This window comes from Eubalaena glacialis, chromosome 11 (assembly GCF_028564815.1).
Source record: "Eubalaena glacialis isolate mEubGla1 chromosome 11, mEubGla1.1.hap2.+ XY, whole genome shotgun sequence".
Taxonomy (NCBI): domain Eukaryota; kingdom Metazoa; phylum Chordata; class Mammalia; order Artiodactyla; family Balaenidae; genus Eubalaena; species Eubalaena glacialis.
In genome coordinates, this window is record NC_083726.1 from 9798220 (window position 1) to 9854562 (window position 56343).

At 54.0% G+C, this 56343-nt stretch overlaps 2 protein-coding genes across 2 annotated transcripts; both read left to right on the top strand.

The window, feature by feature from the left end:
* The first annotated feature begins 419 nt into the window (after nt 1–419).
* CBX6 (chromobox 6) lies at nt 420–11519 on the top strand. Its single transcript, XM_061204218.1, has 5 exons — nt 420–565; nt 746–789; nt 946–1011; nt 1154–1220; nt 5747–11519. Exons 1-5 carry the CDS (start codon nt 497–499, stop codon nt 6746–6748), a joined length of 1248 nt encoding a protein of 415 aa, XP_061060201.1. The 5' UTR covers nt 420–496; the 3' UTR covers nt 6749–11519.
* Nucleotides 11520–26046: 14527 nt separating this feature from the next.
* NPTXR (neuronal pentraxin receptor) lies at nt 26047–45098 on the top strand. The gene is made up of 5 exons (XM_061206627.1): nt 26047–27297; nt 40275–40500; nt 41328–41575; nt 44197–44376; nt 44688–45098. The coding sequence occupies exons 1-5, from the start codon at nt 26047–26049 to the stop codon at nt 44910–44912; spliced, it is 2130 nt and encodes a 709-aa protein (XP_061062610.1). The 3' UTR covers nt 44913–45098.
* The last annotated feature ends 11245 nt before the right edge of the window (nt 45099–56343 follow it).

Here is a 56343-nt window from a genome sequence, read left to right on the forward strand (position 1 = left end):
TTGCAAACTTCTGCTGGGAGGATGAGCAGCGGCTGCAGAGACTCCACCGCCCTTCCCCGCCCGGGGCCAGGAGAGACTTGCAAGGGAGGGTTCAGAGGGAGAAGTTATCAGCTCACGGGGGCCGAGAAGATGCAGAGGGGAATGAGAAAGTGTTTGTAAGATTGCACCGCCCCCAGCCCGGCTTCGCGCAGGCCAACCATCTCCCTCCCGGCCTCCGGCCCCGGTTCCCCCAACCAGGCTAGGCCCCTTTAAGAACCAGCGCGCGCCCCCGCCCCGCGTGCGCTCACTTTCCCTAGCAACCGCCCCGGGGGAGGAGAAGGTCCTGGCAACGGCGCGCCAGCCCAGAGGGTCACGTGACGGCCCGCAGCTGGAACGCGAGCGCGCGCCCCGCCGCGCGCCCGCCCGCCGAGCCTGGGCGCTGTGGCGCGTGCGCGAGCGGTGCAGCACCGGCCGCGGGAGCAGGGAGTATTATGGGCTGTGGGTGCCGCTGAGCAAGATGGAGCTGTCTGCAGTGGGCGAGCGGGTCTTCGCGGCCGAATCCATCATCAAACGGCGGATCCGAAAGGTTAGCCGCCTCCCAGGGCGGGACGCCTAGCCCCGCAGCCGGTCCCCAGATCCGCGGGCCATCGGGGCGAAGCGGTCCCGCTAACCCGGGCTTTCTCGCCCACCCCCGCGCAGCCGCCTCCTCGCGTCCCCGCATCTTCCCCACCCCCACTCCCCCCTTTTTTCCTTCTCTGTTTTTCAGGGACGCATCGAGTACCTGGTGAAATGGAAGGGGTGGGCCATCAAGTGAGTGTCACGGGATCCAGGGGCGAGGGGGGAAGGGAGGCAGCGCACACCGGGGCCTTTTTTTTTTTCCCTTGGAGGGTGCGCACATTTGCTCCCTCGCATGTGCCTCTGGCTCCCTGGTTTTCTTTTTTATTTTGTGCATGCGTAACTCGGCAGGTACAGCACTTGGGAGCCGGAGGAGAACATCCTGGACTCGCGGCTCATTGCAGCCTTCGAGCAGAAGTGAGTTTGGGAAGCTGGCAGAGGCGGCGGGGCTGAGGCTCGGCTGGGGCGCCGCGCGGGGAAGCGGGAGAGCCGGGGAGGGCAGCGCGGAGTGGGGCCCAGGAAGGGGCTCTTTTTAACCTCTGGCGTTTCTCGGCCGCAGGGAGAGGGAGCGTGAGCTGTATGGGCCCAAGAAGAGGGGACCCAAACCCAAAACTTTCCTCCTGAAGGTAACCTGGCCCAGCCCCAGCAGGCCCCTCTCGGGCCCCCAGCCCGGGCGCAACACGGGGCCTGCAGGGGAGGGACAGATCCGCGGCCGCCCAGGCGGGCGGGTCTTTCCAGAGGGGCCCCAGCTGGGCAGGGGGTGGTTGTGAGCCCCCGAAGAGCCCCTGGCAGCAGGCCCTGGCCAGCTCCAGCTTCAGCAAGAGGGGCCTGGGAATGGGGACAAGGGGGAAGGATAATCCTCGCTGACAAAACCAGGGTCTGGGGAGGCCAGCAGGAAGCGGGTGGGTGAGGCAGGTGGGGTGCCCACCTGAGGGGGTGGCAGGGAGGTTTGCTTCTGCACGTGAGAGCCTTCATCTCCCCCAGCCTTGAGCTGGTAGGGCTCTGCCTGGAATTAGAACCCAGGGGGAGAGTGAATTTGGTCTCCCTCATCGTGGGGAACAGGGAGAGGCTTTGGGGGGGGGGCACCTGCCTCCCTGCCCGCAGCTTCCCTCTCTCAGGATTTGTTCTGTATGCCTACCCTCCTGACAGAGGGATCCAACTTGAATTTGACCTTAAATCACTTCACTTTGAGTTTTATCACCCAGGCTGGGCCACTGGTTCTTAGTTTCGCCCACTTTTGGCTGTCTCTGGAGGCTCTAATGAGGATGGAGAGTGGGAGAGTAAAAGCAGAGCACATTAGCCTCGGCAAGGGAGGGCGACCTAGCTCCACAGGAAGCCATCTTAGAGTTTTTTTGGTGTTTATTTTATTTTTTTTAGTGAGAAAGAACAGAGTCTGGGAAGGGAAGGCGAGATGACCCAAGGTGGCAGGCAAGGCTGCAGGCGGGCCTCCGTGGGCAACCACAGTCCCCCCCACTAGTGCTAAGGTTGTCTCAGGGCCCCTTCCCACCCCGACAGCCTGTGACTTTGTGGCAGTTGGCACGGGAAGGGCAGGCAGGACTCTGCAGAAAAGAGGCTGTGCAGAATGCAGAACTCAGAATCTCCAATTTGTCCTAAAGGCTCAAAGCCCAATTTGGGGGGGCTCTCCAGCCCCCCACCCCCCAAAAGAACTGGGCAGAAGTGAAAGAAATAATGGTTTCCAGAATTACATATTTCTGTGTCCCTTGTCGCCAAATTACACACATCTTAGGGGATCTCTGGAGTAACCTTAACTCTTGATGCTTCTTCGGAGGGATGGGGCAGAGCAGCTGGAGGGCCAGTGGGCTGTGTGACAGCCTCTCAGTGCAGCTGGAGTGCCCTCTAGCGGGGAAGTGAGTAATGACCATGAGCATTGATTCACAAAATGCTTTTCTTTTTTAATAGCTATATCTCCTGAGCTGGCTATGGGCCTAACACAGTGCTGAGCCCCACATGGATTATCTCCTTTAAATCTCTCAACAACCCTATGAAGTAGGGAATATTATCCCTATTTTGCAGATGAGAAGATCAAGGCCCAGGGAGGGGAAGTGATTTACCTGAGCTCCCACCACCCAGCTTCCTGGCTTCATCATGTCTCCTTTTCTTAACCCTGTCCCTCAGAGAGTACACGTCAGGTTAAGGGAGCAAGATGGACACACACACATACACACACAAAAAGGAAACTATGAAGGCTGTGGAGTTGGTGGGGCAGGGGATGGAGAGGCAGATGAGAGAACCTTGATCTGGACCTTAAAAACAGGTAGAATGAGAGAGAGAGATATTTGCTAGGGGTGATGGAGATCAGCTTGGTCTGAACCCATTGCTCTGTGGGTCACCAAGAGGCAGTGTGTATAGTAAACAAATTACACTCAGATAGCACTCACTTTCTGCAGGGAACTGTTCTGAAGAGAACAGGAGCCCCTGAGGTAGGTTGCATTATCCCCATTTTGTAGATAGAAGAACTGAGGCCAGAGAGATTAAATAACTTGCCCGTGGTCACAGAGAGTGAGTGGTAGAGTCCAGGTCTTTAACCTTCCACATTATCTATGTATAGTACATGCCAACCCCTCAGAGCCGTGCCTGTCACACAGTCAGAGTGCAATAAATGCCTTGGGCTGTGGTTACCAGTTTTAATCCACGGGCAGACCCAGGTCCCACCTTCAAAGAATTCTCAACCTGGGGAGAAGAGAGGAGGAGGGTGAACCAGCCCGTTTTTAAAAATAATAATAATGTTTAGACATTATACAGTAAGAAATATTTTTGTAGAAAGGTTGGAAACCATACATTAGAAAAAGATTACTGCTCATAAGCACCCGCCCCGCCCCTTGGATAGTCTAGTATTCTTCGAGTGCTTGCTGTGTGCCAGGCAGTGTGCTAACCAGGTAACATATACTGTGGTCAGAGGAGGCCCACTAAGCTGGGGTTTCATCCTGGATCTGGTGTTTGCCTTGCCTGCGCTCCTTGCCAGTCCCCAGGGACCATGCATCACTGCTGGACTCCGGCGTAACCATACTTACAGAGGTCCCGCACAGACAGCATGCAGAGAGACTAACCACCAACCCCTGGGGATCAGAAAGAGTGGGGAATCCCCTAAACTCCATGGGGGATGAACCTGCAAAAAGCCCTTGTTGCCATGCCAAGGGAAGGCTGGCTTTCCCCTGCCTTTGTCTGGGAAGGGGTGTGAGGGAACCAGTCCCTGGCTCCACTGGCTCGGAGCAGGAGGAGCTGGCAGCCCTGGCACAGGGCAGGTCGGGCCCACGTGTGCTGCCACCTAGTGGCTGGAGGGATGGTTAACTAAGCCACCCCAGGAAACCCCCAGCAGGGCTGGGAGGACCATGTGGCAGTAAAGTGTGCCTCTCCTACATTCTAAGTGACATCCTCGCTTATTCAGCATGTAAGTCCACAAACACCTCTTCTGGGGGTTGTGGTCAAATACAGTCTAGTCTTGTCTGAGAGGTGTACAGGCTGCCTCCCAGGTACTGGTCAACCATCCAGCACTGTGGGGATGGGAGGTGGAGAGACCCTCAACCACAGATCCCACCCTTGGGGAGCTCACAGACTGACCATGGGAATGTGTCCTTTCTCTCAGCCACCCCTAGCTCACCTGGCTGGAAGCAGTCACCACCTAATGGTCCCTCTTTCCCCCAGGAACCAGGGTATCTGTATAGAACCCAGACTGGTCATCCATCTCTACCCTCTGTCCAGCCATTGCTTTCAGTCCCTTGGCCACTCCATCCTCTCATCGCTGGGCTCTCTCTGCCTCCACCATTTGTCTTAGCAGGGCCCCTTCAGCAGGCCACCTGGGGCACAGTCAGCTCAGGAAGGACCAGGGTTTTTTCCTACTTAGGCTTCATCCTCCACAACTGGGACCTAATCTGTGCTCCTCTGGACCCTGTACTTCCTCTGTTGTATTGAATCACCCTGCACCCTAATTGCCTGTTACTTGTCTTCTCCGTGGAGCACAGCCCCCTAGGGGTAGAAGCTGTGTGTGGTCATAGTTGTAGCCCTAAGCAGCTGGCACTTAGTGACTCATCAGTACTTTCTTAGTGAAGGAAGGACTGGCCATGGAGGATGGTTTACATAACCTTGTGAGTCTCTTGCCCTAGACCTGGAGTCTCTGAGGGCCCTGCCACACACACCCACACCCCACACACACACCCCCTCGCATCTTCCATGAGACAGAAGGTGAGCTGCTGCAGAGCCCTGGCGGGGCTTTATAGATTTCACCCCTGGGAGTGTGTGCAGCTGGGCCCAGGAGCCTGGGACAGTATCCCTTGCTCCCCACAGACTTCTGCTCAGCCATCCGGTCCCCAGGCCATCTTGGCAGAGAATATGAAGTGGCTGATCCCACCTCTTAGTCCATCCCCACCAAACCCATGTCTACTTGGGGTGGATGCCAACCAGGCTTTAGGTGCTGGCTTTGGAGTCTGTTGGCACCAATTTGCTCAGACCCAGGCCCTGAGCCAGACCCTGGGCAGTCAGATGAATCAGACCCAGGAGGGGAAGTGCCGGGGGCGGGGGTGGGGAGGTGGGGGGTGGGGAGTGGGGTGCTGGGAGTGAGGAGGAGGAGCCAAGGGTCTGTCCCATAGCTGGTGATGAGCTGAGGAGGCAGGGCTGAGCTGGAGGTGCCTCCTGTTCAGAGGGAGAGAAGGAGCTCAGGGCATCTGCTAATAGGTCCGTAGGGCTGGGGTATGGGGTGAAGGTGGGAGGGGTCGCCCTCGCCTTTCTGTCACCAAAAATTAGTCCATGGAGGAGCGCTGGGCTGGGATCCTCCCAGGGCGGGGTTGATCAGGGGCTTCTTTCCGTGCAGTGTCCTGGCTGTTGACACTCCTCTGTGTCAGCAAGGGCAGCCACCGACCCGTCTGTCCCTCGGACCCACGGCCAAACTTGGAAAGTTAGTCTTGGAGCTGGGCCTGGATGAGGGTCTGACTTGCCCTCCAACCTTCCACACTTTGTTATCACCCGTCTGAACCTGTTTTCCTTTTATCGCTAAGGCAAGGTCAAGAGCACCACTGATTTCTTAAGTGCTCTCAGGATGGTTTCTTGAGACCATACTTGTGGGTGGCTGGTGCAGGGGTGTCCAGAGGAGGTCAGCGGGTGGCCGAGCCCTCAGCCACTGCCTCCCTCTGTCCCGCAGGCGCGGGCCCAGGCGGAGGCCCTCCGCATCAGTGATGTGCATTTCTCGGTCAAGCCGACCGCCAGCGCCTCTTCGCCCAAGCTGCATTCCAGCGCTGCCGTGCACCGGCTCAAGAAGGACATCCGCCGCTGCCACCGCATGTCCCGCCGCCCCCTGCCCCGCCCAGACCCCCAGGGGGGCAGCCCCGGCCTTCGCCCGCCCATCTCACCCTTCTCCGAGACCGTGCGCATCATCAACCGCAAGGTCAAGCCGCGGGAGCCCAAGCGGAACCGCATCATCCTGAACCTGAAGGTGATCGACAAGGGCACGGGCGGAGGCGGCGCCGGGCAGGGGGCCGGGGCCCTTGCCCGCCCCAAAGTCCCTTCACGGAACCGCGTCATCGGCAAGAGCAAGAAGTTCAGCGAGAGCATCCTGCGCACGCAGATCCGCCACATGAAGTTCGGCGCTTTCGCGATGTACAACAAGCCCCCGCCCGGCCCTCTGCCGCCCCCGCCGGCCACCAAGGCCGACATCGCCGCCTCCCCTGGCCAGGGGCTGCTCCTGGCAGCCCCCAGTGCCCCGTACGACGCCCGCAGCTCCAGCTCCTCCGGCTGCCCTTCGCCGACCCCGCAGTCCTCCTCCGACCCGGATGACGCGCCCCCCAAGCTGCTCCCCGAGACCACGAGTCCATCTGCCCCCGACTGGCGGGAGCCCGAGGTGCTTGACCTGTCCATCCCTCCCGAGGCGGCGGCCACCAGCAAGCGGGCGCCTCCCGATGTCACTGCGGCTGCCAGCCAGGCCCTTCCCGCGGCCCCTCAGCCTGCCGGCGCCGCCTCAGAGCCCGAGGCTGGAGACTGGCGCCCTGAGATGTCACCCTGCTCCAACGTGGTCGTCACCGATGTCACCAGCAATCTCCTGACGGTCACTATCAAGGAATTCTGCAACCCTGAGGATTTCGAGAAGGTGGCTGCTGGGGTAGCAGGCGCCGCAGCGGGGGGTGGCAGCAGTGGGCAGAGCAAGTGAGGGGCTCCACCAAGGAGGGGGGTTTGGGGGGCCCTCCTGCCCAAAGTCATACTCTTGCTCCCGCCCCCGCCCCCGCACTCAGACAACCCTGCCTGTGCTTTGCTTGTTTCAAATGGCTCGGTGTTGACCCCGGGATGGGGCTGGGCAGTTGGAGCCCCCTGAAGCCCAGTGGGAGGGGCGGTCCTGGAACGGGGTGGGGCTAGGGTGGGGCCAGGACACTGGGAAGTACTCCCTCTTGTCTCTTGGCCCCCTCCCTGCCCACGCACAGTGGGGCCTGCTGGGTGGCTCCTGGGGAGCCCCGGAACTTGGGGTTCAGCTGCCCCCTCCACATCCCATCTCTCCCCAGCTTGCTTCCAGCTCTCGCGCACAGCATCTGATTTCTCGGTGCTAACCCGGCAGCTGCTGGGGCCCCTTAGGGGACCCCATCCCAGCTGGGCACCGTCCCTTTCCTTCTTCCAGATGACCGGGAAGGAGGGGCAGGGATGGGAAAGCCCGGACAGAAGTTGAGGTGAAGGCGGCCTTGGCCCCTCGCCTCCCCCCCCGCCACGAGGGCGGCAGGAGCAGGGCCCACTTTCGGACGAGACCCAAGCAGGTCCCCGTGGGCCTCACCCACCCATCTCTTTCCTCGTCCCGCTCTCAGAGGCGGGAGGGACTGGCACGGCCCTCACCTGCCACGGCCTCCCAGCATCTAAAGACCCCTCAGTTCTCGACCAAAGGTGCTACAAGAGCCTGCTGCGCGGACTTCCGATTGCGCATGCGCCTGCCGTCCTGGGCGGGTCTGCGTGGATCCGTGTGTGCGTTGGCCCCTGGGCCCGGTTCTCGAGGCTGCGCCCTTTAGGGTTCCTCACAGTAAGGTCGTCAGAGCGAAAGCTTGGAACCCTCCCTTGCCATCAGCCGGGCCTGGGACCTGGCCCAGGTCTGAGGAGTTTGCTGTGGAGGCCGATCCTCCCAGCCCGCGTGTGCGGGGGGCACGCATCCCACGCCCTTCTCCTTTGGGGCGGTCAGACGTGGCATGGTGGGGACCGAGGCAGAGGGGAGACCCCCGTCCCAAGCTTCTTCTTCCTCCTGGGTGTTCGGGGGGAGTAGGAAGCCTGGACACCGTTCCGAGGGTCTCCGGCTTCTCCGGACCCCTCTCTCTTGCTTCTGACCGCCCAGGCTTTCTCACAGCCCAGCCTGCTTGAAGCACTGGGAGGCCTCTGGTGCCCTGGGCAGCTTCTCTTTCCTCTGCTGCCAGGGAGCTGAGGTGTCCATGCCAGTGGCAGAGACCAAAACCCCAGTTTTAGGCCGGGCACTGGGAGGGCAGGGTGGCCGAAGCGGGGGGACGGAAGAGGGGGCACGTGCGGGACCAGGGGTCTGGTGGGCAGGGGAGACAGCCCTGCTGGCCAGCCCTGAGGCGCTGCCCGGACTCAGTTTGCCATGAGTGGCGTGTCCTTGCACGTGGCTCAAGGTGGCTTCCTGGTGTGTGGGCTGAGAGCCATGATGGCAGAAAGGGAATTCCAGTTCGGAAACAAACGCCTTTGTCATAAGCACGGGAGGACTGTTTCTTCCGAATCTCCCCGCCAGGGATTGTGGCAGGGCCCCTGACCCTCCCCACCCCAGGATGTAGAACGGGGGCCGTCACAGGGTTTGGGGGACTGGTGCTCCTGGACCCCTCCCCACCCTGCCCTTTGTGTTGGCTCTGTGGCCGTCCAAGTGCCAATTGGCTTCCCCCCAAATAAGGGCTGGTATTTCTCCTCTGTCCTTAGAGGGGATTTCCCCCCCGACCCCCACCCCAGGTGAGTGTCCACCTGGGTGCCAGTTACAGGTGTTTCCAGAGACCATAGAAATGTGTTTTCCTGAGAGTCCGTGTCATTCGTGACTTTTTTTGTAAAGAAGTTGTGTTTTCAGAGGTGATTTTATGACAGGAAAGTGAAAGAATTAGTTTTGCAAAAAACAGAAAAAATAACAAAAAAAGAGGGGAAAAAAAAAGAAATAGAAAAAAATATTGTGGGATTCCTATGGGGTTGGGGGGGGGTGGGGAGAAAGAGATATTTAAAGAAAAACTAGTAACGCAGTGATTGCACAGGTGAGGCGGCAATGTTAGGAACGTGGATAGAGGCCCAGGCCCAGCTGGGAGGCTCCCGGGCACGGCAACTGCCCTCCTTCCTTGGCCCGAGGCAAGGTAAGCCCTCCCTCCGCTGGACCCAGACTCCACACCTGTCCCCGCTTGAGGGGAAGGATGACCCCTGATCCCAAGGGAACTTGCCAGAAGCTGCAGGGGCCAGGCAAATAGAGCTGAGATTTGGGGAGGTAGGAGTCAACAGGGGTCCCACCATCACCGGGACCCATCGTTGGTGACTTTCTCCAGGAAGGCTGGTGAGTAGGTACAGTTGGGTTCCTTGCCTTCCTCCATTCCTTTGCCAGCCTATTGGGCCGTATGGTCCCTCCACCGCCACCCCGTGGGGGAATCTCCCTCCCCATCGCCCCAATGACCAAGACACCCCCGAGCTTCCCTGGCCAGGTAGGGGATGCAAGCTTCAGGAAGACAGGAGCTATGGACTCTGGGAGAGTATTAGGTGGTGATCAGAGGGGGTTGGGGGTAGCCGTAGGGAGAGGGAGTGCCTGCCCCTTCTCTTTTCACAGGGAGGGTGCTGCCCTTGACCCCCAGCTGTGCAGCCCTGCCCCAGCCCATGCAGAGGCACGCATGCACACTGCTCCCAGGCGGGCAGCTCCCCTGAGGGCCTAAGTGGGCACCTGGTCAAGAGCAAGCGGAGCCCTCCTTACCTCTCTCCCAGGGTGGCTCTGAGCGGGGTCCCACAGCCCCCCAGCACACGCTTGCACGGATCAGCCTCCCATGGGCCCTTCCTCCCCCATTGCTGCTTTTCCATTTGCCTATTACCAAGCAGAAGTTGCAGTCTGGTTTGCTTTATTTTTATATGTGAAATACCCCTCAAAGCCGGATCTTCTCCCATGTTCAGTAGTGGCTGGGGTCATCTCCCCCTGATGCCACCCTCTCCCCACCCCCATGTCATAGGAAACAGATGAGGTCTGGTGTCTCTGGTTTGAGGTAGGAAGTTGGGACCCATTCCTGTCTCATTCCCCTCCCGGATCCTCAGTTTGCCCTTCTGTGAAATGGGTGTATTGGGCGGCACAGCTTTTTCATAAAGCACTGCTGGTGTCCAGGCAGGTGCTGAAGATTAGGTGGTGGTCGAGGTTGCTGGCACTGGGGCCTCCAGCCTCCCACAGTCCCGTTTCATTCTCACCCTGCAAAGCGGTCAGGGTCAAAGTGGGCTTCAGCCTTCCTCTGCTCTGGAAAGAGGTGATGATCAAGTCCCCAACCTCAGTGTGAGGCAGGCAGAGTGGGAGGGGTCACCCCACTTACAAGACCAGGAAACTGAGGCTCTAAGAGGCAAGCTGCTTCACTGGAGCGAAGAGCCCAGCTGCTCTGGCCTTTTGGGGGAAGTCTCTTTAAAAGGTGGGGACCTGGGCCTTGGAGCCACTGCAAAGCCAGGGGGTACCCCCGAGCCAGGCGGTCCCGGGTGAGGAGTCAGCCCAGAGGAGGAAACCGTTAGCTCGGGGAGCTGGGCTGCCACCAGCCTTTCTAGCCTCCGGGTGGACCCAAGTGGACGCACCGCCTTTTCTGCCTTTGGGGGTTTTGTTGGTTGGTGTTGGTTTGGTTTTTTTTTGTTTTTTTGGGTTTTTTTTGCACTTGGCCCACGCTGGACAGTGGAACCCGCCTGTCAGTTCCACTTCCAGGCTCCCATGCACTAGCCCAAGGCAGCCTCTTGAGGGCTTGTATGGTTTAAGGAATCACTTTGGAAAAAAGAAAGGAAAGTGTTTAAAGGTTTTCGTTTTTTCTCTGTCTGCATCTCCTCTCAGATTCAGAAAGCCCAGAATTAGGGGCTAAAACTCTAGGAGAGGGGGTGTCCCCAGCCTGACCCTGTCTTGCTGATAGTCACCAAGACGCCAAAATAGGGGGGACGGGCTGGGTGAAGACTGAGGCACCCGCTTCCCAGGCCTGCGGGGTCCCCCCCATCCCGCCTTGAAGGAGTCAGCACCCCACTCCAACAGTGACTGAGCGCCTACTGTATGCAGAGCTCTGGCTAGGCAGAGGGGGGCTGGTGGTCTAACGAGGGACCCCCTTGCAAGAGGCCACAGTAGAAGGAACCAAGGGTTCTGGGTCTTCCCCCTGCTGTAGGGCGGAGTAGAGATGGAGACTTCTTGTTGTTGGTTTTAATTTAAAAACACAAAGGCCTAAAGAAATGTATCTTATAATTTTTTTTTAATTTTTGAAAAGCTCATTTAATGAATTGTGCACGAATGAATTCTATATATATAAAATATACATATATAGCTCTATATTTGGGGAGGGGCACTGTCTCTTTTTTCTCTCTCTCATTTTAAAAATGAAGTGTCGTTGCCTTCGTCTGTGGTTCAACCATCCAGCTCCCAGCTGGCTAAACTTTGCCTCCAGTGGTTCAAGACAGGAAACTAGTAGGGTGAGCAGGAGACCGGAGATGGGGACGCCGCCTCAGCGTGGGGCTGGGTCCCCAGGCCACAGGCCCCTCTCCCAGAGGTTGCAGGTGGAGAAGACGCCTTGTGTTGGGTGTGGCTTTTGGTTCTGTTGTTCCGGGTTCGGTTGTTTCTGGGCCGGGGGAGGGGCGTCTGTGCTGATTACTCTGTCTTGTATGTTTTGTTCTGCTGCTTTTCAATATCGTATCAATGCCAGGAAGGGGGCACGAAAAGCCTCTTTTGCCCCCCCCCCAAATAAATTGTCACATTCCGAAGCTAAGGTCTAGCCCCAGGTCTGTCTCATTTCTTCCTGCTGGGACTGTGGTCTTTAGAAAGCTCAGGCCATGCCTCTCCTGGTGCGGGTGCAGCGAGGGGAGGGGGGGCCCTGGCCCTCAGCGGTGGCAGGCCAGCGCTCCGGCCCGATTCCAAGCTCCCCGCCTCCCACCCCACGTCCACCTCGTAAGGGAGATGAGCTTGAGGGGAGTCCCCCTACACAGGTAAGCTGCGGTGCGTGCCACTTCTTGGAACCCGGAGACTACCTGGTCAGCGGGCACGTGGGAGGGGTGGGGCTCCCGCCACTGTCCGCCCCCCAGTTGGAGTCACAGCGCCCGTAGAGAGGGGGCCCCGGGGACTGGATCCCTAGCCAGCCGGTCACCACAGGGCCTGGGAGGGAGCAGGCCAGGGTTGGGGGCACGGGCTACCCTTGCCGGTAGTAGCCCTTGCTAACAAGCTGCTTCAGCTCAGAGAAACATCTGTTTTCTGGGCGCTCGTGTGCCTTCTCTGATGAGACGAGCAGCCTTGGGGAGCCCGTTGGATGCCCACAGGGATCCAAAAGCAGCAGACCCCGCAAATTCCCGTGCCTTCCTCAAGGGTCTGCCACTCTGCCCGTGTCCGTGAGTGGCACCTCTATCCCTCCACGGCCACCCATTTGCCAGGCCTGGAACAGGTGTAGCCTTCCAACCCTCCCCTTCCCCACCACCCTCACCCCCTTGTTGTGAAACCCCCAAGGCTCGCCTCTCAAAGGTCTCCCCACCCTGCACCCCTATCTCACCTGTCCTGACCCTGGCTCCTTTGGCAAAACCTCCCTGATCTGTCGCACTCTCCCTGCACCTCCCCCGACTCTTCCACATGATGCGGATGCCGCAGGGGCCTGGCAGCCCTGCTGGGAGCCTTCAGGAAGCCCACTGCCCTCGGGATCGTGTCTAAAGTCCTCCCCACCACTCTATCCAGGGAGAGCTCCCTGCCTGAGCCCCCTCTCCATCCCCCGTCTCGCTACGCAAGAGTTGCAGCTCAGTGCCTGGCACATGGACCCTTGATTCATCTTTTTCTAACTGTCACCAAGCTTGGTTCTCCTTCCTTACTAACGCGGTCAGTGAGGCTTGGGAGCGGCCGAGTGGTAGACGTGGGGCGCCAGTGTGACTCATCCAGCTGGCCCTGGTCAAAGAAGAGCCCGTCTCCGTCCGAGTCTGGTCTCCGTACAGAAGCCGGGCAGGGAGATGGGAAGATGGGTGAAGGGGTGGAGACCAGTGTGCAGTCAGGCTGACCTCCTCCGTGGCACCTGCTCCACGTGCACCCCTACCTTGCTTCCGCCTTGTTGTCCTGCCTGGCTCAGTGCTCTGTTCTCCAGAAGTCCTCATGCGGTACTTAGTTCAACAACAGCAGCAACACTGGTGAGCGCTCTCCCATCCCCCCCCACCCCTCCCACCCTCCCCCGTGACCAGTGCGGGCTCCAGCGGTGAGCCAGTGTCACGGAGGAGGGCCAGGGGGTTGAAGACATTCCTTTGCCCCCAGTCGCACAGTGGAGGGGGACTTCCCTCCAGCACATGTCTTTGCCCCCCGCCCCTACGCATCTCCCTGGGATTGAGAACACGGGGGCTGCCCTTGGGAGGTGGGTGCGTTCAGGGATTAGTGTCACGACCGTCCCTTATCACGAGTCCTGCTGCCATCTCTTAGCAGCTATGTCTGCCTATTAGTTGCAGATGAATGAGTGTGACCATGGCAGCAGCTTAAGGTGGATGGGAGGGTTCGTGACGGGGACCGGGCAAGACCACGCAACTCGGCTGAGGTCAGTCAGGGCGCTGTACATGCGGTGCTGGTGTCATGGGGCTTGTCTGCCAGGCAGTGCCTGACCAGTCCCCCCACCCACTTCCCTCGCCCTATTCCTGGGCCTCACCAGGAGTGCGGGTCAGCCATGGGGTGAAGCTCAGGATTTGGGGCAAGGTGTAGAGAGTAGGGGTTGAGATGGTATGAGAATGACAATTTTGCAAAATTATTCAGTCGTTTCATAGAAGCTGAAAGTGTAATGGTTTTTCTGTTCTAGTTAAGCTGTACCTGAAGTGAAGGGGGTGGGTCAGAGTGGCAGCATCTAAATGCCGAGCCCCCCTCAACCAGATCCCAAGCGTGTGTGCCCATCTGCACCCTCTTTGTTCAGGCTGCTGGCTTCTGAGGGCTCACACTTCACAAAGGCCTCTGGCTGGGAGAGGCCACACAAGGATAGCTCACCCACAGGGTGGGGCCTGGAAGGGAGCAGCGGGTGAGCGGGCGTCCTAGCCTCCAGACATCTGAGCCTCTGAGAGTCAGAGGAGGGACAAAGGCCGGGACTTGAAATCACCTCGTGAGCTATGATGAGGCCTGGACGTGGCCGAGGCAGTGGGGTTGACAGGAAGTGGCCAGAGAGATTTAGAATATTGAGGATTTGGTAATTGGCTTTGAGTGCTGTGAGAGGGACCCTCTGAAAACCTCCTGGGTATCTGGTGTAGGCATATGAATGGGTGTTGGCATCACAGGCTGGGGGACCGGCAGAGGAGTCAGCCCGGGTGAAGCTGAGTGCAGTTTGGGACACCTTGGGTGCGAATCCGACAGAGGGGCCAGGAGGAATTTTCATCCAGAGATTTGAGACTCCTGCCCTCCCAGGTGCTGCTGGAGAAATCTGTCCCTTTGCTGAAGAGTCTTTGCCCGCAGGTGCACCTCAGCTCTGAGATGACTGGTCACCAGACATCCTGGAAGGACCAGGATGAGGACTTAGGCACTTAGCTGCCAAGGCCACTGGGATATCCAGCCCCTGCCTGCCACCCCTACCCTCCCAATTTCATGCCTTTCATCTGGGTGAGGTTGTGAGGCAGGTGGCTGGGGGATGATGAACCCCATCAGACAGGTGAGGAGGAGGGGCAGGGGGGCTTCCCAGGGTCACTCAGAAGCAGAAGAGTGGACCCCAGGTCTCGGGCGTGATGGATAGAAGCTTCTGAAGAGCCAGCTGCTCAACACAGTACTTAGAGATACTAAAGAAAATAGAACATTCTTTTAAATACCCAACTGAGCTTCCAAGAGAGCAAAGAAATCCCCGGGGACCAAAAACAAACAAAGAGGAAGCCAAAATCAGGGTGACAAGCAGATGCCGATCCTTAGGCTGCCCCGCAGGGTGGGTGGCACAGGGACAGGGGCGGGGAGGTGTTGGCCTTTGCCAATCTTGGTAACCAAGAAGCTTGGATTTTACATCTATGTAGGGATGGGAGACAAGGCCTTGGGCCCCTTCCAAGAGAGATTTGGAACTAAGACACCTGAGTAAAGCTGGACCCGTATCCTCAGTGAAAGAGCAAATGGGGAAAAAACAAGAACAAAAAAAACCATCCTTTTGCAAAAAGCAGAAGAAGTTGTCAAAGAAGTTGACTCATTTTTGGCTCTGTGGGAAAAATAAAAATGAAGTCTCTCTTGAGAAATTATAACTCTAGACCTTCCCTCACACAAAATTTGAGGTTTGGATTTGCATTGCCCACACAGTCTCAGAACTCCTAAGTCTGGAAATTAATATAAAAAGCAAATGTGGGGTGAGTTACACCCACAGAGCATGTCCCTCTCTGGAGGGACATTCCCATAGTAAAGGCCACGTGGGATACTCACAGATAAAACCGTTGTTAACATGAGCTCTCAATCCCAAATTACAAAACATACAAAGAAGCAAGCCACAAACAGCAGAACAACAAACAGCAATATATAGAATCCTGCATCTGACGTGTTATTTTCAAACACACATCGAAGATTTCCAAAAATGATCATGAATATCATGTAGTAGGACATAAAGCAAGTCCCAATAAATTTCAAGAAGTTGGTATCACAGATCATGTAGAAGTTAAAAATCAATAGCAAAAATATAACTAAAAGACAAAACCTCATGTACTTGGATAGTAACCCAGATCTCTCATTCACCTACATCTTGCTCCTTCCCCAAACGTCTGAAATCTCTTTAGAACAATGAGATTCCAGGATGGATGTAAAAGTGCTGGTAGACGGCAGTCACACGGGAGGAGCACAGCCAGTGTGAGTTGAAACTGGGTGGGAACAGGTCCCTCCCTGGTCTCTAGACGGGATGTGATCATTAGAGCAAAAGACCAAATTCTTCTCTGTCTTTTCCAAAAATGAGCTCAGTGTGTGACAAAGACATGAGCCTGCATTTAAATGACAGCCATCCGCAATCAGCCTTTATGAGCCAGAGGGTCTGGGAAACATTTATGCAGAGCCAAGGTGGGCTGATGGAAATGGGACAGAGCAGGTGGCAGGGGTTCTCAGTGCTGTGTCATAATGCCGAGGCCCCCTGCCAATGAGCAACGTGCTCTTTTGGGGTGGACTTGGAGGTCCCTAGGGGTTCTCTGTTAAGGCTCCGATACTCCCACCTGCGAGCCAGGAAATAGGACACATTTTGGAAGAGGCACACGTGGACTCTGTCCCCCACAGGGACTCATTAAAGTGATTGTCATCTCACTGGCTCCCTAGGCAATCCTTGCAGGCACTCACAGCTCGGTTTCCAGGCACTCACAGCTCGGTTTCCAGGCAGTAGCGTCCTGATGGAGGCTTGCTGCCCTCCCCATCCCTGGCCCCCTCCCTTGCTCATCGCCTGCCTACCTTTCACAACTCAGGCACTGTGAAGAGACCCTTGTCCAGGTTCAGGTGGCCAGGACACTCCCCTCTCAAGGCCTCGGTGTTCCTCAGCAGTAAAAGAGGCCAGGACTCCCTGCTTGGCACGGTTACTTGGGAGGACTGAACGTGACGGGTGAGAAAGGGTTTTGTTCAAGCACCACATGGGTAAGAAGGGCCATCTTCCCGATCTATGTAGCCAGAGTCGACCACTCCTCTGACTTCCCGTCCCAGAGTTCTAGCCTGCTGCTCACCAGTTCTTGATGCCCTCCTCCCGTGTAACAGCTCGACGATGGTAGAAAAGCAGTGGACAAGTCTGAGCTCTGCCAGCTGTGTGATCTCAGGTTGGTCAATCACCCTCTCTGGGCCTCTGTAACCTCTTCTGTAAAACGGAGGAGAGGGCTTCCTCGAATTGTCTTTTCCAACTCAGAATGACTCTAAGGATAACTAATGCATACAGAGTGGACTTCGCAAGGACTGACTCATTAAATCCTCACAATCCAGACAGCACAGTACCCACAACATATAGATGAGGGAACTGAGCTCAGAAAGGCAAAGTAACTTGCTCAAAAATTCCTACGTGGTAGAGGTGGGGTTTGAACCCATGCAGTCATACTTACCCACCATGCCAGCATCCTCCCTGTGTAGCCTAGTAGGTGAGGGCTCAGTCACTGGAGCTGGACTGCCTGCCTGAGTGGGACGCTGGGCATATCGCTCATCTCTTCTGTGCCTCTGTTTCCCCGTCTGTAAAATGGGGGAGGAGAGTAATAACTCCCTTCCTCGTGGGATTGCAGGGAACTCTGCTGAGGGCTCCACGGGCCAGGCTCTGAGCTGCCCACTCGAGTTTCATTCCGGCCTTAACCCTCCCGTGGTACAGCCAAGGAAACTGGAGAGACAGGTTGAGTCACTTGCTCCAGGTGGTGCTAACTTGTGGAGCTGGGACTGAAATCCAAAAGCCCCGACTTCAAAGTCCGTGCTTTCAACCACTCTACTCCACCTCCATGTGATGCCCTCAAACTCCACGTTCAAAACCACACTCTGGACTGCAAATTGGCACTCCCCACAGCTGCCTGACTCACCACCCTCCCTGACGGGGGCCTGAACCCTGCACCTTGTCTTTGACTCATCCCTTCCCAGCTAGTCCCCAGCATCGTGACTCACTGACCCCTGAATGGAAAAGCCACTCCAATCCCTCTCTTCCTCCTCAGCCCTGCTGCCCGCCCCAGTCCAGACCCCAAAGCTAGGGACAATGGATACCAAGTACCCGCCTTCCAACGGGTAGACTTGCAAAGGAGCTGGACGAAAATGCTCCTGGTCCCTCAGCCCTCCCAGGCCGTGGGGCTAAGAAGCCATGTGGGAGGTGGGGTTGGAGAGGGAACTGTCTTTAGAGACAGTTGGCATCACTCCCCAGCCTCAAGCCAAGTGAGGGAGCTTCAGAGAGCACGGGAGCATGGCATGTGTCCACTGGGCTTTGGGAGGTGAGGCCACTAGGGACAAAGGTGAGAGGCTGGCTTGAGTCCCCTGTTTCCACAAGGCAGGCAGGGACTGAGCTGCTTTGGGGACAGTCTGCACTCCCAGCATTTGGGGGCCAGGATGCAAGAATGTTTCCCGGGGTCCCAGGGGGAACCTTGGAGAAGGTGGCTGGTTTGAGGTCATTTTGAATTAGGATCCGGCCCCAAGAGGGTTGGGGTGGGGAGGAATAATAAGGAAGGTGCACGTGATCCTGTCAGAAGACTTCATGTTGGGTGGACCCCCAGTGACAGGTGCTGAAGGGGTGTTGTGAGTGCCAGCCAGGGGGTGCTTTGCCCAGGTAGGAACTGCAGGTGGGACATCCCTAGTGATGCAGGCTCTCTGAGGAACCCACAAAAATGCCCCTAAGGAGAAAGAGCCAGCTCCCAGGCACTCACCTAACCCACCTGAGAACATAGACTCTCCTGAGGATACCTGAACCAGCCAAGCCAGACGTACCTTGTTACCTCTCTCTCCTCCCTGCCTCAAGCTCCAGCCCTGGAGAAACCAGAGGCAACTAGTGGGGGAAAGGGCAAGGGGAGAGCAGACCAAACTGGGGTCTTAGAGGAAAAGCCCACCGTACTTCCCTCCTGCTATATAGGTCTTTGAATTTAAGGCAGACTTGAGCTGGGGGAGAGGAGAAGCTTTGACTACAGCTTAGAGCTTTGCTATTAGACCCGACTATTTTAATACCTAAAAAATAAGATAAAGCCCAAAAGTGACTGAACAAGCTCTGAGATATGCCTAGGATCTCATCCAGAGGTAGGGAAGTTTGGGTCAACAGAACAGGTTAACAAGGCAGCCACTGAGAAAGGGTAAAATTCTTTCTGCCTGCTGCCCGCCAAGCACTGCTCATCCTGTGTCTCCCTTCACTGCCTCAGCCTCCTAACAGGCCCTTTTACTTTCTTCTCCTGTTCCTACCAACCCTTGAACCCCGTCCTAGTCTACCGGGCTGAGGCCTGCCAGAACAGCCTTCCCTGCACTGTGCTTTCATCCAGAGAGACAGTCTATCCTAGTGGTCATGAGCTTGGATGTCTCTGTTTGGATCCCAGCTCCTTGACTTGGCAGCTGAGTGACCTGAAACAAGTTGCTTAGCCTCTCTGTGCTTCAGCATCACTATCTGCAACGTGTGGATCGTGATAGCAGCATGCCTATTCCACTACGGTTTTGTGAATCTTTAAATGATTACATATAAAGCCCTTAGGAACATAGTAAGAAGCATTTCAGCGTTAGTGATCATCATTATTCTCAAATGCTTCCTTCTTGCTGTGTAATCTCGGGAAAGTCCCTTTCCTTCCCTGCTTCTCAGTTTCTGTATCTGTGTGTGGGTACAATTTGCTTGTGGCTACAGCTAATGCTGGTGGCAGACAAACTTCAGTGAGGAGAGAGACCCAAGCCTGGACCCACCCCACGGTGGACCGAGAAGAGAGCTGGCAGGCTTGGCAGGCAGCAGTAGGGAGGGGTCCAGCCAGCAAGACTGCCCACTCTACCCTGGTCTCATGCCTTCTGCCTTCTTCTAGCCTCTAGGAGGGTCTCCCCAACCTGCCCCCACCTTCCCCTAGGGACCACCTTGGGTACCCAGTGCTAGATCAGGAAACAGATGGTATTTGAGGAGTAGCTGCCAGGCACCCTTGGTTCCTCACTGGACACACGTGAACAGCCATCCAGGTGAGGTCCCAGGTACCCGCTCCCTTAGCCTCTAGCCCCATCACACACCCCTGCCTGACCCTGCAGTGTCCATCTGCCCCTGTTCCTCCTTCATCAGGAAGCCTTTCATCTTCCGTCATATCTGTAGGCAGCACGGGACTGCCCATACCCATTTTACAGACTAAGAAAGGACGGTTCCCTAAAACTCAGCTTTCCTGACTCCAAGTGCAGTGTCTGCAAAATCCTGGGAGTCATCAAAAAACTGCCTTTTCTAGAGGAGCTAGAGTAATGGCCACCGGCCCTGAGGTTCCATCGTGCATGAAGCAAACACATCGGGAACACAGGCTGGGTGCCAGTGACCCAGATATGAAGCAGCCTCGGTACCAGACCTCAAGAAGTTCTTGATCTTGTGGGGAACGCAAGTTACAGATCAGTGCAACGGAAACTGGCACTGGGACCACTGGTGAGGGCAGGAGGGGTGCTGCAGTGGCTGATGGGTTTAGGCTCCTGGGGTCAGGGAAACGCCAGGAAAAGGGGGCGGCACTAAGCCAAGGGCGGAAGGAAGCTCCCAGGACGTACTGCTTCCTCACTGGGCAGGGGCTGATTGACTCTTAGAGTGAGAACATGTCACATGGGGTCTGAAAACTTCTGGGTTCAAATCCCAGGTGTACACCCAGTGACCAGGGGACCTTGGTCAAATTGCTGAACCCTTCTGATTTCAACTTTCTTATGTGTGAAATAGGGATGATTAGAATACGGAGCTCCAGGGTTGCTACAGGTGAGGATCTGGCAGGGTAAAAAGTACGGCGAGGAGGAACTGGGAGCATTTGGGATGCTGGTGAGACAGTGAGAGCCCCGGCCCCGGCCCTTACAGCCTCAGAGAGAGGATGCAGCCTTATTAGGCAGCCACTCCTTCTGGTCCTTCTTAGCTGGGCCTGGACTCAGGCACACACGCTCCAGCCAACTCCCAGGTCCCCCATAGGGAGGACACCCGTTTCCTCCTTGTTTCTCAGCCCCTCCTGAGCTGGGAACAGATGTCCTCGCTTCCTGCCCGAGCCTGAGAGGTGGGTTGGCTCCTTTCGCTGCTTCCAGGGAAGTAAAAACCCTGGATGGAACTCTCTGGGCTTCCCCAGAGAGGAAAGCTCTCTCTTCCGAGGCTTCTGCCCCTCCTCTCTGGTTGGGCTCCTAATCCCAGCATCTGCTGCTAAAACACAAACATTTCTGGGCCCTACCGGAGCCCTGCTTCCCCCTGGAAGGCCCCAGTCTGGGATGTGTTGATTGAACACATACATGAGCCTTAGTCTGAATGATTCCCCAAATCTGTTCAGAAAGAGGGTGGGAGGGGAACGAAGAAAGGACAGAGCAACTATGGAGGGAGGCACTGTACGCACCTGGGGAATCAAGGTAAAGAAGTAAAAAAGGAAATTAACATTTACTGAGCACCTAATACATGCTAGGAATAAATAAGGAAGGGGGTAGCATGTACTGGGCATCTACTGAGTGCCAGGCATACTGAGTGCCCTGGGAATACAAAGCAGCATGGTAAGAACTGGTCCCTGCCCCTGAATCCCTGGGAGGTTTCACATATGACATCTCATGTGGTCTTCTAATTCTCATTACAATCCTATGAAGTAGGTACCGTGGCCCCACTTTTTAGATGAGGAAACTGAGGTGGCTCTAGTCCAGGGACAGCCCATACCTGGGTGGAGACTGGACCCTTGGGATGGGGATGTCCAGGATGGGCACAGGGAGCTCTCTTTGTCCTCAGCCCCCACCTCCCCACCCCCTGGGGAAAGGAAGTTCTTTGACCCAGGAGCACAGCCCAAGAGGCGTTGTCTTCATTCACTGGGAGTTTGAGTATCCACAAGAGCCAGACCCGGAGACCCAGAGATGAGGATGACAGCTGGTCCCTGCCTTTGAGGAGCTCACACTCTTTCAGGAGACAGGTAAAGGGGGAGATCCTGTAGTAGAGGGAAGCCCGGGGGCTGAGGAAGGCAGGAAGAGAGAGAGTCATGTGTTACCCAGTGTCCATTATGTACTAGCACTGAGGGAGTGTGATTTGGGGATAGTTAGGATGACTAACTGGCCAGATCTGCCCAGGACTGAGAGATTTCCTGGGACACAGGACCTGCAGTGCTGAAACTGGGTGAGTCGGTCACCCTAAGCCCTGAGATCAAAGTCTGGCTCTGCCTTGTGCCTGTGGCAGAAACTAGTTACCTAACTAGCACCCAATCCCCCATTCTTTTAGCAATGACTTTATTATAGTCTGAAATTGCCCCCATACGATTCTACTTCCTCCCTCCCCTGCTTGCAGATATGTTGTGCATGGACTTTACTAGGCTAGGGAAGGAAAGAATATTCTTCCCCCCTTTACTCAGCAGAGCTAATAACAGAAGGCAGGGGGAATTTAGACTCGGTGGTGGAGGAGGGAGACAGTGAATTCCTTTTGGGGTCCCGAGACCAACTGTGATGGGGGCTGTGGTTCATCCTACCACCCCCAACTTCTAAATGTCCCTTCAGGAAGAGAGGCCCAGGGGACCTCAGAGGGGCTGCTCCCTGGTCGTGTGTGGAGAAGCAGATCTTCACGGGGCAAGGGGTGGGCTGTGGCAGCCTTGGAGGGCACCTTCAGGATGCATCACAGCTTTGGTTGGTTGGTTGGTTGGTTGGTTGGTTAGAGCAGTTTTCGGTTCACAGCATATTGAGCAGAAGGTATAGAGGTTTCCCATACAACCCCTGCCCTTATATATACACAGCCTCCCCCACTGGCAACATCCCGCACCAGAGTGGTACATTTGTTACAATCATCAATGAACCTACACTGCCACATCATTATCACCCCATGTCCATAGTTTACATTAGGGTTCTCTCTTGGTGGTGTACTTTCTATGGGTTTGGATAAATGTATATTGACATGTATCCACCATCATGGTGTCATGGAGAGTTTCACTGCCCTAAAAATCCTCTGTGCTCTGCCTATTCATCCTTCCCTCCCCCATAATCCCTGGCAACCACTGATCTTTTCACCGTCTCCATTGTTTTCCCTTTTCCAGAATGTCATATCGTTGGAACCATACAGTATGTAGCCTTTTCAGACTGGCTTCTTTCACTTAGTAATATGCATTTAGGGTACCTCCTTGTTTTTTCATGGCTTGAAAGTTCTTGTCTTTTCATTGCTGGGTAATATTCCATTGTCTGGACATATCAAAGGGCATCCTGGTTGCTTCCAAGTCTTGGCAATTATGAACAAAGCTTCTGTAAACAACCACATGCAGGTTTTTGTGTGGACATCACCCCAGCTTTTGAGCTGATACCACCCTCTTCTGGGGCAGTGCCCAATTAATGACTGGGCATGAAAAGGGTACTAGGGATTGGGCATATCTGCCCAGTGCAAAACTTCCCTGATGGGCATTGTTGGCCCTGGAGCACCCAGTTAAGTTGACCAAGGCTTTGTCAGATCTGCATGTAGGTCTGAGGTTCAACCTTCCCAATCGTCTTTCTCCTCTTTATTTTTCCCAGGCTTTAGCCCCCAGTCAACCACTTGCATGTCTAACGCCATCTCAGTGTGCTTCCCGAAGGACCCAACTAACAAACTCTTCCTCTGAAATCAATCCACAATCCACCCAATTCTCTCCATCATCATGACCTCCAAACCCCTCATTCCTCTCATCTGGATGGTTGCATGGTCCCTACTTGGTCTCCGTGTTTCCTCTCCTATCCCTTTATGACCCAGCCCCCATACAACTACCATTGACCTTTTACGAACACAAACCACATGGTGTTACTTCCCTGCTTAAAGCCCTCCAGTTGGGCTTAGAATCAAACCCATTCCCTTCCCCTGGCCTGTAAAGGCCCACATGACCTCACCCTGCCTTCCTCTCCAGCCTCCTTTCTCCCCGCGAGTTCACTCTGCTCCAGCTCCATTGGCCTTCTTTCTGTTCCTGGTATATATCAAACTCATTTCTGCCTCAGGGCCTTTGCACTAGCTGTTCCCTCTGCCTAGAACACTCAGTCCTTCCCCAAGTGTCTACATGGCTGGTTTCTCAGGTCATTCAGGTCTCAGCTCAAATGCACGCCTTTTCTGACAACCTTATAAGTAATGCCCATCTCCTAACTCCCCACCCCACACACACTTCCTATAACTTTCTATCATGTCACTTTTAAAACTTCCCTATCGTTCTCATTACTATTATAAATTAACTTGTTTATTTAATTATTCATTTATTTACTGCTTGCCTCCCCACTATAATATAAAACTGTGAGCTTGTCTTGTTTCCAGCTCTCCCCAGTGCCCGGCGCTATGCCTGGTCCAAAGTTGGTCTCCAAACATATATTTTGAATGAATGACTCTCTTTGTTCATTTAGGGCAGAATTCCCTTTCCCTAAGCATGGAATGAAAGTAAAGAAATAAAAACCTCAGAGATGTGAGCTTTAGAGGGAAAATGTGAGGACTATTGCAGTCTTACGGAAGTTCCCCTGAGAATCCTGTTCTGACCACCTCTTGAGGAATTCCGTGTTAGGATCAAGGGGGGTCTCTCCCAGAGCCCCAGAGAGATGGGTTTCAAGACCTCCCTGTCCTAATCTCCCCCCTCCACCTCCAGCAGAAGCCAGGGTTGCCTGTGGAGGAAACAGTTCTACAAACATTCACCAAGCAGCTGCCCTGGGCGTGGCACCATGCTGGATGCTGGGGATAGAGATGAATCACGGAAGAATGAGCGGGTGACCTTCCAGGCAGGGGACAGAGTGAACGAAGGCAGAGATAGGAGACATTCTGGTGTTTGGGGGGAATTATGCACAGTTTGGTACTGCTCCAGCCAGCGAGGGTAGGAGATGAGATGAGGCTGGAAGGGTGAGCCATGTCCAGATTACCAACAGTCTCATAAACCAAGAGAAGCTAACATAATAAGGCCCAACGTTTATTAAGGCTTTCCATGTACTCTTATTCCCCCATTTTACAGATTTCAGAAACTGAGGCACAGAGAGGGTGTCAGGAACTATCAAAGACCTGAGACTTTACCGTCTTTGGAAACTAGGTCACACAACCAGTAACAGCTAGAGGCAGGGTTTGAACTAGGCCTTCTGGCTCCAGAATCCATGCCCTTGACCACTAGGTAATACTGCCTCTTAAGGAATTTGGACTTTATTCCACAAAGGGATGGGGATGGGGAGCCACTAATAAGTTTGTAAGCAGGAGCGTGACGTGTTCATATCATAGATTTAAAAAGTCATTCTGGGGACTTCCCTGGTGGTCCAGTGGGTAAGACTCTGTGCTCCCAATGCAGGGGGCCTGGGTTCGATCCCTGGTCGGGGAACTAGATCCTGCATGTATGCCACAACTAAAGATCCCACATGCCGCAACTAAGACCCAGCGAAGCCACCAAAAAAAAAAGTCATTCTAGGGGATAAACAAATCAGTTTAAACAAAATTCAACTCCAGCCTCTGGACCCACTTATCCAACTGCTGTCCATCTCTCATGGGGCAGCTCACATAAAGGTGGCACCATTTGGTACCCAAGCCACAGAGGCTTTGCTGCTCTTGGCAGCAGTCCCCTCTCCTGGCCTCCTCTGTCCTTCCAGGATGTAATGTGTGTGCTTCTGTCTTCACAGAACACACGTAGATGCACCAGGAGTCCCGATGCCTCACGCACCTGAAGGACTTCACAGCCCCCCTACTGCCTGCCTTCACCTTCAGAGATCCTGGCCCACCTCTCCATCGGGGAGGCGCTTCCTCTGAGCTGTGCTGCTTGGCAGGTTTCCAGGGCACTGCTCCAATGAGTATTAACTCACATGCACGCACATACGGCTCTGGGGGCTCATCGTGTACAGAGCTGGCATTTGATTTGCTCCTACTTTACAACTCAGGTAACCTTTGACTCCCAGAGATCGGGTAAGCAGGGCAGGCATTATCCTGAGGCTGGGGGTGGGGTGGGGTGTGTGGAACATGTGCCCAGGGACCACTGGGCAGGATCCCCATAGCCAAACAGGGTCTCCCAGGGCTGTTGCCTCCTGAGAAATGTTCTGGTCTCTCCCCACCACTCTGCAGAGACCACACGGCAGCCATGGTGGTCCAGAGCCCCAGGGTGAGCCTTCCCTTCAAGTCAAGAATGCAGGCTTGGAAGGTTGACAGGCCTGGGTGTGGCCATGGCCAGTGCTCCCACGAGCCATAGCCCCTCTCCTCTGTCCCAGCCTTCCGAACACCCTTCCAGCTCTGGGAACCCATGCTGGTCAGGAGATGCCTTGTGGAAAACTGGAGATGGAGCTGGATTGTGAAGGATGGTAGAATTTTTTTTAACATTTTTAATTTTTAATTTGCAGCAAAATATATATAGACTTTTTTGACAGGAGAAAGTAAAAGGCTCCTGCGTCACCCCCGCACCAGAGCCCTCTCCCACGCCTGCTTGTTCCTGCCATTGCCTGATCCACATGCCCACCAGGGTCTTGCCATGCTAATGTAGCCTGCAGTGGGGAGAGAGGTCTTCTCTGGGTCCCTCGATGTTCTGTGCTCCCAAAGATTCAGAGGAGGGAACTTCTGCTGCCCTCTGAAATCACAGGAAGATTTTTTTCTTTTTTGAAGGGGAGTGACCTCTGCTCCTTCAGGGAGTTGGCGGTGGGAAATGACAGGCAGGTGGCCATAGTATAACGAGAGGTTGGATCAAAATCTCCAGTCCCCTGCCCCCAGCACTGGCCTCTTTCCTTGTTCTCCCCACGCCCACCCCAGCTCCATTCCATAGTCTCGGTCCAGTCAGATGCGCCTGAGCTCAAATGCTGCTCCGGCGCATACTAGCCGCGTGATCTTGGACAGCGACCTGACCCCTGTGGGCCTCAGTTTCCTCATTTGTACCCTGAGTGTGTCCACGGTGAGGCTTAATTGTAAGCAAGCTCCTGGCTCCCTCAGCACAGAGCCCGACGCGGAGAAAAGCTCCCCGCAAGGTAGCAGGCGGCATCATGGATTCCGGGAGGGGGCCAGATCACAGGTGGGGTGGGGTGGGGGTCGCCCGGGAGTCCCGCCGCCCGGCCACCGGGTCGCCGCCCTCTGCGCGGTGACGGCAGCGGATAAGGCTCTCGCCGCATCCCGGGCAGCGCCCCCACTCGGCGCCCGGCACGGAACTGGTGCGGGGCTGGGCCGGCCCGGAGGAGCCGGAGGGGCGGGGCCGCCGCGCCAGCTCCCCCCTCCCCGCCGCCCGTCGCCTTCTCCTCCTCGCGCTTCCCGGGCTCAGAGCGGCGGCAGCAGCGGCCGCGGCAACAGCTTTGGCTCCGGCTCCTCCCGCTCCCGCTCCCGCTCCCGCTCCGGCCCCGCTCGGCCACACGCGCCCGGGCCCCGCGCCCCGACCCCGCCGCCGCGCCTGCCGGGGGCCTCGGGTGCCCCCGCCGCCCGCCTCACGCTGAAGTTCCTGGCCGTGCTGCTGGCCGCGGGCATGCTGGCGTTCCTCGGTGCCGTCATCTGCATCATCGCCAGCGTGCCCCTGGCGGCCAGCCCGGCGCGGGCGCTGCCCGGTGGCGCCGACAACGCCTCGGCCGCCTCGGGTGCCGCCGCGTCCCCGGGCCCGCAGCGCAGCCTGAGCGCGCTGCACGGCGCGGGCGGCTCGGCCGGGCCCCCAGCGCTGCCCGGGGCTCCGGCGGCCAGCGCGCACCCACTGCCGCCCGTGCCCCTCTTCAGCCGCTTCCTGTGCACGCCGCTGGCGGCTGCCTGCCCGTCGGGGGCCGAGCAGGGGGACGCGGCGCCGAGCGAGCGCGAGGAGCTGCTGCTGCTGCAGAGCACGGCCGCGCAGCTACGCCAGACGGCGCTGCAGCAGGAAGCGCGCATCCGCGCCGACCAGGACACCATCCGCGAGCTCACCGGCAAGCTGGGCCGCTGCGAGAGCGGCCTGCCGCGCGGCCTCCAGGACGCCGGGCCCCGCCGCGACGCCATGGCAGACGGGTCCTGGGACTCGCCCGCGCTCATCCTCGAGCTGGAGGACGCCGTGCGCGCCCTCCGGGACCGCATCGACCGCATCGAGGTGAGCGCCGCCCCGCGCGCCGTCGGGACCTGGCCGGGGGGTGGGAGGGGCCGCTCGAGGGAGTCGAGGGCGTCCCGGGGTCCCGCCGCCACCGCCGGCTGAGGGACCCTGGGGAGCCCCCGCGAGTCTCGGAGCCTCGGGTTTCCGTCTGTGCAAAAGGGATGGTTGGTCCTGCCTCCCAGGGGGAGAAGGGAGGAGTCCGGTAGCGCACACAGGCCGGAGACTGACACTGTGACTAAGGCACAGGAGGCGCACGGGAAAGGCTCGCTCCCGATCCTTTTTCCTCTGTAAGCCTCAGTTTCCGAGTCTGTAAAATGGGTATAACGGTGTCCACCTGTAGTGTGGACTGATGAAAATGTAGGTACATGAAAATGCTAGGCATGTACTAGGACCTCGTTAAATGTCCGTTTTATTTCCTTCTTTGAGACACCCCCAAAGCAGCACCAGCCACACACTCAGTCCCTATGGTCAGAAGATAGGAGCGCTGTCCAAGGGACTCGGGGTCCTCCTCTCCTGCGGAAGAGCAGGGAACAGTGTCTCATGAGCCAAACGTGGGTGCCCCTCACCGCCTCCACCCCTAAGCCCCCCACCGCCTCCACCCCTAAGCCCCCCACCGCCTCCACCCCTAAGCCCCCCACCTGGGCTCGGACCACGGACTTGATAGCAGGAGCTCAGATGGTGGTAGCCCAGACAAGATGCCTGGAAGCCGGCAGCTGTGGGGTGGGGGCTGAGTGGAGAATAGGGTCCCACCTGGGTCTCTCCCCCTCCACTCACCTTTTTCAGATGTTCCTGGCCCAGGCTCAGGATCAGACACAAGGGGTCCAACAGGGGGAATCCGCTCTTGGCTGTCCTGTGATCCTGGGCCAGCCATTTCTCCTTTGAAGCTGCCAGACCCCTACCTCCCTGTGAGAACTTATTTGGGGCCACCTGGAGGGGAAGCTGGACACACTAGGCAGGACAGACATCTGGGAGACACTGACCACCCGCAGCCATCCACGACTTCCAGACTGCAGGGAAGGGGGTTAGCAACAAAACTAGATCCGTGGAAGAGGGGGGAGAAAGAGGCCATAGCACCAGCTGCCCCCTTTATTACCTCCCTCGAAACTGAGTGCAGCTGTCAAAGGGAAGAGAATGGCTGGAAGGAAGGAAAGACAGGGACTCCTCCCTCTCCATGGCTTTCTCAGTTACATCCCTGGCCAAGCAGCACAGGAGATGCTGCTGGTGTGGAAGGTTGGCCATGCCCATGGCCCAGTGGTCCTCCAGAAAGTCCGTGTTGGTGTCAGCACCCACCCCGCAGGATGTCAGAGCACAGCCAGGCAGCTATCACAGCCAACCCCAAACCTGGGGCTCAGAGACCTCCTAAGGTGAGTGACAGATACAGGAGGAAAGCCCAGAGTCTTACCTGCCGGCAGCATCCCTTTTCCCATTCCAGCTCTGGGGATTCCTAGGATGAGAGCTGAGAGCAGGAAAATAATCAGGGAAATACGGAAAGTCAACAGTGAAGGGAAGTCTCAGTTTCCTCACCTGTAAAATGGGGACAGTATTAGCACCTACCTCACTGGAGTGTTAGGAGGATTAAGTGAGTTAATCTTTTTGAAGGGCCCAGAACAGTGTCCGGCAGAGGTATGCTCAATCAACTTGAGTGATTGCTATTTTTAACATTAAGCTCTAATATTACTAATTTTTTAAATAGCCAAGATTTAAAGTGGGAACAAATCCTCCTTTTAGAAATAGATTTTATTAATGTAAAAAAAAAAAGATCTGGTCTTCAATAAACTTCCCCTTGCCTGCCCTAGTCCCTGCCCCCACACCCAGATGACACCCGTGGTTCCTCCCACATCTGGGGCTGGCAGGGCTGGGCTTGCCCTGGACCTGCACCTGTGCATTTGGCAGGGTGGGCTCCCCTCCGGTTAGCCCGCTGAGGTTGGGGGTATCCTGGTGGCTGGGATTTGGCACCAGGTCAGCCTCCTAGGTGGGGGGTCCTGCTTCCCTATACACACTCCTTCTGCTTTCTGAGTGCAGTGGATGTGGAGGGGCTGCCTGTCCTTCTGAGCCTGGCAGCCACCAGAGCCAGTCTCTTTGGGGTGTTTGGCAGGGGTCAGGGTCTGGAGCCCAACAGACTCGGGGTCAGACTACTGGTCTCAGCTGGACCCCTTGCACCTTTTAGCCACTGACTAGTTTTTCCCTTCCCGTCTCATCCAAAAGCCTCAGAAGGATGCCCCCAGGTTTTCAGGGTGTACTTTCTCACCACTAGTCTCTCTCCCACTTTGGTACACTGAAAGTGCTCGTGGTGACGTCACCACAGTTGATAAATTGAACGGGAATGTTTCAGTCCTTATCTTTCTGGACCCCTCTCCAACATCTGACCCCCGTTGATCATCCCCTCCTACAAATCTCCATGCGGTTGGCTTCTAGGTACCTCTCACCTGCCCCTCCACCCTCTCTGCTTCTCTGTCTCCTCTTGGGTCCTCCTCCTGTAACATGTGCGCCCCTCCTGGCCTTCCTCTCACTTTCCCTGGGTGAACTCAGCCACACCCTGAGGCTTTCCAACACCATTCCACCGTGATGCCCCAAACCAACTTCGTCTCCAGCCCAGGTTTCTCTCCAAGCTTCAGACCAATAGATCCAGCTGCTTCCTTTGCACCTCCCTCTGGATGTCCCACCAGCCCCCTACCTTCATCACGTCCCAGCCTGAACTCAGGTGCGCTCTGAGAAGCCATACTTGGCTCCTCCCCTCCCCTCCCCCTTTCCATCGGCCTCATCTCTCCGCGGCTCCTTGCAGCAGCCTCCTTGCTGGTCTCCCACCTGCCCAGGCACACCCCTCCATCCATCCTCCTCCAGGCAGCCCCAGGGATCTTCCTTAAGCCCACCCCGTGGGGCTCCCCTGTGGTGCAAACTCAGCCTGCCCCCAGGCTGCCATTTTGTATCTGGCCCATCTCCCAGTTTCTTCTTCTTCTGCCTAGATTACCCCCAGCATATCCATACTCATCATTTAAGTCTGCTCTGAGTACACCTCCTCCTAGAGGCCTTCCCTGATCACCCTCTGTCTCCTTCCTACCCCCACCCCTGCACATCTCAGCACACCGCTGCCCACCTCTCTGCATCACTCCCTTCCCCACCCCACTGGGCTGACTACCAAAGGAGAGGAAAGGTCCCCCTCGCCCACCCTCTCTCCACAGGCCTCAAGTTGGAGTCACATTTGAGGGCTTAGGAGAAATTGTTTGTCTTCTATGTTTTTATCTTTGTTGTTATTTTTGTTGTTAATTGAAAAAATGTCAAAAGATTTCAGGGGGAATTATATTTAATTCCACCATTTTATTCATTTTTGCAGCCCCCCTTTTGGTCCTTTATCCAAGTGTAGACATTGCTCCTGAGTCGCTGGGTTGCTGGTAATTACCATTTTAATGATGGCCATAATATCCTGGGATCCATCTCAGGCTCCACCATCCATCAATCCTTTGACTGTCTCCTGTTGCTGGAGATGTAGGTTGTTTCTGATTATTTTTGCTTCTAGATGCTCATTGCAGGATCGATTTCATGCAGATAGTTGTTTGTTTTTTTCTTTTTAAGTCTGTTGAAGTATTTCTTTAGGCTGAATTCCCAGGAGTGGTATTACTGGGTCAGATGCTATTGACTTTTATGGCTGTGGCCAAAAACCACTTTTCAAAAGGACCACTTATGTGGCAGCCAGCCATGTATGCATGTTACAGTGTTCTGTTTTTGCACTAATTTATGTGTAAAATGAAATTTCAAGATAGATTTAAGCAGCAATTTTTTGACATAAATCACATTCTTAATCCTGCCTGGCAAGCTAGTTGCCTCCCCTCATCTTGGGGTGGAAGCCATGAAAAGGAACACCCTGATGATGGTCGCAGAGGCTCCTGGACTTAATAACAATTATAGCTCATGCTTCCTGAGCACTTACCATGTGTCAGGTGCTGTTCGTTATCTCATTTAATCCTGATAAAATCTCCATGAGGAAGGTACTATTCTATCCCCCTTTTACAGATGAAGAAACCAAGGTTCAGAGAGGTTAAGAAACTGGCCCAAGTTCACACAGCGTTGGAACCTGGATCTGACCCTGTCAGTGTTTGGCTCCAGAGCCCTTGTTCTTCATCATTAACTCTAGATCCATCTGGAGGGGTCAGACCTCACCTATCTTCAGGAGAGTGAGAAAGACAGGTGAGGGAAGTGCCTCTTGTTGGATAGTGCCCTGGACCATGTCTATATGTTCTGCCTCAGAGCATATAGAACGAGAGTGATGAAGGCCAGTTCTCAAAGGCTCGTCGTGCTGGCTGGCAAGATAATCAGGAGGCTGAAAACAATAAATAATAACAACAAGTAACACTTACTAGACACTTACTATGTACGTGTTAACTTATTCAGTCTTCAGACCTATGAAGCAGGCTGTATGCATTCCCATCTTATGGATAAAGAAATGGAGGCACATAGAGTCTGGAGGAACCAGAGCCAGACAAATCACCTCCTGCCCTCCCCGCCCCCGGCTTCTGTTTCCCCTTCATAAAATGATACAGTGGGCAGATGCTCCCTAAACACCTTGCAGCTCTAAATATTCACTGAAATAGGAAGGCTGGGTGGCATAAAGTTGAGTTCTTCTTGCTTGTGACTTTAGGCTAATCACTTTCTCTCTCTGGGCCTCATTTTTTTTATCTGTAAAATGGTTAGGAGGGGCTGGGTTTGGTCTGGGCCCTTTGGGCTCTACATTCTGAGTTCTTGGGCAGATGTTTCCTGATTAGGAATTGCGGTGGGGAGTATGGAGGTTCCGTGTTTATGTGGCCCCCGACTCCCCAGCCACACATTCTCAGACCGCCAGTTCCTCAGGGGAGTCTGCAGATAAACAAAGTGGATTATAGAATCTTTTGGTGCCTTTTTAAAAGTCTATTGGTTGCTTTTACTTTCCTCTTACATTCCTGCCCATCCTGGAAGCTTCTGCTCTGTGGGGGCTGGTTCCCTTGACCCTGCCTCTTTCGCCACAAAAGGGGCCAGCAGAGGGCTTCCCTGGTGGCGCAGTGGTTGAGAATCCGCCTGCCAATGCAGGGGACACAGGTTCGAGCCCTGGTCCGGGAAGATCCCACATGCCGCGGAGCAACTAAGCCCGTGCGCCACAACTACTGAGCCTGCGCTCTAGAGCCCGTGAGTCACAACTACTGAGCCCACGTGCCGCAACTACTGAAGCCCACGCGCCTAGAGCCCATGCTCTGCAACGAGAGAAGCCACTGCAATGAGAAGCCCGCACACTGCAACAAAGAGTAGCCCCCGCTCACTGTAACTAGAAAAAGCCCACGCACAGCAACGAAGACCCAACACAGCCAAAAATAAATAAATAAATTTAAAAAAAAAAAAAAGGGGGCCAGCAGAGTGCAGTGAGAGAGCTTCTGCCCATCGGCCTTTTGTTGGAGGACGTGGAACCTAGTGCCCTCTAGGCCACCTGCAGACCCCGATGGCCCCTCTCCCTGTGGCTGGCCAACGCCCATCTATAGGTGGGGCACCCATACCGAGAAGCCCTTAACCCCTACTCCTGACAGTGTGGAACCTGCATTCTAGCAAGAAACCTTGGTTTTAAAAAAACCCCAGCTCTGCCACCTGCTCACCGTGACCTCAGAAAATTCCTTCTCTCTGATCCTGTTTCCCCATCTGTCAGATGGAAGCATGGGCAGGACACCCAGAGAACCCCTCTTTCTCTGTCATCCTGTGCCCTGGAGGCCTCTCATCCCTGGCAGGCCTTCGCCTGGGAAAGGAGACCCTTCCTGCCGTTCCAAGCCTGGCAAGAGCCGCTTGGGCGGAAGACAGGGACTTACCTGTGGGGCTTTTTTTTTTTTAAGGTATATCTTACATTCAATATACGTAAGAGCTCACATATCTTACTTTAAAAAGACACAAATCTTAAGTGTGCAGCTCAGTGAAAATTTATGTATGGCTGCACCCATGAAAGCACCACCCAGGTAAGAGTCAGGACATTTCTGGCACCCCAGAAGGCTCCTTTGTGACCCCAAAGTCCATACTTCCCCAGAGGTACCACTGTTCCAGTTTCTGTCACTGTAGGTCAGTTTTCTCTGTGTTTGAACGTCACTCAGATCGACTCAGAGAAGCTGCACCCCTTTGTGTCTGGTGTTCTCTTTCAACATTGTCTGACCTTCAGTCGTGGTGTGTGTGTCTGTGGTTTGTTATTTTTCAGTGCTGTGTAGTGTTTCAATGTGTGGAGATACCTTAATTTATTTACCTGTTCTTCTGTGGATGGACATTTGGGTTGTTTCTGGGTTGGGGTTATTACAGATAAAGCTGCCGTGAATGTACTTGTGATATCTCTGGTTGGCTAAAAGTCCTCATTTCTCCTGGATGTGTCGCCAGGAGTGGGATGCTTGGGTCCCAGGAGAGGCATATATTTAGCATTAGGAGTTTCTGCCAAACGCTTTTCCAAAGTGGCAGTGAGTGTTTGCACACCCACCTGCTGTGAAGCTTGTCAACCTTGCTATGGTCATTTTAAAGACACTCCCCGTTCTGGTGGGTGTGTAGTGAACTCGTTGTGGTTTTAATTTGTATTTCTCTGATGACTCATGATGTTGAGCACCCTTTCTCATGTTTTTTGGCCATTTTGTGAAGTCCTTGCCTGTGGGAGGTGGACCGAGATCAGGGGCTGGCGCCCCCCCAACCCCCCGAGTGACAATGCCATTGGATTTCCCCAGGACAGTCGGGCACGTGATCCCCGCTGAACTCAGGACAGAGATCGAGGCAGCCAACCCGAAGCGGAAGCTCTTAGGTGCCCCCCCACACCCCTCGTTTGACTCCAGGGGAAGCTGAGGCTCAGAGAGGCTGAGTGACTTGCCCAAGGCCACACAGCATGGCAGAACTGAGCCAAGATGACAGCCAGGATTTTCTATGAAAATGGGCTGAGGGTGGGGTCCTCAGTCTCTGCTGCAGATTCTTGGCCAGGGCCCAGAAGGTGTGTGGGCAGGCAGGGCCTAAGAGAGAATTTTGTGGCAGCTTGACGGGGAGTACTTGAAGGGAGAGGAGAAGGGGCCTGGTGTTGGGGTGCCTTGTCACTTGCTCTGGGGCCTCAGAGCCCAGGAGGGTGTATGGGCACACCCTCTGGGAGCCATCTCCCCTTCTCCCGGCCTCCTCCCCTCCCACACACCGACTGCCCTGACCTGGCACTCTTGGTGCACAGAGGTCCATTTGTCTTCTTTCCATTACAGCTGCAAATTGGCAGTGGGGACCAGGACAAAGATCAGTCCGGCCTCTGCCACCTGCTCTCCTGCCCCTTCCCTGCCAGGGTGAGATGGAGACGGAGCAGCCCGCTGGGCCAGCTCCTGAGGAGGAAGGCGGGAGCAGGACAGCCCCTCTGAGAGGCCTTCTCTGACTCACCATGCCCCCGCCGCCCCACAGAGAGCTTCTTGCGGGTGCTGTCCCTGTCACAGCTCCCAGACAGCCTCCCCCCCAGCTGAGAGCACTGCTGTGGCAGGTGCTGGCCTTATTTGCCTAGGGAGCCACAGCACCTGGCACTTAGTAAGAGGCATCAGGGCTGAGCGCGCCCTCTGTGCCAGCCTGTTCTAAGGGCCTTACAACTTAGTCCCATGAGAACCATGGGACCGTTACTCTCCCCATTTCACAGATTGGAAAACCGAGGCTCAGAGAGATAAGAACCTTGGCCAGAGAGGTTAAGAACCTTGGTTAAGAACCGAGGCTCGGAGAGGTTAAGAACCTTGAAATCCCACTCAGCTGGGATTTCAGTCCTTGGCAGTCTGGCTCCAGGGCCCACATCCACACAGTTACTACTCACTATGCTCTCCTGTCTCTCAATAATAGCAGGTAATAATAATGGTTATGACTCTTTATCAGCCATTTTTATATGCCAGACTTTACATATTTTTTCGTTTTGTCATTATGTATATCCTAAGATGTAGATACTATTATTATCCCCATTTTACAGCTGAGGAAACCGAGGGTCAAAGGAGTTGAGCAGCTTGCCCAGGGCCACAGATCCAGTAAGTGGGGGAGCCTGGGAATGACACGGGCCTGTCTGACCTGAGAGTCATGCTGGTACCCATGGCATCGTGTTGCCACAGCACATGTTGACAGATGGATGAATAAATGAATGAATGAGTGAATTAATGAGTGAGTGAGGACTTGCAGTTCCTCCAGAGACACCCTCTTTCCCTTTCCCTTTGGCGCATCTTAGCTGAGGCGTCAGGGAAGCTGCCATCTGGAGGGTGAGGAGGCGTTGGCCAGAGGAGGTGGGATGGGGGTGGGAAGAGTGTTCTTGGCAGAAGGAACAGCATGTGCGGAGGCCCTAGGGTGAGAAGGAGCTGGGGACTTTCAGTCGGAATGAAGTGTAGCCTCTGGGGATGCATAAGGGCTGAGATTAGAGGGGCAGGGTATTTATTGGTGGGAGAAGGGAGCTCTTGAAGGATTTCAAGCAACCTGCTTGGATTTGCAATTAGGTGGCTGCCTCTGCTGCTGTGTGGAGGAGGGCCAGAGTCGGCGCCCCATGATGGTGGCCTGGGCTGGGGTGGGGGACGCAGGAGCCGAGTGAGGCTATGGTTAAGATTCAGGGTTAGATTCCACCCTTAGAGACTCTGCTTTTGGATTTTCCCCCCGTTTTTTAAAAGAAATTTATTGTGAAGTACCTCAGAGATACACAAAGGTATAAAGACTACCATCCAGGTCCCCACCCAGGCTCAAGACCCAGAAGAGTTGCAACCAGCTGATGCCCCTCAGGGTCTCCCTCTGGTGACAGAGGGTCACCACTGTCCCAAATTTGTATTTATCTCTCCGTGCATTCCTTCATGCTTTTATATATACATGATCTAGTTTTGAATTTTTGCAACTTTGTGTGAATGGCATCTAACTGTTCTTCTGTAACTTGCTTTTTTTCTCAATATAATGATTAAAAAAAAAATTTATGGGTGGAGGTGGAGGGGAGGCTCCTTTAAGAGATGTTTAAGTAGTATTAAACATACATGTTTAAGTAGTAATAACCATAATAATAACTGACACATAGCACTTCATGTGCCAACTCTGAGGGCATTATATCTATTAACTTATTTAATTCTCACTACAATGCTATGAGATAATATTATTTTTGTACCTTTTTTTGCTGATGGGGAAACCGAGGCATGCAAGCTTTACATAACAAGGTCACGGGGCTGGTGGAGCCTGGGTGTGAGCCCGGGCAGACTCACACAGGACTTGGGGGCTGAGCAGATGTGGGAGATAGGAGGCCTGACCCACACTGCTGCCGCCGAGCCTGCTCTCTTGCCACCCTGCCCTGCTGCCCCTGGAGCTGGGCCTTGTGCTGTCTGGGCGGGGATGAGCTCTGCAGAGGGTGGGACCTTGACCCCGAAATCCAGCACCTTCCCTCTGCTCCCCCAAGGAAAGGAGCTGTCCCCACTGGGGACAAGGTGGTAGGATCTTCCGCACGGCCCCCAGCCTCAGAGCCACCCTGCATAGGCAGGTCCCTCGCATCCAGGCCTCTCTGTGAAGCTGCCCCACAGCACGGTCTGACACCACCTGCCAGATCCTCCCAGCCTTCTCATGGCACTAAAACCTCTTCTGCTGGCCCTTGAGGCAAGCAGGGCAGCCGACACCGTGCCCATTTGGCAGACCAACAAACTGTCAGGGTAAGCGTGAAGAATGGGAACAGGTTCTGGAATCAGAAAGGGCTGGACTGGGGTCCTGGGTCTGCGACTTCGCAGCTGTGTGACCTCAGGCAGATGACTTCACCTCTCTGAGCCTCTGCTCTCTCATCTGTAAAGTGGGCCTCCTTACTTCCCCAGGTTGTCGAGAGGGGTTGTGGAATGTTTGCACAGTGCTTCTGGAGTGCAGGGCCTGGCACGCGGTGCGTGGCAAGGAGGACAGCTGCCTCTGTTGGCCTCTTGTTACTGAGTGCTAATGAGCCCAGCACGTGACCTGAGCTGGACCCGAACGCTGGGCTCTGGCTCCAGGCCCCATATACTTACACCAAACCCCACCCCGGACTCCCAGCACGACAGGAGTGGGTTCCGAGCCCCCATCAGGACCCTCGTGGGGTGATGGCATCATCGTCTCCCTATCGTCTTGTGCTGGGGGCCCACTTGGCATCAGGCCGAGAGCCCACGCGGCACAGCCCGCGCCCGCAGCAGATGGGAAAGTGGGGGGAGTCATGTTCTTCTGATTCAGACGTTGGGGTGGGGAGGGGGCCACACAGGATCCGGTGAGCCCACCTCCTCCCTGGCCTTCCTGCAGAGCTGGCGGCTCTGACAAAAGAACAGCTTGTGTGCCCACCTCCCTCGGCCTGCGCGGTGTCTCCTCGCAACAGCATCTGTGTAAATAGCACTTGACGTCCTGTTCCTTCCTGGCAGGTCTTTCTCGCTCCAAGGGAGGAGGACGCTTTGCTAGAGAGAGAAGGCTTTGGCTCCAGAGGGGTCAGCTTTGCCCAGCCCCATCCCTGTAGAAAATTCAAAAGGACTTCTGCCTCGGTTTCCCCATCTGTGAAATGGGGACACTAAGAGTACCAACCAAAACAAGTGGCTGTGAGGATTCACGAGTAAATACATGGAAAGTGCCGAGGGTGGGCCTGGTACACTCTTCTTCAGAGGTGTGCCCCTCATGCCCAGCTAGGCCCAGTGGAAGGAGGGAAAGTGAGGCTGGAATGGTGCTGGGGCCGAGGAGACCCAGTCCCGGCCCTCCCAGTGCTGACGTGGAAGGCAATCCATGAGCTAATTGCCTCAGCCCAAGGTTTCCCGAAAGTCCAGTCGCCTCAGATGCAGTGGGTGGCTGGCCCTATCGCTCCATAAGCTGTCTGTGGTCAAGGGAAGATTGTGGAGGTAGCGAGCTCCCCGTCAGCTGATGTATACAAGCCTCACAGTGTGCATTCTGCTTCTACAGTCCACGAGGACCTGTTACTTCCACTGTTCCATCCTTACATCTGTCTTGTGGATGGACAGAGTGGGGCCCGTTGTCCCTGTTTTACAGAAGGGGAGACTGAGGCTTTGTGTTTAGTCAGCACCAGAGTCAGGATTCATACAAGGAGCCCCCCGGATAGTGGAAAGTGAAGATTAGTGTAAAATGGGTGGGGCCGGGTGTACCGAGCAACTCACCCATCTGTGCCCCGCCCCCCTCACCTGGCCTCCCCACCTGGCGGGCCAAAGCAGGCGTCTGCATGGGTGGGTGGCTGTGTCCTCTCCCATGGGACACTGTGGAGGATAAAGTGGCCCACGCCGGGCCAGGCTTGGGCTCCCCTGATTACAGCCCTGTGAGCCGAGCACTCCAAGTCCCCACTTTATAGAGGAGGACAAATGACACCAGAGAGGTTAGCCCACCTGCCCCGGCTCTTGGGGTGGCATGGAGGAACCAAGTGTCAGTCCCTCCAGCTCCTCAGTGCAAGGTCACGTCACTGTCTGTGGTGGCCGCTCCCTTCTCTCAGGCGCTGAGTGTGGCAGTGCCACTCTGCCTGCACTGCCCTCCCCACCCCCAGCACTTTGAAGCAGGGAGCACATTTATCCCCTCATCACATGGAGCTCAGAGAGGCTAAGGGACCTGCCCAATGTCACACAGCAAATGACCAACAAGGCCAGGATTGGGCCAGTGAAGCTGGGAGGGGTCTCCTGTAGTTGCCCTGAGCTGTGGGGCCATCCCTGCAGGCACGTGACACTCAGGGAATGCTAGGCTGTGCTGTTGGTTTTCTGTTTGGCCCTCGGCCGTCTCTTCAGCACCTGGTGCAGTGCCCAGCCCATAGTAGGTGCTCGCTGAATATTTGCTTGGTGAAGGAATCATGAGAATTCAGTGAGCTCAGGTCTGGGGCTAAGCCTGTGGTCAGGGCCCAGAGCAGGTGGAGTGGGAGCCACCAGGGCCCCTGGGCAGTGAGGAAGCATTGGGCTGTCAGTAGGGAGCGTGGAGGAGGGGAAAAGGGAGATAGGGGACAGGGATGGTCTAATTTGGCTCCTAGAAGCTCACTGAATTATTAATTTCCTACCCACGTTCCTGTGATATGTCTGACAGAGCCTGCCCCCTCCCAGGGTCAAGACTTGTGGCCTCGCCTGCCTTCCTCCACCCCAGAAGGGGCTTCCTCCAGCGGGGGAGGGGGAAGGAGAGGTGCCCTGGCTTCTGCCCCAGTTCTCCTTCCCGCTGGGGTCTTAAGACAGGAAAAGGGGGGACTCTAAACACTTTGTCCTCATCCTGGGCAGGATGGGGGTGTCAGAGACCACCCTGGAACACGCTGCCCTAGATAGTAAGTGCAGTAAATAGGCTCTGTTCATGGGCATTTACCACATGTAGTCATCCCCACAACCCTTCTAAATAGGTACCGTTGTCCTGTGTTGCATGAAAGGAACCAGGGGTTCAGAGAGATGGAGGCATTTGCCCCAGGCCACACAGCAGGTTGGTTCTCGAGCTGGATTTGAACCCTGGGCTGTATGCCTCCAGAGTCTGTGATCTTAACCCCATGCTAGCCAGCCTGGAGTGGCCGCAGCACTGGAGCAGTATTCCAGAAGCCCCTGATTTGTGCCCCCCGGGTCTGCCCAGTGTTCACACAGAGCCTTGCACCACCTTAGAGAAGCTTGACATGTGACTAAGTGAAGACTAAGACAGTCCACCCCTTCAAGGACCCATCGGGATATAGCCTGCCCATGATAAAGGACTCAGTAGTGGCTCTCAACCCCAACTGCACGTTAGACCACCCAGGGGACTATTACAGCTCTCTACTGCCAGCTCCCCGACCCCACCATATGCTGAGCTGTCCTGAGGGCAGGAGCCAGCCTGCTTTCAGCTCCCCATCACGCATCAGCACTGGAAACAGCCCGCTAGACACGCAGTACACGTTTGTTGCCTGAAGCTGGTATTGCCATCCCATTATACATATGGGGAAGCTGAGGCTCACCTGGGGTCACTCAGCAGGGGTGGTGGGCATCTCTGGGCCCTTTGTCTCTTTCCTTCCTCCCTCCAAGTGACCTCGTGTGTCCCTTTCTGTGCCCCGTGAGCAGCAGGAGCTTCCAGCCCGGGTGAACTTCTCAGCGGCCCCGGCCCCTGCGCCCGTGGTGCCCACCGCCCTGCACTCCAAGATGGATGAGCTAGAGGGGCAGCTGCTGGCCAAGGTGCTGGCGCTGGAGAAGGAGCGCGTGGCCCTCAGTCACAGCAGCCAGCAGCAGCGGCAGGAAGTGGAGAAGGAGCTGGACGCCCTGCAGGACCGTGTCGCGGAACTGGAGCACGGTGGGTCCTGAGCCCCACAGAGGGCATGGCAGGCGAGGCCTTGGTCCTCAGATGGGTCCTCAGGGTGGCAGATTCACTTGGAAAGCATTTTCATGCTCTCCAGAGGCTAAAGCTAGATGGGATGGTGGGGAAGAGGCTGTGAAACACAAGAAAGAGAGAATAATTGGGAGATAGCGTTATCATTATTGTTAACAGTTAGCATTTTCTGACAGTTATTATATTCTGGGAGTGGGCTAAGTACTTGATACATCAGCTGGTTTAATCTTCACAGACCATACAGGGGTGGTACTGTTATTATCCCCATTTCACAGCTGAGGAAAATAAGGCTCAGAGAGGTCAAGTGACTTGCCCAAGGTCACACAGCCAGTAAGTAGTGGATCTAGACCTTAAACCAGGTCTGACTCCAAAGTCCATGCATTTAACTACCCCCACAATAGCACCTTCAACGTCAGAATTTTGTCATTTGTTTAACACCTGGGGCTGGCACCGCCGGGGGGTCAGAAAAACATGACATATTGGACAGTGTACAGGTGTGAGCGTCAGGAGACCTGGCTCCTCATTCCACAGCTGTCACTGGCTTGCTCTGTCACCTTGGAAGTTCACTTCCTCTCCCCAGGCCTCATTTTCCTCATCTGAAAGATGGGGATTTAGGACTCATGAGCTCTCAGGGACCTTTCATCTTTTAACCTTTGTGAGGAGCACCCTTAAGAGGCTTATAGACGAGTTGGGGCTACCAGGGGACTAGTAACCCTCATGGAGTATGCCCTGCCCACCCCCCATCAGTGTCCACTGACCCCCGCCGTGTCCACCTTGCTCACCCCCCTCAGGGTCCTCAGCCTACAGTCCCCCAGATGCCTTCAAGATCAGCATCCCCATCCGCAACAACTACATGTACGCCCGCGTGCGCAAGGCACTGCCCGAGCTCTACGCCTTCAGCGTCTGCATGTGGCTGCGGTCCAGGTCGGGCGGCACTGGCCAGGGCACCCCCTTCTCCTACTCGGTGCCTGGGCAGGCCAACGAGATTGTGCTGCTGGAGGCGGGCCATGACCCCATGGAGCTGCTGATCAATGACAAGGTGAGCGGGGGGCCGAGTGGGAGGGATGGGGGGGCGGGGCAGGGGGGGCCCTTTCAGGAGCACCTGGACTGTGCTGGGCCCCAAACAGCTGGGCCCTTTCAGTTCTCCTGCTCAGCAGAATCAGCACACATGAAATGCCTGGTGTGTGCCAGGCTGGGTTTTGGGAATTCAAGACAAGCCAGACCTGGGGCTGGGAAGAGGAGCTGATGTCCAAGAGAGGCTGTCCGCGGTGGTGTGCCATTTATAGAGGAGCATGTGAGGCTGACAGAGATTAAGAGGCTTCCCCAGCGATGCAGCTATAGGAGCAGGGCTGGGAGTGTCTGCCCCCAGGGCCGTGCTCATTCTTCTGGACAAAGAGAGAAGCAAGTGATGTCCAAGGACCTCTCTGGGGAGGGAGGGAGGAAGGGCGGGAGGGAGTGCTAGTGGATTCCTTGCCCCCCTCCCCCCTGCAACCAGCCCCGTGCTCCTCCCCTACGTGGTGAGTAGGACAGTGCCATGGTCAGGCTCTGGGCTGCAAGCTGGATGTGAGTCCTAGTTCTGCCACTTACCCACTGTGTGACCTTAGACTAGTCACTTACCCTCTCCATGCCTCACTTTCCTCATCTGTAAAGCAAGAATGATAACACTGGCTACCTCATAGGGCTGTGGTGAGAAATAAATGGCTTAAATACATGTAAAGGCCTGTGAGCAGAGCCTAGCATTTAACAAACTGCAATAAATGTGAGCTATGTTTATTATTCCAGGCCCTGTGCTAGTAAATACTTTACCCATCTTATCACCCTTGACCCAACTGCACCAGGAGGTGGACACCCTATTATCCCCATTTTGCAGATGGAAAAGCTGAGGCTCAGTGAGGGCAAATAATGCACCCTGGCCACGTAGCTGGTGAAGGGGTGATGATGTGAATTGGGGTCTTGGGCTCCAGAAACCACCTCTTAACCCCTCCACTGTTCTGCCCTTGGGTCACCCATCTGCCCCCATGCCCAGGACTCCCACCCCCTCACCCCTCCCCCAGCCTGGCTTCAGGGCAGGACAAGGTAGAGGGACTGGGGGGAGTGATGTGGCAGGAGCATGGTGATCAAGGGGGAAGGAAGGGGAGCATCTTATCACCCCATTCCCCCCAAATATCTTCCCCGGCCTGCCACATTGCTTTGGGTCTTGCAGGCATGGTGGTCTTTTGAGACTCCCTGAAAATGCAGGCAACATATATTGCACCCACTTGTGACCAGGCCACAGCCACAGAGAGCTGCTAGGAGTGGCTGACACCCAGCAGAACTCTGCGTAGCAGGAGGTGCCTTTCATGGGTGTCCTGGAGGAGGAGGAGGGAGATGGGCCCAGGGGACAGTGAATTTCCCTTGTAGCCCAGTAGGTCCTAAGACCACCAGGGTAGCTGGATGACATCTAGCTCCTACCTCCTGGTTCCCTTCATACACCCCCTGGCTGCCATTTTTGGCTCTGCCCACGGTTAGCACTCAGTTCTAGTCAAAGGAATTCAGCACCCTGGACAGGGCCCAATTCCCTGAACTTCTGGGACCTTTTGAGCACCAACCTCACAAGCTACTCACAGTTCTCATTTTATTCCAACCTCTAAGCCTTTGCCTCTGCTGTGCCCCCCGCCACTTGGTTTGCCTTGCAGCGGAGTTGCCAGAGTCCATTGTACTTCCAGATGTGTTTAGATTTCACATCTTCTGTTCCCACACCCCTCTCTCCCTCTGGGCCTTCACAGCTTCTGTACCTCCCAGATGGCCCCTATGTTACTCTGTCTTGTAATATTGTCCCTGAAGTCCTTCCCTCCTGTGCAGACTCAGCTTATTTTATGACCAGGACCAGATCCATACACCCAGTGTCCAGAACAAGGCCTGGCACCAAGTAGGCCTCAGAGAATGCTGCAATAAGTTGTGATCTCAGAGAACTTAGGAGATGAAAGAGCCCTTTGGGAGCCCCAAATCCAGAGGCAGCAAGTACCTTTCATATCACAGGCCAACTCTAATCAATCATCCGTGGCTTCCGAGAGCACTGTGATGAGGAAGATTCCTAGGGTGAGTCTAGGCTCATGATTGATTAGCCATGTCTGCCTTGGGTGGAGGAGGAGGCAGAGTTGGCTGCATATTTGCTATCCTTTGCCCAAACCCCTGACTTTACGGATGAGGAGACTAAAGCCCAGGGAGGAAAGAGCAGCCTCCCCAGGGTCCCACAGGGGGTTGGTTGGCAGTGCCCGGCCTCTGAGTCTAAGGCTTGTTCTACCACTGCCAGTACTTCTTGAGCCCAGCTGTGTGCCAGGCACTGTGTGTGGTATTCAGGGGAAGGTAGGCTTGTGAGATTCAGCTCCCGCCCTGCATGACCCTGCAGGCCTGTTAGAGAGTGAATAAACTACCTAGAAACAACTGAAAACCAACACTGAATAGTCCCTTGTGATCTGAGTGAAGCTGCCTGATTATATTGATATATTGTGGGGAAAGAGGAAAGAGTGGTCGGAAAGACACTGAGCTGGGAGGAAGGGGAGGGTCAAGCCTTGGGTCAGTCCCTGGAAGGAGGGACACCGGTCTCCCCATTCCCCATCCCACTTCTCCAGCCTTGGGCCTTATGGCACCTCTGACCTGGGGCTGGGGACCTCTTTTCAGGTGGCCCAGCTGCCCCTGAGCCTGAAGGACAATGGCTGGCACCACATCTGCCTCTCCTGGACCACAAGGGACGGCCTGTGGTCTGCCTACCAGGATGGAGAGCTGCGGGGCTCCGGTGAGAACCTGGCCGCCTGGCACCCCATCAAGCCTCATGGGATCCTTATCCTGGGCCAAGAGCAGGTAAGGCTCTGGGTGGGATGCAGCTAGATATCCCACCCACTCAGGGGCCCTGAGGAGGAGGGGTAGGCGGAGGGTCCCTGAAAGCACAGCAGTGAGCACTCAGTCTGACCCAGCCGTTCTGCAGATGGGCAGACTGAGTGAGACCCAGAGAGAGCAGAGACTTGCCCAAGGGGCTAGAACCTAGGGGCGGGGCTAGAACCTGGAGGGGGTAGGACTTCAGCAGGGGCAGGGGGTTGACTCTGAGTGCCTGCCTGTCTCTTCTGCTCCCTCACTCCATGTCTCTCTTCTTTCTCTCTGCTCTTTTGGTCCAGGATACCCTAGGTGGCCGGTTTGATGCCACCCAGGCCTTCGTGGGTGACATTGCCCAGTTTAACCTCTGGGACCACACCCTGACACCTGCCCAGGTCCTGGGCATTGCCAACTGTACGGGGCCGCTGCTGGGCAACATCATCCCCTGGGAAGACAAGCTGGTGGAGGCCTTTGGGGGTGCAACGAAGGCCGCCTTCGATGTCTGCAAGGGACGGGCCAAGGCATGAGGGGCCACCTCGTCCAGGGCCCCTCCCTTGCCTGCCAATTCGGGGGCCTTCTGGGGGGAGGTCACATTGCCTCCTCAGCCTACCCACATACTGGCCTCCTTTCTTGCCCCACTCCTGGCCACGCCTCCCGTTTCCGCCACCTATACCCACACGTCCAGAACGCCCTGCCCTTGATGGCTGTCCCCTCCTCCCACTTGGATGAGGACAAGCAGCTCAAGTCAACAGGTCAAGCCTGGGGTGAGTGCAGGGCCTGGCAGTGGGTGCGTAGCAGTGCCCATGGCTCTTCCCCACTGCTGGCATTAGAGTGGAGCCATCTCTCACCTCCCACCCCACCCCGTCCGTCAACCACAACTGATTCCACTGATCTCACAGCCATGAGGCCGTGTACGGGGGACGGGCCCACTCTCTCAGCAGCAGGGCTGGTTATCTGCCCTCTTGTCCCCCATGCAACAGGCCTGTCCCCTTCCTCTTCGGGGCCATAACAGGCTGTAGAGCTGTGCCCCAGCTGAGAGGGAATGACAGAACCCTGGGAGGCTCAGATTCAGCCCTCCTTTATCTTTCTACCAGCTGCCGGTCAAGGGCAGTGGGATCTTGATGGAGCCTCTCCCCCACCCCACCCCCACCTGCACCCCTCTCTTCCTCCTCTTTCCTTGTTTCTTTGTGTGCAGTGGTTTGAATGTTGGTTCCATGCCTGGCCCAGCCCCACCTCAATTTCCAAGACATTCCCTTCCCAGCTCCAGCCTGGAGGGTTAGGGACCAAGACTCCGGGAGGCCAAAGGGCCATAGTCACCCCTTGCGCCCATCCACAGCTGTGCCCACTGGCATGGTCACCTCTCCCCTTCTGCAGCCAGGACAGGGCCTGGGCCACTTTAGCCTGGGCTGGGGACAGCATGGAACAGAGGCACATGCCCCAGGGGACCCACAATACCTACCCGCTCTGCATGGCCCTGCAGCCTTTGGGGGATGGAAAGAAGAAGCCGAGAGGGTAGGGAGAAGCATGGAGTGGTGTGCAGAGCACTGGATGAGGAGGAGGAGCCCTTGGTTCCTGGTCAACCCTGCTGCTAACCTGCTGTGTAGTCTTCTGTAAGTCCCTGCCCTCTCCGGGCTGACCTTCCTCATTTATGAACTGAGGCCCTTGCTTCGGTCGTTTCTGAGAGCTCTCCAGATCAAAAGTGAGATGGTCTGTGATTTCAGGTGGATAGGGTGGGACAAGCCTGAGAACCTGCCTAAGGACTGAGGAGCACAGCAGGGGCAGGTCCTGGGACTGGGCAGCAGGTGGGATCTGGCTAGGCTGGGTCAGGGTCAGAAGCCGGCTCCAAAGAGTCAGGGGCAAGGGCAAGGGTCAAAGCAGACCAACCTCATACACAGATTATAAAGATCAGCTCTTCTGGATTCCCCCAGCCTGGCACCCTTGCCTATCTGAGCGTCTCAAAGGGCCGGTGGCTTCCTGGTTCCTACCCTTGAGTCCCCACCAGCTCCCCCAAGAGAGTAGAAGAATATCAGAGCTGAGAAAAGCCACCCAGTCTGACCTCTTGCTTGTACAGATGGAGAAGAGCTCAGAGAGGGCAAGTGACTTGCACAGGATCACACAGCACAATGGAGCAGAGCCAGGATTAGAACCCAGTGCTCTTTCCCCCACACCCTACTGCCCGCCCATGAGAGTCTTTGAGTCCAGCCTATACCTGAGAGAATGGATGTTTGAGAGGTCAGAATGCTTTCCAGCATGCCCACTGGCCCACCTTCCTTTATGAAACATACAAACATCTTGGCATTCCCACCCCCCACCCCCAGAAGGTAGGGGAGGAGAGGTGTGATCCCCGGGCACTCTGGCAGGAATGGAGACCTGAGAACACAGGTGTCCCTCCCCTTGCCAGTCACCTACCAGGTGTCTGGGCAGCTGTTGGCTACCTGAGTCAGATGGGCACTGGTGGCTTTTTGCCCCCCTTTTGGGTCCCTGTCTCCGCTCCCCACGTCCACTTAGCCTGAGGCACTAGGCAAGAGCTGCAGACTGTGGGTCCCAGGGCCATGGAGGCTTTTCCAAAACTTGTTGCTTCCAGCCCCCAGGTCCTCGTTTCCATTTCAAGAGCACAGAAAGACCTTTCAGCCCCTCCAGCCCAACTCCGCCTAGAAGGAGTGATGGTGCACTTCAGCCAGAGCCTCCCGAGATCTGGGTTGCCCCGGTAACAGCCAATGACATCAGCCCCAGTGCGGGGTCAAGAATCTCATAATGACATACGCTGTTGCTGGGGTGACGGCGGAATTCGGAACTTAGATTTCGAGGACACTGGGTTTTATTGGGTTTCTGTTATTGTTTTTAAGGGAACAGCTTTTGTGGAGGCCTTGGGGGAAAGAAGGGGTCTTGAGAAGGAGGTGAAAGAACTTGTTTGATCACTTGAGCCCACCCAGAGGCATCATCCCAAGTCCTTTATGCTTTCTCCTGGTGATCATGAGCCATCTGACCTGTGCTGAGTCACCCTGGTCATCCCTCCAGAGGGAACAGGAACAAACTGGAGACACTTGTAGGCTCTGAGTCTGGGCCATTGGTGAGTGGCCTGGATCCCCGTTTCCATTCCAGAAAGATGAACGCCCCGAAGTGCCCCCCCACCCTTCATCTACTGATCATCCTTCTTACCTTTGCCGAACGCCTGCTGTTTGGACTCCAGTTTTGACCTTCAGCTGCTCCCAGGCACAGCCAAAAAGACGGGGAAGAGAAATGGTGCTCAGGTGCAGCCTCAAGCTACTCCTGGCTGAAAGCGAGGCTGGAGCCGTGTCTGTTATGCCCTTTTTAAGTGTCAGGCATCATGCTGAGCACCTCACGGGGATCAACTCATTTATTCGCACAACAGTTCTAAGCTAGGACTGTTCTTAGCCCCATTATACAAGTAGAGAAACTGAGACCCAATGAGGTTAAGTAACCTGCCCATGTCAATCAGCCAGCAAGTGACGGAGTCCAGAGTTCAAACCAAGGCAGGGGACATCCAGGACCCACCCCTCAGCCTGAGCGGACAAGGCACTACCACTGTCTGTGGAGTGGGGTTTGGTCATCCGTTGCTCCTGACCCCATTCACCCCACCGAGAGGAACAGAGATGCAGGGTGGGCTGACCCCAGGGCCAGGGTCCCCTCGCGTGAGGCCGTGGGAGGGTTCTCAGCCCCTTCAGGGAACATGTCCCTGTGCGGGGTGCCCTTCTCTCACCAGCTGGAGTTTCCAGGAGAGCTGAAAGGGGAGAGGAAGCTGGGCGTCTCCTGAGAGTCCCAGGCTGCGAGGGGGAGAAAGTTGATATTTCTCAAACCCCTGCTTTGGGCCCAGCCCTGCGCCAGGTGCTTCACAGCTCTTATCTGCCAGTTTTCCCACCTTGTGGCACATGGTGCCCCTAATCAACATCCCAAGGGGGCAGATCACCTTGCCACCATTGTGCGTGACCTAGGACCCCAGATTTGGGCAGGAAGGGCTCCAAAGCCCTCGTTTTACAGATGAGGATGCCAGGGCCCAGGGAGGGTGAGCAGCGTTTGGGGGCGCCCAGCCGGGACACTGGGAGACCTGAACCCGGCTATCTGACTCTGCATTCAGTGCTCTCTCCATGACGCAGTGGCCCCAGTCCCCGTCCCCCCCCACCCGAAATGGGTCCCTCCTTTTCTGCATTTCCCAGCACCCTTGCTCTGAACAAACTGGGGAAGGGACACCTCTCCCAGAGATGGACTCATTCTCTTCACCCTCTTTGTCCCAGCTGCCTGCCACTCTAAACCCCTCCTCCTGGCACCACCCCCGACCCTGCTGGGCCCATGGGCCCAGGCTGAGCAGTGAGAAAGCATGTCGAGCTGTCGGACACTGTGAAATTAGTGCATCCTACTGGAGACCCGCCTCCCCCTCTCCTTCTCCTGCCTGATTTTGTACATAAAGTGACATGAGATGCAACATGCGTGCGTGCGTGTGCGTGTGTGTGTGTGTGTGTATGATATGTCATGGTTTTTGTTACTTTTTTGTTTCTGTAAATTTGAATGTTCAAAATAAACATGATGTTTACTCTGAGGCTCTTCTTGCAAGGGTGGGGCTACCCTGGGGTGCCGGAAGGGAATGAGGTGGCTACTACTTGGGGCGGGGCAGTAGGCAAAGCCAGAGCAGGTGCCACCTTGGTGCCCCAAAGCCTCACCCAAACCCACCTGTGCCCCCCAACCAGGCTCTGCCAGGTCCCAGGTGTAGACACACCCCTTTTCCCAGGATTTATGCAGGAAGGATGTAAAGAACACAGGTCCCGCATGGAAAGTGTCCTAGTTCTGATAACTGGGCTTTGGCCTCATTCCTAACACCTCATCCCCACCTCGTGCCCCAGTTATGGGAACCAGGTCCCTGACTTGTTCCCTGAGACCCAATCTGCCTGAGTTACTTGCCTGGACCCCCAGAGTGTTGCCTCCCTTGGGGTCCTGGGGAGATGGGGTAGGGGAGAGGGACGGCCCTGTTGTATTTCAACCCGTCCCCTCTCCACAGTCTACCTGGACTCCTCTGACTCGTGTGGCCTCTAGACTGACTCTCGGCGACAGGGTCTGCTACCCCCACTCACCCCTCCAGCACCCACCCCAACCCTGAGAGGTCTTGATCCAGTCCTCAGCCCTCCCTGTGCCCACCATCTCAGGGGCACAGCCTCCACCCTCCTGCTCCAGCAATATTGTCACTGCTCTTAGTTGGACCTTAGATGGTCCCTGTGAAATGCCAGGGAACCAGTCAGGGGTAACAGGGTGGGTCACACCAGCAGAATAGCTTTCTCAGACTTCTCCAAAGTTTCCCAAACTTCCAACAAGAGGAATTCACCCCATAAGGAGCAGGGGGTATAGCTGGAAGCAGCACTTCAAATAGGAAAACCATATTTCAAGTCTACCAAGTAATCTGTAAAACTCCTCTTCTTTCCACATTCTACTCCAGAATGAATCCAGATTTGTTTTAAAATATTGCTTTCAATTACTTACCACTGAGCAAAATTAAGCTGCAGGCATATATGCCTTGTTTATCCTCTCTTGCACTGATTTACTTACAATCACCCTCTCTCCCTCTGTCCCACTCAGCTGGCACTGTCCAACCTTGGTTAAATCCCACTGTCTACCTGCTTCGTGCCAGCACCTGCACAGCTGACCGCTGATGTGGAAAAGCACAGGGCTCCTAGGTGTGTTGACTCTCATTTTAAATTCATGGGCAGAGATCTCCAAGGGGCGTTTCTTCCTTTCCAGCAAGTAAAGTCTCTCTGGAGGAAGATAACATCATCCAAACTCACATATTTTTGTTACACAAGGTTTGGCATTCAATAAGAAATTATCAGACATATCTGGAGACAAAACTGAATGACTGAAAATCAAGAGAAAAAAAAATTTTAAGGGCCACTAGACCTACACATATAAAATTGCATGGAAGTAAATAAACACACACATATGCACACGCACACACACACATGCACACATATACACACAGGTACAAGTAAAACTGGGGAAATTGGAATAATATATCAATGTCAGTATCTTAGTTGTGATATTGCATTATAGTTTTGCAGGATATCACCATTGGGGGTAACTGGATAAAGGGCACATAAAATCTCTCTATTATTTCTTGCAACTTAATGTGAATTTATAATTATCTCAAAATTAAAAGTCTAATTTTAAAAAGATCTCTATAGGAGATTCATAGAGTGGAGTTATAAGACCCAGGCTTGAAAATAATTATGATTAATATAACTAAGAATGTAGATAACAAATAGAATTTCAACAGAGAACTGTAAACTAAAAAAATAATCAAATGAAAATTCTAGAACTGAAAAATACATTAACTGAACTTATGAACTCAGTAAGTCTAACAGCAGCCCAGACACAGATGAAGAAGGAATTGTGAACTCTGTGAGAGACCTCAAAAGAAATGATCCTTAATAAAGACTGAGGGGAAAGAACGGAAGTACAGGAAAAAAAGCATAAGATTAATATGGATAAACCCACGCACATACGGTCACCTTATCTTTGACAAAGGAGGCAAGAATATACAGTGGAGAAAAGACAGCCTCTTCAATAAGCGGTGCTGGGAAAACTGGACAGCTACATGTAAAAGAATGAAATTAGAACACTTCCTAACACCATACACAAAAATAAACTCAGAATGGATTAAAGACGTAAATGTAAGGCCAGGGACTTCCCTGGCGGCTCAGTGGTTAAGAATCCGCCTGCCAGTGCAGGGGACATGGGTTCAAGCCCCGGTCTGGGAAGATCCCACATGCCGCGGAGCAACTAAGCCCATGCGCCACAACTACTGAGCCTGCACTCTAGAGCCCGCGAGCCACAACTACTGAGCCTGCGTGCCACAACTACTGAGGCCCGCACGCCTAGAGCCCATGCTCCGCAACAAGAGAAGCCACCGCAATGAGAAGCCCGCGCACCGCAAGGAAGAGTAGCCCCCGCTCACCGGAACTAGAGAAAGCCAGTGCACAGCAACGAAAACCCAACAGAGCCAAATAAATAAAATTAAAAAAAAAAAAAAAGAATATGCCTGCCAGTGCAGGGGACACGGGTTCGATCCCTGGTCTGGGAAGATCCTACATGCCATGGAGCAACTAAGCCCGTGCGCCACAACTACTGAGCCCATGTGCCTACAGCCCGTGCTCCGCAACAAAGAGAAGCCACCGCAAGGAGAAGCCCGCTCACCGCAACGAAGAGTAGCCCCTGCCCTCCGCAAATACAGAAAGCCCACGTGCAGCAACGAAGACTCAACGCAGCCAAAAATAAATAAAATTAAATCTTTTTTAAAAAAGTAAATGTAAGGCTAGACACTATAAAATTCTTAGAGGAAAACATAGGCAGAACACTCTATGACATAAATCACACACAGCAAGATCCTTTTTGACCCACCTCCTGGAATAATGGAAATAAAAACAAAAGTAAACAAATGGGACCTAGTGAAACTTAAAAGCTTTTGCACAGCAAAGGAAACCATAAGCAAGACAAAAAGACAACCCTCAGAATGGGAGAAAATATTTGCAAACGAAGCAACTGACAAAGGATTAATCTCCAAAATATACAAGCAACTCATGCAACTCAGTATCAAAAACCAAAAAACCGAATTCAAAAATGGGCGGAAGACCTAAATAGACATTTTTCCAAAGAAGACATACAGATTGCCAACAAACACATGAAAAGATGCTCAACATCACTAATCATTAGAGAAATGCAAACCAAAACCTCAATGAGGTATCACCTCTCACCATCAGAATGGCCATCATCAAAAAATCTAGAAAAAATAAATGCTGGAGAGGGTGTGGAGAAGAGGGAACCCTCCTGTACTGTTGGTGGGAATGTAAATTGATACAGCCACTATGGAGAACTGTATGGAGGTTCCTTAAAAAACTAGAAATAGAACTACCATATGACCCAGCAATCCCACTACTGGGCATATACCCTGAGAAAACCATAATTTGAAAAGAGACATGTACCACAATGTTCACTGCAGCACTATTTACAATAGCCAGGACATGGAAGCAACCTAAGTGTCCATCAATAGATGAATGGATAAAGAAGATGTGGCACATATATACAATGGAATATTACACAGCCATAAAAAGGAACGAAATTGAGTTATTTGTAATGAGGTGGATGGACCTAGAGTCTGTCATACAGAGTGAAGTAAGTCAGAAAGAGAAAAACAAATACCTTACGCTAATGCATATATATGGAATGTAAAAAAACGGTACTGATGAACCTAGTGGTAGGGCAGGAATAAAGATGCAGACGTAGAGAATGGACTTGAGGACATGGGGGGGGAAGGGGAAGCTGAGACGAAGTGAGAGTAGCATTGACATATATACACTACCAAATGTAAAATGGATGGCTAGTGGGAAGCAGCCGCATAGCACAGGGAGATCAGCTCGATGCTTTGTGACAACCTAGAGGGGTGGGAGGGTGGGAGGGAGGCTCAAGAGGGAGGGGATATGGGGATATACGTATACATATAGCTGAGTCACTTTGTTTTACATCAGAAACTAACACAACATTGTAAAGCAATTATACTCCAATAAAGATATTTTTTAAAAAAGATTAATATGGGACATAATGAAAAAATCTAACATGTAAGGAGCCCCAGAAATGGAGAGAGCAAATAGGGCAGAAATAATATTTGAATAGCCAATGTCTGAGAATTTTCCAAAAACCATTGAAAGACATTAAGCCAGAGATTCAAGAGTCTCAGGGAACTTCAAGAATGAGAAATGCAAAGAAAACCATAACTAGGACTTTGACAGTGAAACAGCTGCAAATCAAAGACAAAAATTCTTAAATGGTCTCAGACAGAAAAGATGCATTATCTTCCAAGGATGGATGACCAGAACAACCGCTAACTTCTCAATAGAAGGAATGGAAAAAGGAAGACAATAAAATGACATCTTCAAAGTGCTGAAAGGAAGTAACTGCCACCCTAGAATTCTATATTTATTGAAGACCCTTCAAAAATGAGGATGACATAAAGATGTTTTCAGACAAAGGAAAAACAGAATAGTTATTACCAAAGTTTTTTGTTACCAACAGAGCTTCTCTTAAAGGACAGACTAAAGGAAATTCTTTAGGGAGAAGGGGAAAAGGTCCTGAAAGGAAGTATGGAAATTCCAATGAAGAACAAAGGAAAGGGTGAATATGTGGCTAAATCTAACTTAATATTGATTGGAAAAAAATTATGTGTGTGAGCTTTGAAATTCATGGTAGCAACAGAATTAAAAAGTGGGAAGAGGTAAAGCAATTAAAATATTCTAATGTCCTTGCAGGGTCCTGGAAGTAGTAAAAGTATTAATTTTACATTAGAGTTTAACAAGTCTAGGATCGATATTGAATTTTCCTAGGGTAGTCACTAAAAAGACTGTAAAAGAATATGTAACTAACCAGTTACTACAGGAGAAAGAAATAGAATAATAAAAATCCAAAGAAGGCCAAAAAAGGGGAAAAAAAGGAACCCAGAAAGGGAGGGATAAGTAGAAAATAGTGAGGTGATTGATTTATACCTAAATTTAATGTCAGTGGATAATTACATTAAATATTAAAAGATAAATATTCCAATGAAAATATTAATATTGTCGAACTGGACTTTAAAATAAGTCTATAGAAAGGTTGAAATTAAAAGGGTAAAAAATATATACCATGCCAATACTAATTCAAAGAAGGTTGGTGTAGCTATACTTAGTTCAAAGTAGCCTTTAAGACAAGAATCACTGCTAGAGATAAAAGGCACACTTCATGATGATAAAGAGTCAGTCTCTTAGGAAGATATAACAATTATAAATTTGTATGTGTGTATTAACACAGCATAATTATATAAAGTAAAAATTGATAGAAACAAAGGAAAAGTTGACAAGTCTGTAATTGTAGTGGGATATTTGAACACACCTATCTCAATAATGTATAGGGCTAGCAGAAGAAAAACAATTCAGCATGAGTATAGAACATCTGAACAAAATGATAAACAAACTTGACCTAACAGAGCAACTACAGAATAGACATTCTTTTCAATTACATGTGAAAATTTTACCCATACTGACTATAGTAAGTAAAATAATGCCCTCCTCCCCCCACCAAAGATGTCTACTTCCTGATCCCCAGGACTTGTGAATATGTTGTCACATGGCAAAGGGAAATAAGGTTGCAGATGGAATTAATGTTGCTAATCAGATGACCATGAGATAAAGAGATTAACTAGGATTATCTGATTGGGCCCAAGGTAATCACAAGAGTCCTTAGATATGAAAGAGGCTGAAGAGTCAGTGTCAGAGGACGGCAGGAAGTTTTTAGAAACTGAAAAAGGGAAAGAAATAGCCTTCCTTAGAGCCTCAGGAAGGAACGCAGGCCTGGGGATACCTTGATTTTAGCCTGCTGAGACCCATTTCAGACTTCTGACTCCAGAACTGTAAGATAATAAATTTATGTCATTTTAGGTCACTATCCTTCCAATATCTGTTACTTGCAGCTGATGCAGTTGCTAACTGATTCCAGGGTGTCCACCATTAACCGTTCTAAACAGCAGGAGCAGTGCATGAAGAGGTGTAGCTAGAATGTAGGCTGAATCTTGGGGATCGACAAGAGCTGAGTCTGAAGAAGTAGGGTAGGATCCTATCCACCCCATTCATTTTTTTTTTTTTTTTTTTTTTTTTTGGCTGTGTTGGGTCTTCGTTTCTGTGCGAGGGCTTTCTCTAGTTGTGGCAAGCGGGGTCCACTCTTCATCGCAGTGCGCGGGCCTCTCACTATCGCGGCCTCTCTTGTTGCGGAGCACAGGCTCCAGTCGCGCAGGCTCAGTAGTTGTGGCTCACGGGCCCAGCTGCTCCGCGGCATGTGGGATCTTCCCAGACCAGGGCTCGAACCCGTGTCCCCTGCATTGGCAGGCAGATTCTCAACCACTGCGCCACCAGGGAAGCCCACCCCATTCATTTATTCATATAGTTATTCATGAAACATTTACAAAGCACCTACTCTCTGCTGGATCCTGTGTGAAACACAGAGATGCAGACATGAATAAGACAAAGTCCTTGCTCTCAAGGAGCTCACAGGGGAAGACGGAGAATTAAACTCAAGTGCAAAACAGTGGAGAAGAGCAGTGGCAGGAACATGCACCAGATGAGATGGGAGTACAAAGGACTTTTCTGGTTGCAAGTGGTGGAATCCCAACGTGTGCAAGCTAACACCAAAAGAGTATGGGCTCCTATAGCCAAAAAGGAGGGACGGGCAGAGGAAGAATGTGGGCAGAGAGGATGCGTGAGCGAATGCAGGGAGGTGAGGAACAGTGTGGAGTGTGTGGAGAGCCGTGAGAGCTGGAGTGGCTGAAGCATAAAGCACAGGGGAAGGAGAGGCAAGAAGGAGATGGAGGTGCCCACGGGCCACGCCATGGGCTTGAATGCCAGGTCGTGGCATCTGGATGTCACTTGGTAGGTGCTGGGGAACTGTGGAGGGAGGGAAGCAGTTGTTAAAGAGAGGAATGCAGTGGTGAAATTTGGGTTTTAGACGTATCACATTGACTCTGGTATAGAGGGTGAATTAGAGAAGGGCAAGACTGCGGTCAGGTAGTCCTATTAGGAAGTTATTGCAATAATACAGGTGGGATCATGGCGCTGTGAACATGAGGAGTGCCATGAAGATGGCCAGAAGGGGCTGTAATCAGGACATAGGAGTTAGAATCAGCAGGCTTGTGATTGATTTGAGGTGGGTGATGGTAGGGGGAAGGGGGAAGGACAAGTTTCTCTGATTTCTGATGGAGGCAACTGCAGGTGGTGGTGGTGCCATTTACTGAGACGGGGATGCAAGAGAGCAAGTTGGAGGAAGATGGATTCACTTTGGGACACTGAGTCTGAAGGGTTTGTGGGACATTCTGGTGGAGATGGCCAGGGGGCATTTGGATAGTTAGGCCTGTAGCTCCAGTGAGAGGCCTAATCTGGAGAG

What these genes read in the sequence shown, in the direction of transcription:
- NPTXR (XM_061206627.1), top strand. Translation starts at nt 26,047, where the DNA reads ATGCGCCTGAGCTCAAATGCTGCTCCGGCGCATACTAGCCGCGTGATC. An exon ending in TGTCGCGGAACTGGAGCACG is followed by an intron (nt 40,501 to 41,327) that starts GTGGGTCCTGAG and finishes CACCCCCCTCAG; the next exon opens with GGTCCTCAGCCTACAGTCCC. An exon ending in AGCTGCTGATCAATGACAAG is followed by an intron (nt 41,576 to 44,196) that starts GTGAGCGGGGGG and finishes ACCTCTTTTCAG; the next exon opens with GTGGCCCAGCTGCCCCTGAG.
- CBX6 (XM_061204218.1), top strand. Translation starts at nt 497, where the DNA reads ATGGAGCTGTCTGCAGTGGGCGAGCGGGTCTTCGCGGCCGAATCCATC. An exon ending in TGGAAGGGGTGGGCCATCAA is followed by an intron (nt 790 to 945) that starts GTGAGTGTCACG and finishes GTAACTCGGCAG; the next exon opens with GTACAGCACTTGGGAGCCGG. An exon ending in CCAAAACTTTCCTCCTGAAG is followed by an intron (nt 1,221 to 5,746) that starts GTAACCTGGCCC and finishes TCTGTCCCGCAG; the next exon opens with GCGCGGGCCCAGGCGGAGGC.